The sequence below is a fragment of the Phyllobates terribilis genome, unplaced genomic scaffold (assembly GCF_046119375.1).
Source record: "Phyllobates terribilis strain yellow unplaced genomic scaffold, ASM4611937v1 Scaffold_14__1_contigs__length_39327217, whole genome shotgun sequence".
In the NCBI taxonomy this organism is placed as follows: domain Eukaryota; kingdom Metazoa; phylum Chordata; class Amphibia; order Anura; family Dendrobatidae; genus Phyllobates; species Phyllobates terribilis.
Genome location: NW_027362774.1, coordinates 29,311,286 through 29,380,711, shown reverse-complemented (window position 1 = coordinate 29,380,711; position 69,426 = coordinate 29,311,286). Strand labels below are relative to the sequence as shown.

General features: G+C 57.2%; 1 protein-coding gene across 2 annotated transcripts; it reads left to right on the top strand.

Annotated features, from left to right (window-relative positions):
- Window positions 1-16,879: 16,879 nt before the first annotated feature.
- Window positions 16,880-54,464, top strand: CNOT1 (CCR4-NOT transcription complex subunit 1). 2 transcript variants are annotated; one of them, XM_073659818.1, is made up of 49 exons: window positions 16,883-17,089; window positions 24,227-24,481; window positions 25,047-25,154; window positions 25,226-25,324; window positions 25,421-25,489; window positions 25,610-25,664; window positions 25,833-26,036; window positions 26,230-26,398; window positions 27,199-27,325; window positions 27,395-27,505; window positions 27,592-27,762; window positions 27,839-27,966; window positions 28,044-28,284; window positions 28,581-28,700; window positions 28,852-28,974; window positions 29,056-29,207; window positions 29,284-29,434; window positions 33,200-33,401; window positions 33,470-33,598; window positions 33,678-33,802; window positions 34,031-34,317; window positions 34,751-34,829; window positions 34,918-35,151; window positions 35,227-35,367; window positions 35,590-35,769; window positions 35,897-36,013; window positions 36,079-36,189; window positions 36,272-36,349; window positions 36,452-36,704; window positions 36,771-36,901; window positions 36,980-37,276; window positions 37,348-37,488; window positions 39,370-39,474; window positions 46,768-46,887; window positions 46,965-47,159; window positions 47,299-47,441; window positions 47,512-47,620; window positions 47,690-47,859; window positions 48,034-48,265; window positions 48,338-48,586; window positions 48,656-48,819; window positions 49,261-49,378; window positions 49,453-49,554; window positions 49,639-49,812; window positions 49,898-50,047; window positions 50,122-50,302; window positions 51,093-51,225; window positions 51,304-51,438; window positions 53,884-54,464. In XM_073659818.1, exons 2-49 carry the CDS (start codon window positions 24,380-24,382, stop codon window positions 53,960-53,962), a joined length of 7,194 nt encoding a protein of 2,397 aa, XP_073515919.1. In that variant the 5' UTR covers window positions 16,883-17,089; window positions 24,227-24,379; the 3' UTR covers window positions 53,963-54,464. The 2 variants fall into 2 exon arrangements, with proteins under 2 accessions (XP_073515918.1, XP_073515919.1); XM_073659817.1 differs by having other exon boundaries at window positions 16,880-17,089; window positions 36,452-36,901.
- The last annotated feature ends 14,962 nt before the right edge of the window (window positions 54,465-69,426 follow it).

Below are 69,426 nucleotides of genomic sequence, written 5' to 3'. Positions count from 1 at the left end.
CCTGAGAATAGAGGAGGAATATCAGCCCAGAGGCGCCAGGGGCCTGAGAATAGGAGGAGGAATATCAGCCCAGAGGCGCCAGGCCTGAGAATAGAGGAGGAATATCAGCCCAGAGGCGCCAGGCCTGAGAATAGAGGAGGAATATCAGCCCAGAGGCGCCAGGCCTGAGAATAGAGGATGAATATCAGCCCAGAGGCGCCAGGCCTGAGAATAGAGGATGAATATCAGCCCAGAGGCGCCAGGCCTGAGAATAGAGGAGGAATATCAGCCCAGAGGCGCCAGGCCTGAGAATAGAGGAGGAATATCAGCCAGAGGCGCCAGGCCTGAGAATAGAGGGAGGAATATCAGCCCAGAGGCGCCAGGCCTGAGAATAGAGGAGGAATATCAGCCCAGAGGCGCCAGGCCTGAGAATAGAGGAGGAATATCAGCCCAGAGGCGCCAGGCCTGAGAATAGAGGAGGAATATCAGCCCAGAGGCGCCAGGCCTGAGAATAGAGGAGGAATATCAGCCCAGAGGCGCCAGGCCTGAGAATAGAGGAGGAATATCAGCCCAGAGGCGCCAGGCCTGAGAATAGAGGAGGAATATCAGCCCAGAGGCGCCAGGCCTGAGAATAGAGGATGAATATCAGCCCAGAGGTGCCAGGCCTGAGAATAGAGGATGAATATCAGCCCAGAGGCGCCAGGCCTGAGAATAGAGGAGGAATATCAGCCCAGAGGCGCCAGGCCTGAGAATAGAGGAGGAATATCAGCCCAGAGGCGCCAGGCCTGAGAATAGAGGAGGAATATCAGCCCAGAGGCGCCAGGCCTGAGAATAGAGGAGGAATATCAGCCCAGAGGCGCCAGGCCTGAGAATCGAGGAGGAATATCAGCCCAGAGGCGCCAGGCTTGAGAATAGAGGAGGAATATCAGCCCAGAGGCGCCAGGCCTGAGAATAGAGGAGGAATATCAGCCCAGAGGCGCCAGGCTGAGAATAGAGGAGGAATATCAGCCCAGAGGCGCCAGGCCTGAGAATAGAGGAGGAATATCAGCCCAGAGGCGCCAGGCCTGAGAATAGAGGATGAATATCAGCCCAGAGGCGCCAGGCCTGAGAATAGAGGAGGAATATCAGCCCAGAGGCGCCAGGCCTGAGAATAGAGGGATGAATATCAGCCCAGAGGCGCCAGGCTGAGAATAGAGGATGAATATCAGCCCAGAGGCGCCAGGCCTGAGAATAGAGGAGGAATATCAGCCCAGAGGCGCCAGGCCTGAGAATAGAGGAGGAATATCAGCCCAGAGGCGCCAGGCCTGAGAATAGAGGAGGAATATCAGCCCAGAGGCGCCAGGCCTGAGAATAGAGGAGGAATATCAGCCCAGAGGCGCCAGGCCTGAGAATAGAGGAGGAATATCAGCCCAGAGGCGCCAGGCCTGAGAATAGAGGAGGAATATCAGCCCAGAGGCGCCAGGCCTGAGAATAGGAGGAGGAATATCAGCCCAGAGGCGCCAGGCCTGAGAATAGAGGAGGAATATCAGCCCAGAGGCGCCAGGCCTGAGAATAGAGGATGAATATCAGCCCAGAGGCGCCAGGCCTGAGAATAGAGGATGAATATCAGCCCAGAGGCGCCAGGCCTGAGAATAGAGGATGAATATCAGCCCAGAGGCGCCAGGCCTGAGAATAGAGGAGGAATATCAGCCCAGAGGCGCCAGGCCTGAGAATAGAGGATGAATATCAGCCCAGAGGCGCCAGGCCTGAGAATAGAGGAGGAATATCAGCCCAGAGGCGCCAGGCCTGAGAATAGAGGATGAATATCAGCCCAGAGGCGCCAGGCCTGAGAATAGAGGAGGAATATCAGCCCAGAGGCGCCAGGCCTGAGAATAGAGGAGGAATATCAGCCCAGAGGCGCCAGGCCTGAGAATAGAGGAGGAATATCAGCCCAGAGGCGCCAGGCCTGAGAATAGAGGATGAATATCAGCCCAGAGGCGCCAGGCCTGAGAATAGATTAGGAATATCAGCCCAGAGGCGCCAGGCCTGAGAATAGAGGAGGAATATCAGCCCAGAGGCGCCAGGCTTGAGAATAGAGGCTCGAGATGTCTTGTTGAGGAGCCGGATCTCCTTGTGGTGGGAAATCAGCTAAACGTCCTAATCGCTTACTCAAATGTCGTAAATCAAGTGAATTAGCTGCTAAATAATGTGATAAAATAATATGTGAAAACGAAACATTCTGCATAAACATCTGAATGTGAAGAGAAGGTACAAGCTGCAACCTCCCGGCACCCGATCTGTCTGCCTTATGTAAGATGTGGCCTGCTTGTTACAACCCTCCTGTTTGTTTTTTTCATCTTGTGTTTTGCGGTCACGTGACCATCTGCCTTTATATTCCAGCTCCGCCCTTTTGGCTGTGTTGGACTTCAGTGTTTGACGGTCTCTCTAGCCAGGTGCTTCTGTGCCTTTTCTCTGTCAGTTTGCTTGGTCCTTCTGGGACCTCTAATACCTTTTTATCTGTTTGTCTTTTGTGTTCTGCAACAATTTCTGTTCAGGAGGTGTCCCATTTTTGTCCCAGTCCTTAGTTCTTTTAGGGACCCCTCCCCTTATGCTATAGGTCTTCGTTCAGACTAGCCAAGGACTAAGGCGGGTCTGTTCGCTAGGAACGGTCAGCCCGCTACATCGTAGGGATTCAGCTTAGTCTTACTGTAGGGACAGCTCTCCCCTATCTTTCCTTAGTACATGTTGCAGATTACAACACTGCTGTGTTTTGTAATAACCAGTAGATCTTCGCTGAGACACTTAGAGAAGTTGGTGGATCCATCGAGATGAGGATCTCAATAGAGGAACGATATTCCCTCCTCCATTATCAGGACAGGCCTGATCTAGGCCGATCACCCGCCATGATGCTCCAGGGAACGCTGTGCTGCCTCTGCTGACGGCCTCGTCGGTAACCTCATCTTTAGAGGCTGGTCTGATGTGCATGCGTCATCTGACATCTCAGGTGAGAACACATCACACCTTTACTTGGACAATTAATGTACAACGTCATTGGAAAACTGAAAATTATTAGGATGATGGAAGCAGGGAGCTGCCGCACAAACTGAGGTGACCGTCACCCCGAGGAGACAGCCTCCGTAATCTGATTCCTCTATTGGTCCCATAAAATGACCCGTACAAGTTTGTGGGGTTTGTTGAATGTCGTGTCGTTGCTTTTATGGTTGCCGAGATGTTTAATTTTGGAATCCCCGTTGATCACCCACAATCCGTTGAACATCTGAAGAAGGTCATGAGCCTCACCTTATGGTCTTGTCCACACTTCCATAATGAGTGAGGACATTTGGTCATTTTTGCACAAGTAAATGTTTGGGAACCCACTGATCGTGGAAAGGATCTTTGCCTCAGCTGTCTTGTCGGATGTTCGGCTTCTTCATGGACTGTCACTTTCAAAGGTACAAATCCGTCTTCGTGTCAAGAGTTGACAAGTGGGTGCGGCCGACCTCATGTGGGTAGTGAAGTAACTTATTGGTGTCTGTGTAGGGACACGACCATTGCCGGCTCCTCCACCGTGGTATCAGAAAGGTGGGCAGTCGGGAACACTGAGGCAGGCAACCAATTGCTCACAATCCTCCAACGATCCTGTCCGAAGAAAAGAGACGTCATCAATGTACCTGAACCACATGAATATATGAGTCTGCAAAACACTAAGATAGTACATGGCGGCCCCCTGCCACCAACTCTAAAAATGGTTGGCGTAAGAGGGGGCACAGCGTGCTCCCATGGCAGTACCAGACTCCTGACACTAAAAGGAACGGTCAAAAACAAAGTAATTACGATGAGGAAGAAATGAGAGTTGATGAGTGAGTGTAGCCGTCCGTCTGGTCCCTGGGAGAAGCTTCCACGACGGCAGTGTAATGAATGACGGCTGCTCCGGTGCAGTGAGGTCTCCAGTTGTCGGACGGGATGAGAGGACCTCAGTAACAGAGGCCTCCAATCATTAGAGCAGTGGGGAGACCGGGGGGCTTCCGTCTGATTGAAGATTGCAGTAATGTTGACACTGATGATCTTCCTCCATCCCTGGCAGGTACAGACGCCGGTGTCCGGGAGTACAATGTGTATGGAGCATTGTATATAGTAGATGACACTGTATATAGGGGGTCAGCTGAAAGCTGCATTGACGGGAATGCTGTATATAAGGGATGACAATATATAGGGTCAGTCGAACGCTAGCTAGGGTGTCATAGATGTAATTGTGAAATCTATAAAGCCTTCTCATAGAGGCATGGCTTGTACCCTGACCGCCACATGACCCTTATTCTCAGCTGGGGACCCCCTGCTGCAAACAGGTAATTAAAGTTGGTTATTTGATGGATGGCAGACGCTGTGTTAAGGGGGATCAGTCCAACGCTATGTACAGAGGATGACGCTGTATATAGGGGTTGATGCTGTATAAAGGAGATCAGTCCAACGCTGTGTACAGAGGATGATGCTGTATATAGGGGTTCCTCTTGGAGGCTGTATATAGGGGGGGTTGGCCAGACACTGTATAGGGCATGACGTTGTTTGTAAGGGGGTCCTTTTGGAGACACTATATGTAGGGTTGGTCGGATGCTGTGTATAGGGGGGTCCTGTTGGACACTATATATGGAGGATTGTATGTGTATAAAGGATGAAAGCTGTATATAGGTGGGGGAATGGTTGGACGCTATGTATAGGGATCGTTCACTGTGTATAGAGGATGACATTGCATATGAGGGGGTAGGTAGCTGTGTATATGGGATGACACTGTATGTGGGGGGCCAGTCGCTGTATATAGGGGGTGGTTGCTGTGTATAGGGGAATAGTTGGACGCTATGTATAGGGGTCGTTCACTGTGTATATGGGATGACATTGTATATGAGGGGGTAGGTAGCTGTGTATATGGGATGACACTATATGGGGGGCCAGTTGCTGTGTATATAGAATGATGCTGTATATAGGGGGTGGTTGCTGTGTATAGGGGATGACACTGTATATAGGAGCTGGTCACTGTGTATGGGGTGATGATGCTGTATACATGGAAAGTCATATGCTGTGTACAGGAGATGATGCTGTATATAGGGGGTCAGTTGCTGTGTATAGTGAATGACGTATATAGGGGGTTGGACACTGTATAGGGGATGACGCTGTATAAAGGGAGTCGGTTGTATATAAAGGAAGATGCTGTATATAGGGGGTTGGTCACTGTGTATAGGGTTATGAAGCTGTACACAGAGAGATCAGAGGTCAGTTGCTGTGTATGGGAATAACGCTGTACAGTATATAGGGGATTGTTCGCTGTATACAGGAGGTGATGACGCTGTATACAGGGGATGGCGCTGTATATAGGAGTCGGTTGCTGTGTATGGAGGATGACGCTGTATAAAGGGGGTCAGCTGCTGTATACAGGGGGCGATGATGCTTTATACGGGGTTCAGATGCTGTGTACAGGGGATGACGCTGTATATAGAGTATGAGGATAAGGCGTCGGTTGCTGTGTATGGGGGATGACACTGTATAAAAGGGGTCAGTTGCTGTATACAGGGGGGTCAGACGCTGTGTACAGGAGATGATGATGTATATAGGGGTCAGTTGCTCTATGGGGGATGATGCTGTGTCCAGGGGATGACGCTGTATATAGGGGGTCAGATGCTGTGTACAGGGGATGACGCTGTATATAGGAGGTCGGTTGCTGTGTATGGGGGTCAACGCTGTAGACAGGGGGGTCAGATGCTGTGTACAGGGGATGATGCTGTATATAGTGTATGGGGATAAGGCGTCGGTTGCTGTGTACAGGGGATGACGCTGTATATAGTGTATGGGGATAGATGTCACGCACTATGGGAAAGACTAAGTGCAACACGAAGGAATGAGGGGAAGGGAGCCCAGACACTAGGGAAAGGGGACGTGGAGACCCCTAGGCAGATATAATGACACCCTGCCTACCCTACCTTCCCTATATTGGTTCCACACCAATCGCCAAGCAGGAAGCCTAAGCCCTGTATATCCCTAGAGCTAGGCCCTAGATAGGGAGGGGGCGAGCACTGGTCAGTCCCCACTATAAACTAAAGACAACAAGGGAAACAAACAAGGGGGAAAAAGTAACTTAAGCAGACACCAGAGAGATAACACCAAACGTCCTCCAAGGGCACCAGAGAGGAAGCTAGCTGACAGCTATAGCTCCAGGTCTTCACAAGGGAAAATGTGAATATCACCGGCAACTCCCTGCAGCAGACTGAGAGTATATAAACACCCAGACCAGGGTGTGTTAATCAGAGCAGGAGGGAGGTCGCTGCTGGGTCCAAAAGTGAGAAGGATTTAGGAAGACATCTGCAATCAGATGCAGAGCGACTGTCTGTTGCATCTGACACACACGTGACAGTACCCCCCTCTACGAGTGGCGTCAGGACCGGGTTTCTCAGGATAAAAGGTGTGGAATGAACAAATCAACCTGGGAGCGTTCACCTCTGATGCTGAAACCCCCGTCCTCTCCTCCGGACCATAACCCTTCCAGTGCACCAAGTATTGTAGGGAACGACGCTGGAGACGAGAATCTACAATCCTCGAAATCTGGAACTCGAAATTACCATCAATCATTACTGGGGGCGGAAACCTACAACTAAATGGAAGTCAAAACGCTATCAACGTCTTAAAAAAATAATTCATTCTTTATTAGCATCAATCATTTAAAATCACTTAAAAAATGGGAAATTAACTAGCAGACAAAACAAACCAAATGCCGGTTATATCACATTACTCCATCAGGGGGAGCCATAATGACATCCCATAGAAAAAGAGATACAGAATCCGCAATTAGTTATTAGTAATTTCCGGTAAAAATTAGTAAAGCCCAGAAAACGTTGTAGAGCCTTCAGGTTCTCGGGACGTTCCCAATCAAGGACTGCACGGGTCTTCTCCGGATCCAACCGAAAACCCGAAGATGACAACAAGTACCCCAAAAACTGCACCTCCTGAACGGCAAAAACACATTTCTCTAGTTTGGCATATAGTTTGTTATCCCTTAATATCTGGAGCACCTGCTTAACATGCCCCCGATGGGTCTCAAAATCAGGTGAATAAACCAAAATATCATCCAGATAGACCACCACAAACCTCCCCACCAAATGATGGAAAATATCATTAATGAAATGCTGGAATACCGCAGGAGCATTGGTCAAGCCAAAAGTCATAACCAGACTCTCAATGTGTCCTTCCGGGGTATTGAACGCCGTCTTCCATTCATCCCTTTCTCTGATACTAACCAGGTTGTAGGCTCCCCTTAAATCCAACTTGCAGAACACCTTAGCTCCCACAACCTGGCTGAGCAAATCAGGAATCAGAGGAAGAGGGTATGGATCACGGATGGTAATTTGATTTAATTTCCGGAAATCTAAACAGGGACGTAGACCGCCATCTTTTTTCTACACAAAGAAGAACCCTGCCACCACGGGTGAAGATGAGGGTCTGATATGTCCCTTCTCCAGACTTTCCGCAATGAAATCCTTCATGGCTTGTCTCTCATGGCCAGAAAGATTATACAGTCTGGACTTCAGTAGTTTAGCTCCGGGGGTCAGGTTAATAGGACAGTCATAAGCACGATGAGGAGGCAAATCCTGACACCCCCTCTAAGAAAAAACATCCTCAAAACCAGACAGAAAAGCAGGTAAGGTCTCTGTAGAGACAGTGGCAAGGGAAATATCTAAACAGTACTCATGGCAGTAATCTCCCCATTCAATGATCTCCCCGGTTTGCCAATCCACCAACGGATTATGTTTCACCAACCAAGGGAGACCCAAAACAATTGGGAAGGGAAGACCATCCAGGACATAGCAAGGAATTATCTCACAATGAACTGACCCCACTCTCAGTTTTACATTATGTACCGTCTGAGTAAATGTTTTCTGTTCAAGTGGTGCCGAGTCGATGGCGAAGATGAGAATGGGCTTAGCTAAAGTACAGCAAGCGAGACCATGAGTTCTCACAAACTCAGCATCAACCATGCTGACTCCGGCTACACTGTCAACAAACACAGAAATTTTCTCAGTTTTGCTCTCTAGCACCACCTCTGTTGTCAGGACAAACTGGGAACTGCAGGTTGACGATAAATGCACCCCTTGCTTATTCAGCTCCAGCCTATCAAAGGTTAATAGAGTTTCCTTTTGCTAAGGAATTAAAGGACAGGCCCCAACAAAATGTCTCTTTTATCAACAAAAATAACACGCCCTTCTTTTTGCGGATCTCCGGGGAAATGTATGATGCAGAGGCACCCCCTAACTGCATGGACTCCTCCAGTACTGGTTCACCCTCAGACCACTCCCCTGGCAGAGGTACACAATCCCGAAAAGAAGGCCAGGGAGAAGGTGGTCGTACCCTCCTATCCCGAAGGCATCTATCAACATGTATGGCCAACGACATGTCAGCCTCCAAGGACCGAGGGGTATCATATACTGCCCAGGCATCTTTCAACCTTTCACTAAGGCCCTGACAAAATTGACTTCTAAGGGCTGAGTCCTTCTATTTGGAATCTGTTGTTCATCTACAGAATTCAGAACTGTCCGTCTCCACTGACCGAATCCCCTACTGAAGGCAACGTAGCCTAGACTCGGCCAAGGCGACTCGGTCAGGGTCATCATAGATGAGGGCAAGAGCTGCAAAAACCCCTCCACAGACTGGAGACAAACCGAGTCCTGCGGTAACGAAAAGGCCCATGACTGAGGATCGCCCAGCAGTAGAGAGATCACAATACCAACCCGCTGCTCCTCATTACCGGAGGAGTAAGGACAACGTTTAAAATACAGTTTGAGGGCCTCCTTGAACACAAAAACTTGTCCCTACCTCCTGAAAACCTGTCCGGGAGGGCAACCTTGGGTTCAGGCTGGACAGGCCTACCTGCAGAGACCCCCACATTAGGAACCTGCAGCCGCTGTTGCTGAACCTCACCGTGGAGGTCAGTCACCTCCAATGGGATCAATGAACCAAGAAAAAACAACCACACCCAAAAAAAAAAAAATCACAAAAAAAGTCTGTTTTTTTTTCTTTATATATGCACAGCCGATGATAATGTCATGCAAGGTGTGGGAAAGACTAAGTGCAAAACCACGGGATGAGGGGAAGGAAGCCCAGACACTAGGGAAAGGGGGAGTGGAGACCCCTAGGCAGATCTAATGACACCCTGCCTAACCTACCGTCCCTATATAGGTTCTGCACCAATGGCCGAGCAGGAAACCTAATCCCTGTATATCCCTAGAGCTAGACCCTAGCTAGGGAGGGGGTGAGCACTGGTCAGTCCCCACTATAAACTAAAGACAAGGGAAACAAATAAGGGGGAAAACTTAACTTGAGCAGACACCAGAGAGATAACACCAAACATCCTCCAAGGGCACCAGAGAGGAAACTAGCCAACTGCTGTAGCTCCAAGCCTTCACAAGGGAAAATGTGAATATCACCAGCAACTCCCTGCAGCAGACTGACAGTTTATAAACACCCAGACCAGGGTGTGTCAATCAGAGCAGGAGGGAGATTTCCGCTGGGTCCAAAAGTGAGAAGGATTTAGGAAGATGTCTGCAATGCCAAATGCAGTGACCTTCTGCAGCCAGATGCAGAGCGACTGTCTGTCACATCTGACACACCCGTGACAATAGGGCGTCGGTTGCTGTGTACAGGGGATGACGCTCTATATAGTGTATGGGGATAGGGCGTCGGTTGCCGTGTACGGGGGATCACCCTGTATATAGTGTATGGTGATAGGGTGTTGGTTGCTGTGTAACGGGGATGACGCTGTATATAGTGTATGGGGATAGGACGTCGGTTGCTGTGTACGGGGGATGACGCTGTATATAGTGTATAGGGATAGGGTGTCGGTTGCTGTGTACGGGGGATCACCCTGTATATAGTGTATGGTGATAGGGCGTCGGTTGCTGTGTATGGGGGATGACGCTGTATATAGTGTATGGTGATAGGGCGTCGGTTGCTGTGTATGGGGGATGACGCTGTATATAGTGTATGGTGATAGGGCGTCGGTTGCTGTGTATGGGGGATGACGCTGTATATAGTGTATGGTGATAGGGCGTCGGTTGCTGTGTATGGGGAATGATGCTGTATATAGTGTATGGTGATAGGGCATCAGTTGCTGTGTATGGGGATGAAGCTGTATATAGTGTATGGGGATAGGGCGTCGCTTGCTGTGTACGGGGGATGACACTGTATATAGTGTATGAGGATAGTGCTTCGGTTGCTGTGTACGGTGGATGACACTGTATATAGACCTGTCATCTGCCTTCGACACAGTGGACCATTCCCTCTTACTCCAGACTCTCTCATCTCTTGGCATCACAGACTTGGCCCTATCCTGGATCTCCTCATACCTAACAGACCGGACATTCAGTGTCTCCCACTCACAGACCACCTCCTCATCTCGCCCCCTATCTGTCGGTGTCCCCCAAGGTTCAGTCCTATGACCCCTGCTCTTCTCCATGTACACCTTCGGCCTGGGACAGCTCATAGAGTCTCATGGCTTTCAGTATCACCTCTATGCTGATGACACACAGATCTACCTCTCTGGACCTGATATCACCTCCTTACTAACCAGAATCCCACAATGTCTGTCCGCCATCTCATCCTTCTTCTCTGATAGATTTCTAAAACTTAACATGGACAAAACAGAATTCATCATCTTTCCGCCATCTCATTCAACCCTCCCAACTGACCTATCCATCAACGTCAATGGCTGCCCACTCTCCCCAGTCCATCAAGCTCGCTGCCTTGGGGTACCCCTGGACTCTCATCTCTCCTTCAAACCACATATCCAAGCCCTTTCCACTTCCCGCCGACTCCAACTCAAGAATATCTGCTGGATCCGCACATTCCTCAACCATGAATCTGCAAAAACACTAGTGCACGCCCTCATCATCTCCCGCCTTGACTACTGCAACCTCCTGCTCTGTGGCCTCCCTTCTAACACTCTCGCACCCCTCCAATCTATCCTAAACTCTCCTGCTCGACTAATCAACCTGTCCCCCTGCTATTCCTCGGCCTCTCCTCTCTGTCAATCTCTTCACTGGCTCCCCATTGCCCAGAGAATTCAGTTCACCCCTAACCATGGCATACAAAGCCATCCACAACCTGTCTCCTCCATACATCTGTGACCTAGTCTCCCGTCACATACCTGCACGCAACCTCCGATCCTCGTAAGATCTCCTGCTCTACTCCCCTCTTATCTCCTCCTCCCACAATCGCATACAAGATTTCTCCCGTGCATCCCCCCCTACTCTCGAACTCTCTACCCCAACACATCAGACTCTCGTCGACCGTGGAAACCTTCAAAAGGAACCGGAAGACCCACCTCTTCCGACAAGCCTACAACCTGCAGTAACCACCGCTCCACCATACCGCTGCACGACCAGCTCTACCCTCACCTACTGTATCCTCACCCATCCCCTGTAGACTGTGAGCCCTCGCGGGCAGGGTCATCGCTCCACCATACCGCTGCACGACCAGCTCTACCCTCACCTACTGTATCCTCACCCATCCCCTGTAGACTGTGAGCCCTCGCGGGCAGGGTCCTCGCTCCACCATACAGCTGCACGACCAGCTCTACCCTCACCTACTGTATCCTCACCCATCCCTTGTAGACTGTGAGCCCTCGCGGGCAGGGTCCTCGCTCCACCATACCGCTGCATGACCAGCTCTGCCCTCACGTACTGTATCCTCACCCATCCCCTGTAGACTGTGAGCCCTCGCGGGCAGGGTCCTCGCTCCACCATACCGCTGCACGACCAGCTCTACCCTCACCTACTGTACCCTCACCCATCCCCTGTAGATTGTGAGCCCTCGCGGGCAGGGTCCTCGCTCCACCATACCGCTGCACGACCAGCTCTACCCTCACCTACTGTACCCTCACCCATCCCCTGTAGATTGTGAGCCCTCGCGGGCAGGGTCCTCGCTCCACCATACCGCTGCACGACCAGCTCTACCCTCACCTACTGCATCCTCACCCATCCCTTGTAGACTGTGAGCCCTCGCGGGCCGGGTCCTCGCTCCTCCTGTACCAGTCGCTGTCACATTGTGTTCAAGATTATTGTAATTGTTCTTGTATTATACCCCTTTTTCACATGTAAAGCGCCATGGAATAAATGGCGCTATAATAATAAATAATAATAATAGTGTATGGGGATAGGGCGTCGGTTGCTGTGTAAGGGGGATGACGCTGTATATAGTGTATGGGGATAGGGCGTCGGTTGCTGTGTACGGGTGATGACCCTGTATATAGTGTATGGTGATAGCGCGTTGGTTGCTGTGTATGGGGGAAGACACTGTATAAAGGGGGGTCAGATGCTGAGTAAAGGGGATGACACTGTATATAGGGGGTCGGTCGCTCTGTATGGGGGATGATGCTGTATAAAGAAGGGTCAGACGCTGTGTCCAGGGGATGTTGCTGTATATGGGGGGTCAGTTGCTGTCTATGGGGGATGATGCTGTGTAAAGGGGGTTGCTTGTTGCATACAGAGGGGTCAGATGCTGTGTACAGGGGATGATACTGTATATGTGGGGTCGGTTGCTGTGTATGGGGATGACGCTGTATAAAGGAGGTTGGTTGCTATATACAGCGAGGTCAGACACTGTGTACAGGGGATGATGCTGTATATGGGGGGTCAGTGGCTGTATACAGGGGGGTCAGATGCTGTGCACAGGGGATGACGCTGTATATGGGAGATCAGTTGCTGTATGTGACGACACAGCTTCTAATCTTAATCAGACAGACGTTTAGATTTCTTAGGTCAAGAGAAATACACTATTATCTTTGTTGACCTTTGAATGTATGTGTTTCTTTGGCTGGTCTAGAAGGACAGTAACTCAGTGTTTGGGAACAATGATGTTTGTTACTATGCTAATTGCATATTGTTTTAGCCAGCTTTATTTACAAGAGCAGGAGGATTAGCTCAAACAATGAGACCTGAGCGCTGCACCTTCCCCCTGACCTGTGACTGATGACCTTAGCCACCTATGTAAATATAAAAAGGGTTTTCTATCTTGCTGCAAGGAGAATCAGAGCGACTCTTCAGGACAGTAGCTTGGTAGCATGGCTCCATCCAGAGAGACACAGATCTGGATTCTACAGGATTCCAGCCCTGACTGTAAGGATACGGATCTGCTCCACTGACCATCAGAGAACCCATGGATACATTTGGGGTTGCCAGGTTGGGACGATGAAGTCACCTGGCTCCATGGATAAGTTGTTTGGGGTTGCCAGGAGGGACCCACCGGTCATCTGGCCCCATGGAAACTCTGGGAGAGGCCAGGGTGGGACCCTCGGGTCTCCTGGTCTTGCACCTCGATGGACTGCTAGCTTCCTAAGCTTGCCGCTACCTTCTCTCTGTAGGGGTCCGCCAGAAGCGGGGGGCCACTGGTTGAAGTCTCCAAAGTCGCAGCTGTTCTATCCCAGGCGGGCAGAGGAGGAAGGGTGAGACTGTGTAATGTTGCACCATCTTGGGTATTTGCTGGGACTGTTCTATGTGTTTATTGTCCGCTTTGTGAGTCAATAAAATATTGCCACGCTGTTTTTACCCGCACCCAGAGTTGTCTGAGTAGTATTCTGCCCACGGAAGACCCCGGGTCCTCACACTGTATACAGAGGGTGATGACGCTGTATACAGGGGGTCCGACGCTGTGTGCAGGGGATGACGCTGTATATGGGAGGTCGGTTGCTGTATACAGGGGTGATGACGCTGTGTATGGGGGGGGTCGGTTGCTGTATACAGGGGTGATGACGCTGTGTCAAGGGGCTGACGCTGTATATGGGGGGGTTGGTTGGGTACAGGGGGTGATGACGCTGTATATGGGGGGGTTGGTTGCTGTATACAGGGGGTGAAGACGCTGTGTGCAGGGGATGACGCTGTATATGGGAGGTCAGTTGCTGTATACAGGGGTGATGACGCTGTGTCCAGGGGCTGATGCTGTATATGGGGGGATGGTTGCTGTGTACAGGGGGTGATAACGCTGTATATGGGTGGTTGGTTGCTGTATACAGGGGGTGATGGCGCTGTGTATAGGGGATAACACTGCATATAGGGGGTCGGTTTCTGTGTACAGGGGTGATGACGCTGTATATGGGGGGTCGGTTGCTGAATACAGGGGTGATGACACTGTGTATAGGGGATAACGCTGTATACGGGGGGTCGTTGCTGTGTACAGAGGATGACGCTGTATATGGAGGTCGGTTGCTGTATACAGGGGGTGATGACGCTGTGCAGAGGAGATGATGCTGTATATGGGGGCCGGTTGCTGTATACAGGGGATGATGCTGTGTATAGGGGATGACGCTGTATATGGCGGGGTCGGTTGCTGTATTCAGGGGTGATGACGCTGTATATGGGGGTTGAGTTGCCGTATACAGGCGTGATGACGCTGTGTATAGGGGATAACGCTGTGTACAGGGAATGACGCTGTATATGAGGGTTGGTTGGTGCATACAGGGGTGATGACGCTGTGTATAGGGGATAACGCTGTATATGGGGGTCAGTTGCTGTATACAGGGGGTGATGACGCTGTATATGGACGGTTGGTTGGATACAGGGGGTGATGACGCTGTATATGGGGGGTCGGTTGCTGTATACAGGGGGTGATGACGCTGTATATGGGGGGATGGTTGCTGTGTACAGGGGATAACGCTGTATATGGAGGGTTGGTTGGATACAGGGGGTGATAACGCTGTATATGGGGGGTCGGTTGCCGTATACAGGGGGTGATGACGCTGTGTCCAGGGGCTCGGTTGCTGCCTATGGGTGTCAGACGCTGTATATGGGGGGTTGGTTGCTGCATACAGGGGGTTATGACACTGTATATGGGGGGTTGGTTGCTGTATACAGGGGGTGATGATGCTGTATATGGGGGGTTGGTTGCTTTATACAGGGGGTGATGATGCTGTATATGGGGGGTCGGTTGCTGTATACAGGGGGATGGTTGCTGTGTACAGGGGATTACGCTGTATATGGAGGGTATGTTGGATACAGGGGGTGATGACGCTATATATGGGGGGTCGGTTGCTGTATACAGGGGGTGATGACGCTGTGTCCAGGGGCTCGGTTGCTGTATATGGGTGGATGACGCTGTATATGGGGGGGGACGGTTGCTGTATACAGGGGGTGATGACGCTGTATATGGAGGGTTGGTTGGATACAGGGGGTGATGACGCTGTATATGGGGGGTCGGTTGCTGTATACAGGGGGTGATGATGCTGTATACTGGGGGTGATGACGCTGTATATGGGGGGTCGGTTGCTGTATACAGGGGGTGATGACGCTGTGTCCAGGGGCTCGGTTGCTGTATATGGGTGGATGGTTGCTGTATACAGGGGGTGATGACGCTGTATATGGAGGGTTGGTTGGATACAGGGGGTGATGACGCTGTATATGGGGGGTTGGTTGGTTGCTGTATACAGGGGGTGATGACGCTGTATATGGAGGGTTGGTTGGATACAGGGGGTGATGACGCTGTATATGGGGGGTTGGTTGCTGCATACAGGGGGTGATGACGCTGTATATGGGGGGTTGGTTGGATACAGGGGGTGATGACGCTGTATACAGGGGGTGATGACTGTATATGGAGGGTTGGTTGTATACAGGGGGTGATGACACTGTATATGGGGGGTCGGTTGCTGTATACAGGGGGTGATGACGCTGTATATGGGGGGGTCGGTTGCTGTATACAGGGGGTGATGACTGTATATGGAGGGTTGGTTGTATACAGGGGGTGATGACACTGTATATGGGGGGTCGGTTGCTGTATACAGGGGGTGATGACGCTGTATATGGGTGGTTGGTTGCTGCATACAGGGGGTGATGACGCTGTATATGGGGGGTTGGTTGGATACAGGGGGTGATGACGCTGTATATAGGGGGTCGGTTGCTGTATACAGGGGGTGATGACGCTGTATATGGGGGGTTGGTTGCTGCATACAGGGGGTGATGACGCTGTATATGGGGGGTTGGTTGGATACAGGGGGTGATGACGCTGTATATGGGGGGTCGGTTGCTGTATACAGGGGGTGATGACGCTGTATATGGGGGGTTGGTTGCTGCATACAGGGGGTGATGACGCTGTATATGGGGGGTTGGTTGGATACAGGGGGTGATGACGCCGTATATAGGGGGTCGGTTGCTGTATACAGGGGGTGATGACTGTATATGGAGGGTTGGTTGTATACAGGGGGTGATGACACTGTATATGGGGGGTCGGTTGCTGTATACAGGGGGTGATGACGCTGTATATGGGGGGTTGGTTGGATACAGGGGGTGATGACGCCGTATATAGGGGGTCGGTTGCTGTATACAGGGGGTGATGACTGTATATGGAGGGTTGGTTGTATACAGGGGGTGATGACACTGTATATGGGGGGTCGGTTGCTGTATACAGGGGGTGATGACGCTGTATATGGAGGGTTGGTTGGATACAGTGGGTGATGACGCTGTATATGGGGGGTTGGTTGCTGTATATGGGGGTCGGTTGGATGCAAGGATTATTGGCCAATTCTTCAGATCACGTGTCTTCATTGAAACCAATGGAAGTGTCATTTCCTTTCGGCAGACGGTCCCATGTGCGGAGGCCACAGCCAGCAATGACGCATCACAGCGAGCAGGTGCAAGGCTCCACAGTGCGGCAGCGGCTCGGTCTCCGGGTGACACACACTGGGAGACTCCTACACGCAGCGCCAACAGCTGTGACCGTCCGCCAGTTCCCCCCTCCGGCTAATGGTACCGTCCAGTTGGAAGTTTCGGAAGCACTGGATGACATCTCGTCTCTGATTGGACAGCGCAGCCATCGCGCTCTGGGGGCGGAGCCGTGTTTCGCGTTTCTCATTGGCCCTTGCTCTCAGCCTGGACTGGGTGCGCGCCCGCTGCCGGACGTCTGACGTCATACGCAGCTGTGGCTCTAGGCGTCCTCTGATTGGCGGGAGGGTCACCGTTTCCAGGTCGGGGGGGCGGAGTCCTGGTGAGATAGGAGCGAGGAGGCGGCGGCTGCGAGCACAGAGCGGCGCCATTTTGTGGAAAACAAACGGATAGAACCGGAAAGAGGGAAGGGGAAGACGAGGCCCGGATGTGTGCTGAGGTCGCTCCCTGTGAGTAGTCGCTCGGTAACGTGGGCGCGGCTCAGTGCTGAGAAGGCGGCCTGCGCGGCCAGGGAGGAGAGTGAGCCTGAGACCCCCGAGTCACCGGGGAACGGAGAGAGACGTGCGGCGAGAGCGGCCCCGGGAATATAGGGGGGGGGGGGAGAGAGAGGGGCCCCGGGAATACAGGAGAGAGAGAGAAAGAGAGAGACCCCGGGAATACAGGGGAGAGAGAGAGAGAGAGACCCCGGGAATACAGGGGAGAGAGAGAGAGAGAGACCCCGGGAATACAGGGGAGAGAGAGAGAGAGACCCCGGGAATACAGGGGAGAGAGAGAGAGAGACCCCGGGAATACAGGGGAGAGAGAGAGAGAGACCCCGGGAATACAGGAGAGAGAGAGAGACCCCGGGAATACAGGGGAGAGAGAGAGAGAGAGACCCCGGGAATACAGGGGAGAGAGAGAGAGAGACCCCGGGAATACAGGGGAGAGAGAGAGAGAGACCCCGGGAATACAGGGGAGAGAGAGAGAGAGACCCCGGGAATACAGGAGAGAGAGAGAGACCCCGGGAATACAGGGGAGAGAGAGAGAGAGACCCCGGGAATACAGGGGAGAGAGAGAGACCCCGGGAATACAGGGGAGAGAGAGAGACCCCGGGAATACAGGGGAGAGAGAGAGAGAGAGACCCCGGGAATACAGGGGAGAGAGAGAGAGACCCCGGGAATACAGGGGAGAGAGAGAGAGAGACCCCGGGAATACAGGGGAGAGAGAGAGAGAGACCCCGGGAATACAGGAGAGAGAGAGAGAGAGAGAGACCCCGGGAATACAGGAGAGAGAGAGAGAGAGAGACCCTGGGAATACAGGAGAGAGAGAGAGACCCCGGGAATACAGGAGAGAGAGAGAGACCCCGGGAATACAGGGGAGAGAGAGAGAGAGAGACCCCGGGAATACAGGGGAGAGAGAGAGAGAGACCCCGGGAATACAGGGGAGAGAGAGAGAGAGACCCCGGGAATACAGGGGAGAGAGAGAGAGGCCCCGGGAATACAGGGGAGAGAGAGAGAGGGGCCCCGGGAATACAGGGGAGAGAGAGAGAGAGACCCCGGGAATACAGGGGAGAGAGAGACCCCGGGAATACAGGGGAGAGAGAGGCCCCGGGAATACAGGGGAGAGAGAGAGAGAGGCCCCGGGAATACAGGGGAGAGAGAGAGAGAGGCCCCGGGAATACAGGGGAGAGAGAGAGAGAGGCCCCGGGAATACAGGGGAGAGAGAGGGGCCCCGGGAATACAGGGGGGAGAGAGGGGGGCCCCGGGAATACAGGGGGGAGAGAGAGAGGGGCCCCGGGAATACAGGGGGGAGAGAGAGGGGCCCCGGGAATACAGGGAATACAGGAGAGAGAGAGAGGCCCCGGGAATACAGGGGAGAGAGAGGGGCCCCGGGAATACAGGGGGGAGAGAGGGGGGCCCCGGGAATACAGGGGGGAGAGAGAGAGGGGCCCCGGGAATACAGGGGGGAGAGAGAGAGGGGCCCCGGGAATACAGGGGGGAGAGAGAGAGAGAGAGAGAGGGGCCCCGGGAATACAGGGAATACAGGAGAGAGAGAGGGGCCCCGGGAATACAGGAGAGAGAGAGGGGCCCCGGGAATACAGGAGAGAGAGAGAGAGGGGCCCCAGGGATACAGGGGGTAGAGAGAGAGGGGCCCCGGGGATACAGGGGGGAGAGAGAGAGGGGCCCCGGGGATACAGGGGGGAGAGAGAGAGGGGCCCCGGGAATACAGGGGGGAGAGAGAGAGGGGCCCCGGGAATACAGGGGGGAGAGAGAGAGGGGCCCCGGGAATACAGGAGAGAGAGAGAGGGGCCCCGGGAATACAGGAGAGAGAGAGGGGCCCCGGGAATACAGGGGGGAGAGAGGGGGGCCCTGGGAATACAGGGGAGAGAGAGAGGGGGGCCCTGGGAATACAGGGGAGAGAGAGAGGGGGGCCCTGGGAATACAGGGGGGAGAGAGAGGGGGGCCCCGGGAATACAGGGGGGAGAGAGAGGGGGGCCCCGGGAATACAGGGGGGAGAGAGAGGGGGGCCCCGGGAATACAGGGGGGAGAGAGAGGGGGGCCCCGGGAATACAGGAGGGAGAGAGAGGGGGGCCCCGGGAATACAGGAGGGAGAGAGAGGGGGGCCCCGGGAATACAGGGGGGGGAGAGAGGGGGGCCCCGGGAATACAGGGGGGAGAGAGAGGGGGGCCCCGGGAATACAGGCGAGGGAGAGAGAGGGGGGCCCCGGGAATACAGGAGAGAGAGGGGCCCCGGGAATACAGGCAAGCGAGAGAGAGGGGCCCCGGGAATACAGGAGAGAGAGAGAGGGGGGGGCCCCGGGAATACAGGAGAGAGAGAGAGAGAGAGAGAGGGGGGGGGGTGGCGGGAATACAGGGGGGATAGAGGGGGGGCCCCGGGAATACAGGGGGGAGAGAGGGGGGCCCCGGGAATACAGGGGGGAGAGAGAGAGGGGGGCCCCGGGAATACAGGGGGGAGAGAGAGAGGGGGGCCCCGGGAATACAGGGGGGGGGGGGAGAGAGGGGCCCCGGGAATACAGGGGGGGGGGAGAGGGGCCCCGGGAATATAGGGGGGGGGGAGAGGGGCCCCGGGAATACAGGGGAGAGAGAGAGGGGTCCCGGGAATACAGGGGGGGGGGGGTAGAGAGGGGCCCCGGGAATACAGGGGGGGGGGGGGAGAGAGAGGGAGGCCCCGAGAATACAGGGGGGGGGGGAGGAGAGTCCCCGGGAATACAGGGGGGGGGGGGGGAGAGGCCCCGGGAATACGGGGGGGGGGAGAGAGAGAGAGGGAGGCCCTGAGAATACAGGGGGGGGGGGGGAGGGAGGCCCCGAGAATACAGGGGGGGGGAGAGAGGCCCCGGGAATACAGGGGGGGGGGGGGGGGGGGAGAGGCCCCGGGAATACAGGGGGGGGGAGAGAGAGGGAGGCCCCGGGAATACAAGGGGGGGGGGAGAGAGAGGGAGGCCCCGGGAATACAGGGGGGGGGGGGGGAGAGAGGGAGGCCCTGGGAATACAGGGGGGGGGGCGGGGAGAGAGGGAGGCCCTGGGAATACAGGGGGGGGGCGGGGAGAGAGAGGGAGTTCCCGGGAATACAGGGGGGGGGGGGAGAGAGGGAGGCCCCGGGAATAAAGGGGGGGGGGGAGAGAGAGAGAGAGGGAGGCCCCGGGAATACAGGGGGGGGGGGAGAGAGAGAGGGAGGCCCCGGGAATACAGGGGGGGGGGGGGAGAGAGAGGGAGGCCCCGGGAATACGGGGGGGGGGGGGGGGGAGAGAGAGGGAGGCCCCGGGAATACAGGGGGGGGGGGGGGGAGAGAGAGGGAGGCCCCGGGAATACAGGGGGGGGGGGGGGGAGAGAGAGGGAGGCCCCGGGAATACAGGGGGGGGGGGGGGGAGAGAGGGAGGCCCCGGGAATACAGGGGGGGGGGGGGGGGAGAGAGGGAGGCCCCGGGAATACAGGGGGGGGGGGGGAGAGAGAGGCCCCGGGAATACAGGGGGGAGAGAGAGAGAGGGGCCCCGGGAATACAGGGGGGAGAGAGAGAGAGGGGGGCCCCGGGAATACAGGGGGGAGAGAGAGAGAGGGGGGGGCCCCGGGAATACAGGGGGGAGAGAGAGAGAGGGGGGGGCCCCGGGAATACAGGGGGGAGAGAGAGGGGGGGCCCCGGGAATACAGGGGGGAGAGAGAGAGACGGGGGCCCCGGGAATACAGGGGGGAGAGAGAGAGACGGGGGCCCCGGGAATACAGGGGGGGGGGGAGAGAGACGGGGGCCCCGGGAATACAGGGGGGGGGGAGAGAGACGGGGGCCCCGGGATTACAGGGGGGAGAGAGAGAGAGAGGGGGGCCCCGGGATTACAGGGGGGAGAGAGGGGGGCCCCGGGAATACAGGGGGGGGGGGGGGAGAGAGGCCCCGGGAATACAGGAGAGAGAGAGAGAGGGGCCCCGGGAATACAGGGGGGGGGAGAGAGAGGGGCCCCGGGAATACAGGGGGGGGAGAGAGAGGGGGGCCCCGGGAATACAGGGGGGAGAGAGAGAGAGGGGGACCCCGGGAATACAGGGGGGAGAGAGAGAGGGGGGGGGCCCCGGGAATACAGGAGAGAGGGGCCCCCGGGAATACAGGAGAGAGAGAGAGAGAGGGCCTCCGGGAATACAGGAGAGAGAGAGAGGGGGGCCCCGGGAATACAGGGGGGGGAGAGAGAGGGGGGCCCCGGGAATACAGGGGGGGGAGAGAGAGGGGGGCCCCGGGAATACAGGGGGGGGAGAGAGAGGGGGGCCCCGGGAATACAGGGGGGGGGAGAGAGAGGGGGGCCCCGGGAATACAGGGGGGGGGGAGAGAGGGGGGCCCCGGGAATACAGGGGGGGGGGGGGGAGAGAGGGGCCCCGGGAATACAGGGGGGGGAGAGAGAGGGGCCCCGGGAATACAGGGGGGGGAGAGAGAGGGGCCCCGGGAATACAGGGGGGGAGAGAGAGAGGGGGGCCCCGGGAATACAGGGGGGGGAGAGAGAGGGGGACCCCGGGAATACAGGGGGGAGAGAGAGAGAGGGGGGGGGCCCCGGGAATACAGGAGAGAGGGGCCCCCGGGAATACAGGAGAGAGAGAGAGGGCCCCCGGGAATACAGGAGAGAGAGAGAGGGGGGCCCCGGGAATACAGGGGGGGGAGAGAGAGGGGGGCCCCGGGAATACAGGGGGGGGAGAGAGAGGGGGGCCCCGGGAATACAGGGGGGAGAGAGAGAGAGGGGCCCCGGGAATACAGGGGGGAGAGAGAGAGAGGGGCCCCGGGAATACAGGGGGGAGAGAGAGAGGGGGGCCCCGGGAATACTGGGGGGAGAGAGAGAGAGGGGCCCCGGGAATACAGGGGGGAGAGAGAGAGAGAGGGGCCCCGGGAATACAGGGGGGAGAGAGAGAGGGGGGCCCCGGGAATACAGGGGGGAGAGAGAGAGGGGGGCCCCGGGAATACAGGGGGGAGAGAGAGAGAGGGGCCCCGGGAATACAGGGGGGAGAGAGAGAGGGGGGCCCCGGGAATACAGGGGGGAGAGAGAGAGGGGGGCCCCGGGAATACAGGGGGGAGAGAGAGAGGGGGGGGCCCCGGGAATACAGGGGGATGAGAGAGAGGGGGGGGCCCCGGGAATACAGGGGGATGAGAGAGAGAGGGGGGCCCCGGGAATACAGGAGAGAGGGGCCCCCGGGAATACAGGAGAGAGAGAGAGAGGGCCCCCGGGAATACAGGAGAGAGGGGCCCCCGGGAATACAGGAGAGAGAGAGAGAGAGGGCCCCCGGGAATACAGGAGAGAGAGAGAGGGGGGCCCCGGGAATACAGGGGGGGGGAGAGAGAGGGGGGCCCCGGGAATACAGGGGGGGGAGAGAGAGGGGGGCCCCGGGAATACAGGGGGGGGAGAGAGAGGGGGGCCCCGGGAATACAGGGGGGGGAGAGAGAGGGGCCCCGGGAATACAGGGGGGAGAGAGGGGCCCCGGGAATACAGGGGGGAGAGAGAGAGGGGCCCTGGGAATACAGGAGAGAGAGGGGCCCCGGGGATACAGGGTGGAGAGAGAGGGGCCCCGGGGATACAGGGTGGAGAGAGAGGGGCCCCGGGAATGCAGGGGGGAGAGAGAGGGGGGTCCCGGGAATACAGGGGGGAGAGAGAGAGGGGGGCCCCGGGAATACAGGGGGGAGAGAGAGAGGGGGGCCCCGGGAATACAGGGGGGAGAGAGAGAGGGGGGCCCCGGGAATACAGGGGGGAGAGAGAGAGGGGGGCCCTGGGAATACAGGGGGGAGAGAGAGAGAGGGGGGCCCTGGGAATACAGGGGGGAGAGAGAGAGAGGGGGGCCCCGGGAATACAGGGGGGAGAGAGAGAGGGGGGCCCTGGGAATACAGGGGGGAGAGAGAGAGAGGGGGGCCCCGGGAATACAGGGGGGAGAGAGAAAGAGGGGGGCCCCGGGAATACAGGGGGGAGAGAGAGGGGGGCCCCGGGAATACAGGGGGGAGAGAGAGAGAGGGGGGCCCCGGGAATACAGGGGGGAGAGAGAGAGGGGGGCCCCGGGAATACAGGGGGGAGAGAGAGAGAGGGGCCCCGGGAATACAGGGGGGAGAGAGAGAGGGGCCCCGGGAATACAGGGGGGAGAGAGAGAGGGGCCCCGGGAATACAGGGGGGAGAGAGAGAGAGAGAGAGAGGGGCCCTGGGAATACAGGAGAGAGAGGGGCCCCGGGCCGGGAATGCAGGGGGGAGAGAGAGGGGGGCCCCGGGAATACAGGGGGGAGAGAGAGAGAGAGGGGCCCCGGGGATACAGGGTGGACAGAGAGGGGCCCCGGGAATGCAGGGGGAAGAGAGAGGGGCCCCGGGAATGCAGGGGGGAGAGAGAGGGGCCCCGGGTCTCCTAGCGGTCGGTGTGCGGCCCCCACAGAACGACTTTTCTGTTTTTTCTTTTACACCGTCGGTCGGTGAGAACGCAGCTGTGGGTCTACGTGCAGATGATCCCAGGAGGTGTAGAGCCGCTCGGGGCATGCTGTGCGTTGTAGTTCTTGGGCTGTGGTGAGGCCGGGGAATGCTCTTCTTTGGGATAATGTTGACGGTGGGATGTGACATTGGGGGGGATTTGTGTGGCGGGGGGAGGGTGTGTGATGTCATCGTCCCTTGCTGTGGTTTGGCTCTGCACGTGACATCACAGCGCTCTGCTGTGATTACCCCTGTGGTGTCTGTGTCCTGTGGTCTCGTGGCTTTCTTAGGTGGTACACAGCACAGGTGGTTACCGGAGATGCCTTACAGGAGTAGTAGTCTATGTGTTATGTCACGCTCACATCCGGCGGCTGCGCGGAGGGGATCTCTGCTTCGTCCTGTGGATCGGGCGTGGTGGAGCCCTGTGCGGGTCCATGAACAGTCGGGGGAGACGTCATGGGTGGGCCTGTCTGTGGATCGGCAGCAGATGGCGCTGTAATGTGATCCCTCCAGCTGCTGTGAGTGGCCCGGTCAGTGCGGCACCAGTAGCAGGTGTGATCGCGGCACGTGCAGAGCAGCTGTCCGGGAGGACGCCCCCTGGTGGCTGCACCACTCCACCGTGTCTGCAGCTCGGCCTCTGTACCACGGTGGTCACTGCTTTCCGTCATGTGCGTTTTGTTTTGCAGGTGCCATGTTTCTGACCGGTTGGACGGGCTGAGGATCCTGTTCACAGCTCAGGAATCGGCCCATTTAAAGACATTTACCTGTCTGCGGAGACCAGAGGGGAATAATGGTGATTTTGCGCCGGGCTCGGCCGCCTGCTTCCGCCCCAACCAGCAATGAATCTTGACTCGCTCTCGCTGGCCTTGTCTCAAATCAGCTACCTGGTGGACAACCTAACGAAGAAGAATTACCGTGCCAGCCAGCTGGAAATACAACACGTGAGTGGGGGGCTCTGCTCGTGTATGTGTGGAGGGGGGGACCGGGCAGCGGCTCGTAGATGTGTGGAGGGGGGGAGCGGGCAGCGGCGTGTGGAGGGGGGGAGCGGGCAGCGGCGTGTGGAGGGGGGGAGCGGGCAGCGGCGTGTGGAGGGGGGGAGCGGGCAGCGGTGTGTGGAGGGGGGGAGCGGGCAGCGGCGTGTGGAGGGGGGAGCGGGCAGCGGCTCGTGGGCGTGTGGAGGGGGGGGCGGGCAGCGGCTCGTGGATGTGTGGAGGGGGGGAGCGGGCAGCGGCGTGTGGAGGGGGGGGCCGGGCAGCGGCTCGTGGGCGTGTGGAGGGGGGGAGCGGGCAGCGGCTCCTGGATGTGTGGAGGGGGGGAGCGGGCACCGTCTCTTGTATGTATGGGGGAGCGGCTTGTTCCGGTCAGGCGTGGGTTTGGGGGGTGTGATGGATTTGCAGTCTTCTTGCGGAGCGGCCGCGGATCAGTAATGGAGCAGCCGCCCTGGTTTCCAGCGGCTCGGACTGTAGGAGGCGGTGCTGCACTCAGCCGTGTCTTCTTCTCCACCAGATCGTGAATCGGCACGGCCCGGAGGCAGACAGGCACCTGTTACGCTGTCTATTCTCTCATGTGGATTTCAGTGGCGATGGTAAAAGCAGCGGGAAAGATTTCCATCAGGTGGGTGACCAGTGTGATGGGGCGCGGGGGGCGTCTCGTGGAGCCGTCTCTCACATGTCTCTTTCCTGTAGACACAGTTTTTGATCCAGGAGTGCGCGTCCCTGATCACCAAACCCAATTTCATCTCCACCCTCGCGTACGCCATCGACAATCCCTTGCACTATCAGAAGGTAAGTGTATGGGGGAGCTGGACCCTGGTGGAGGGGGCTGGCCACGTGTGTATTTGTGGGGGTGCTGGGCCTCATGGGGTCTCCCTTGTGTTGTAGAGCCTGAAGCCGTCTCCTCATCTCTTCACCCAGCTGAGTAAAGTTCTGAAGCTTAGCAGAGTCCAAGAAGTAAGTTTTGTCCTCACTGGTGCAGCGGTCCGTGGTCCCAGGGGTCTGTGCGCCGTGGCCCTGGGGGTCTGTGCGCTGTGTCCAGCCTGTACTTGAGGCTTTCCGGCCTTTCTCTTCCAGGTCATCTTCGGCTTGGCTCTTTTGAACTCCTCCAGCTCGGAGCTGCGGGGTTTTGGTGAGTATTGCACTGGCCACGGGTTACTCACCCCTGTGATCTGCGTCTCACATGAAGATCGGCTGAGTCTCTGGCGGATCGTCGGACCCTCGCCGGCTCTCTGGAGTTCGTGGTTTCTTCAGTCCTCTGTTTAGCAGCTGTTCATGGTCACGGCTTCTTTTTTCCTAGCTGTGCAGTTTGTGAAGCAGAAGCTCCCCGATCTCCTGCGCTCTTACGTGGACGTGGACGTAGGGGGAAGCCAAGAAGGTGGATTCCAAGACATCGCCATAGAGGTCCTGCACCTCCTCCTCTCCAATCTCCTTTTCGGCCAGAAGGGAGCCTTCGGGGTCGGACAGGAGCAGATTGTAGCTTTCCTCAAGACTCTCCGCAGAGGTTTGTTGTGAGCGGGTATCGGCTGCCGGCGTAGCCTCCTCGGCAGGGGGTGGGCTGCCGGCGTAGCCTCCAGTACGCCCGCTGTCTGTAGGGGGCCGCACATGCACATTGGTGATTCATCACTCGCTTGTCTCTGTTGGTGGCGCTCGTCCCCGCAGCTTCGTCCTCCTCATTTGTTCCCTCTCTGTCGCAGATTTCCCCCAGGAGCGCTGTCCGGTGGTGCTTGCACCACTCCTCTACCCTGAAAAACGGGACATCCTGGTGGACCGGATTCTTTCTGACTCTGGGGGAATCACGAAAACCATGATGGACAGTTCCCTGGCCGACTTCATGCAGGAAGTGGGCTACAGCTTCTGTGCCAGGTCAGTGTGCGGAGGAGGGGAGCTGCCAGCTGTAGATGCACCGGTGGTTGGGGGAGTGCCCGTGTCGGGTGGGCGTGCGCTGTGTGGCCGGGTCGGCTGCTGATGGGGTCCCTGTGTCGGGTGGGCGTGCGGTGTGTGGCCGGGTCGGCTGCTGATGGGGTCCCTGTGTCGGGTGGGCGTGCGGTATGTGGCCGGGTCGGCTGCTGATGGGGTCCCTGTGTCGGCTGGGCGTGCGGTGTGTGGCCGGGTCGGCTGCTGATGGGGTCCCTGTGTCGGGTGGGCGTGCGGTGTGTGGCCGGGTCGGCTGCTGATGGGGTCCCTGTGTCGGCTGGGCGTGCGGTGTGTGGCCGGGTCGGCTGCTGATGGGGTCCCTGTGTCGGCTGGGCGTGCGGTGTGTGGCCGGGTCGGCTGCTGATGGGGTCCCTGTGTCGGCTGGGCGTGCGGTGTGTGGCCGGGTCGGCTGCTGATGGGGTCCCTGTGTCGGGTGGGCGTGCGGTGTGTGGCCGGGTCGGCTGCTGATGGGGTCCCTGTGTCGGGTGGGCGTGCGGTGTGTGGCCGGGTCGGCTGCTGATGGGGTCCCTGTGTCGGGTGGGCGTGCGGTGTGTGGCCGGGTCGGCTGCTGATGGGGTCCCTGTGTCGGGTGGGCGTGCGGTGTGTGGCCGGGTCGGCTGCTGATGGGGTCCCTGTGTCGGGTGGGCGTGCGGTGTGTGGCCGGGTCGGCTGCTGATGGGGTCTCTGTGTCGGGTGGGCGTGCGGTGTGTGGCCGGGTCGGCTGGTGATGCCGCCTCGCTGTCTTTCAGTGTGGAGGAATGCCGCAATATCATCGTTCAGTTTGGTGTCCGGGAGGTGACTGCTGCGCAGGTGGCCCGGGTGTTGGGGATGATGGCCCGGACACACTCGGGGCTGACGGACGGGATCTCCCTCCAGGTGAGTGCACGCTCGCGGTACGAGCGGCTGTGGCGTTTGAGCCGTGGCTGACGTGTCCTTGTTTTGTAGTCCATCTCCCCTCCTGGCAGTGGGATCTGGAGCGATGGTAAAGATAAAAGCGACAGTGTGCAGGCCCACACCTGGAACGTGGAGGTCTTCATCGATGTGGTGAAGGAGCTGGTAGGTGCCTGGCCGCAGAGAGGACGGACGACAGAGGACTTGCTGCCGTCTCTTCCTTTCTTCCACACAACTTTTTCTTCCCGCAGAATCCGAGCTTGAACTTCAAGGACGTGATCTACGAGCTGGATAATCCCGTGTTCCTGATCCGTGACAGCAAAGCCCTCCAGACGGTGGTGTACGGCATCCAGCGGGGCCTGGGCCTGGACGTGTTCCCTGCCGATCTGATCTACAGGGCCTGGAAGCACGCGGAGGGCCAGGTACGTACGGGGGTCTGCGGTGGTGGCGGTCTGGGGTCTCCTCCATTAGCGGACTCCTGACCCCGCTCTCTCTCAGCTCTCCTTCATCCAGTACTCCCTGATGAACCCAGACATCTTCTGCTTTGCGGATTACCCGTGTCATGCGGTGGCCACAGACATCCTGAAGGCCCCCCCTGAGGATGACAATCGTGAGATTGCCACTTGGTGAGACGGCGGAGCGTGGGGATCTGCTGGGGGTAGCAGTTGTGCCGCAGACAGCTGACTTTATGTTCCCGGTTTAGGAAAAGTCTGGAGCTGATCGAGTCGCTGCTTCGGCTGGCGGAGGTGGGACTGTACGAGCAAGTGAAGCAGCTCTTCAGCTATCCCATCAAGCACTGCCCGGACATGCTGGTGCTGGCGCTGCTCCAGATCAACCCGTCCTGGAACACCCTGCGCCACGAGCTCATCTCCACCCTCATGCCCATATTCCTGGGCAACCATCCCAACTCTGCCATCATCCTGCACTATGCATGGCACGGGCAGGTGAGCGCAGCTCCGACGCCGGGACGCTGACGATCAGGAAATGTGATTGTATGGGGCTGTACTCTGCTCGCCCCTCGCTGACATGCCGTGCCCTATAGGGGGCAGGCTATGGGCAGCGGGGCCCTTCCTCAGATCTACCATGGACGTGCATAGAGGCCTTCATGCTCTGCCTCCTCTCCTTTCACAGTAGCGGGAGACGGATCGGGGGGACGCTCAGTATATTGCCGTCTGGGTCGGGAGACCCCTTCTACGCGGCTGCTGCAGACCACAGCTTTAACCCTCTGTGCTCCTTACAGGGCCAGTCTCCCTCCATCCGGCAGCTGATCATGCACGCCATGGCGGAGTGGTACATGCGTGGGGAGCAGTACGATCAGGCTCGGCTTTCTCGTATACTTGATGTTGCCCAAGACTTAAAGGTTAGTGGTGCTGGTCTGGAGCCAGTTACTGGTTCTTGGTGTGCGGTGGTCAGTAGGGATGAAATGATGCGGGTCCGGAGCCCCTTACTGGCTTTTGGATGCGGTGACCTCCCGCGGTGGCCAGTAACTGGTGGCTTGTGCTCTTGTCCAGGCCTTGTCGATGCTGCTGAACGCTACCCCGTTTGCCTTTGTCATTGACCTCGCTGCACTCGCCTCCCGACGGGAATACCTCAAACTGGACAAATGGCTGACTGACAAGATCCGGGAGCACGGGGTAACGCTCGCTCTGGGGAACGCTCGCTCTGGGGGCGCTTCTTTCGTTGAGCCCAGGCTTCACGCTTCTCCTCATTTCCAGGAGCCCTTCGTCCAGGCCTGCATGACCTTCCTCAAACGACGTTGTCCTTCCATTCTCGGTGGCATTGCTCCAGAGAAGGACCAGCCGAAAAGCTCCCAGCTTCCTCCGGAGACACTGGCCACCATGCTGGCGTGCCTGCAGGCCTGTGCAGGGTAGGTCCATGCCTGCTTGCCGGGGTGGTGAGCCAGGGTCGTCTGAGCGCTGTGGCTGTAACCTGTCCTCTTATAGGAGCGTGACCCAGGAGCTGTCGGAGACCATTCTCACTATGGTCGCCAACTGCAGTAATGTGGTGAACAAGGCTCGTCAGCCGCCCCCCGGGGTCATGCCCAAAGGTCGTCCCCCCAGCACCAGCAGCCTGGACGCCATCTCTCCGGTCCAGGTAACCTGTGTGTGTGTGTGTGTGACACCCTCTGCGCCGTGTGTGTGTGTGACACCCTCTGCGCCGTGTGTGTGTGTGACACCCTCTGCGCCGTGTGTGTGTGTGACACCCTCTGCGCTGTGTGTGTGTGTGACACCCTCTGCGCCGTGTGTGTGCGTGTGTGTGACGCCCTCTGCGCCCTGTGTGTGTGACGCTCTCTGCGCCCTGTGTGTGTGACGCCCTCTGCGCCCTGTGTGTGTGACGCCCTCTGCGCCCTGTGTGTGTGACGCCCTCTGCGCCCTGTGTGTGTGACGCCCTCTGCGCCCTGTGTGTGTGACGCCCTCTGCGCCCTGTGTGTGTGACGCCCTCTGCGCCGTGTGTGTGACGCCCTCTGCGCCGTGTGTGTGACGCCCTCTGCGCCCTGTGTGTGTGACGCCCTCTGCGCCCTGTGTGTGTGACGCCCTCTGCGCCCTGTGTGTGTGACGCCCTCTGCGCCCTGTGTGTGTGACGCCCTCTGCGCCCTGTGTGTGTGACGCCCTCTGCGCCCTGTGTGTGTGACGCCCTCTGCGCCCTGTGTGTGTGACGCCCTCTGCGCCCTGTGTGTGTGACGCCCTCTGCGCCCTGTGTGTGTGACGCCCTCTGCGCCCTGTGTGTGTGACGCCCTCTGCGCCCTGTGTGTGTGACGCCCTCTGCGCCCTGTGTGTGTGACGCCCTCTGCGCCCTGTGTGTGTGACGCCCTCTGCGCCCTGTGTGTGTGACGCCCTCTGCGCCCTGTGTGTGTGACGCCCTCTGCGCCCTGTGTGTGTGACGCCCTCTGCGCCCTGTGTGTGTGACGCCCTCTGCGCCCTGTGTGTGTGACGCCCTCTGCGCCCTGTGTGTGTGACGCCCTCTGCGCCCTGTGTGTGTGACGCCCTCTGCGCCCTGTGTGTGTGACGCCCTCTGCGCCCTGTGTGTGTGACGCCCTCTGCGCCCTGTGTGTGTGACGCCCTCTGCGCCCTGTGTGTGTGACGCCCTCTGCGCCCTGTGTGTGTGACGCCCTCTGCGCCCTGTGTGTGTGACGCCCTCTGCGCCCTGTGTGTGTGACGCCCTCTGCGCCCTGTGTGTGTGACGCCCTCTGCGCCCTGTGTGTGTGACGCCCTCTGCGCCCTGTGTGTGTGACGCCCTCTGCGCCCTGTGTGTGTGACGCCCTCTGCGCCCTGTGTGTGTGACGCCCTCTGCGCCCTGTGTGTGTGACGCCCTCTGCGCCCTGTGTGTGTGACGCCCTCTGCGCCCTGTGTGTGTGACGCCCTCTGCGCCCTGTGTGTGTGACGCCCTCTGCGCCCTGTGTGTGTGACGCCCTCTGCGCCCTGTGTGTGTGACGCCCTCTGCGCCCTGTGTGTGTGACGCCCTCTGCGCCCTGTGTGTGTGACGCCCTCTGCGCCCTGTGTGTGTGACGCCCTCTGCGCCCTGTGTGTGTGACGCCCTCTGCGCCCTGTGTGTGTGACGCCCTCTGCGCCCTGTGTGTGTGACGCCCTCTGCGCCCTGTGTGTGTGACGCCCTCTGCGCCCTGTGTGTGTGACGCCCTCTGCGCCCTGTGTGTGTGACGCCCTCTGCGCCCTGTGTGTGTGACGCCCTCTGCGCCCTGTGTGTGTGACGCCCTCTGCGCCCTGTGTGTGCGTGTGACGCCCTCTGCGCCCTGTGTGTGCGTGTGACGCCCTCTGCGCCCTGTGTGTGCGTGTGACGCCCTCTGCGCCCTGTGTGTGCGTGTGACGCCCTCTGCGCCCTGTGTGTGCGTGTGACGCCCTCTGCGCCCTGTGTGTGCGTGTGACGCCCTCTGCGCGTGTGACGCCCTCTGCGTGTGTGACGCCCTCTGCGCCCTGTGTGTGCGTGTGACGCCCTCTGCGCCCTGTGTGTGCGTGTGACGCCCTCTGCGCCCTGTGTGTGCGTGTGACGCCCTCTGCGCGTGTGACGCCCTCTGCGCCCTCTGCGCCCTGTGTGTGCGTGTGACGCCCTGTGTGTGTGTGTGACGCCCTCTGCGCCCTGTGTGTGTGTGTGTCGCCCTCTGCGCCCTGTGTGTGTGTGTGATGCCCTCTGCGCCCTGTGTGCGTGTGACGCCCTCTGCGCCCTGTGTGTGCGTGTGACGCCCTCTGCGCGTGTGACGCCCTCTGCGCCCTCTGCGCCCTGTGTGTGCGTGTGACGCCCTGTGTGTGTGTGACGCCCTCTGCGCCCTGTGTGTGTGTGTGTCGCCCTCTGCGCCCTGTGTGTGTGTGTGATGCCCTCTGCGCCCTGTGTGCGTGTGACGCCCTCTGCGCCCTGTGTGTGCGTGTGACGCCCTCTGCGCCCTGTGTGTGTGTGCGTGTGACGCCCTCTGCGCCCTGTGTGTGTGTGCGTGTGACGCCCTCTGCGCCGTGTGCGTGTGACGCCCTCTGCGCCGTGTGTGTGTGACGCCCTGTGTGTGTGTGTGGCGCCCTGTGTGTGTGTGTGACGCCCTCTGCGCCCTGTGTGTGTGTGTGACGCCCTGTGTGTGTGTGTGACGCCCTGTGTGTGTGTGTGACGCCCTCTGCGCCCTGTGTGTGTGTGTGACGCCCTCTGCGCCCTGTGTGTGTGTGTGACGCCCTCTGCGCCCTGTGTGTGTGACGCCCTCTGCGCCCTGTGTGTGTGTGTGACGCCCTCTGCGCCCTGTGTGTGTGACGCCCTCTGCGCCCTGTGTGTGTGTGTGACGCCCTCTGCGCCCTGTGTGTGTGTGACGCCCTCTGCGCCCTGTGTGTGTGTGACGCCCTCTGCGCCCTGTGTGTGTGTGTGACGCCCTCTGCGCCCTGTGTGTGTGTGTGACGCCCTCTGCGCCCTGTGTGTGTGTGTGACGCCCTCTGCGCCCTGTGTGTGTGTGTGTGACGCCCTCTGCGCCCTGTGTGTGTGTGTGTGACGCCCTCTGCGCCCTGTGTGTGTGTGTGTGACGCCCTCTGCGCCCTGTGTGTGTGTGTGTGACGCCCTCTGCGCCCTGTGTGTGTGTGTGTGACGCCCTCTGCGCCCTGTGTGTGTGTGTGACGCCCTCTGCGCCCTGTGTGTGACGCCCTCTGCGCCCTGTGTGTGACGCCCTCTGCGCCCTGTGTGTGTGTGTGACGCCCTGTGTGTGTGTGTGACGCCCTGTGTGTGTGTGTGTGACGCCCTCTGCGTGTGTGTGTGACGCCCTCTGCGTGTGTGTGTGACGCCCTCTGCGCCCTGTGTGTGTGTGTGTGACGCCCTCTGCGCCCTGTGTGTGTGTGTGACGCCCTCTGCGCCCTGTGTGTGTGACGCCCTCTGCGCCCTGTGTGTGTGTGTGACGCCCTCTGCGCCCTGTGTGTGACGCCCTTTGCGCCCTGTGTGTGTGTGACACCCTCTGCACCCTGTGTGTGTGTGTGTGTGACGCCCTCTGCGCCGCGTGTGTGTGTGTGGCGCCCTGTGTGTGTGTGTGACGCCCTCTGCGCCCTGTGTGTGTGTGACGCCCTCTGCGCCCTGTGTGTGTGTGACGCCCTCTGCGCCCTGTGTGTGTGTGACGCCCTCTGCACCCTGTGTGTGTGTGTGTGACGCCCTCTGCACCCTGTGTGTGTGTGTGTGTGTGACGCCCTCTGCGCCGCGTGTGTGTGACGCCCTCTGCGCCGCGTGTGTGTGTGACCCTCTGCGCCGTGTGTGGCGCCCTGTGTGTGTGTGACGCCCTCTGCGCCGCGTGTGTGTGTGTGTGTGACCCTCTGCGCTGTGTGTGTGTGTGACACCCTCTGCGCTGTGACGGTCGCTCTCTTCCCGCTGTTATTCTTCCCTCTTCTCCGTTAGATTGACCCTCTGGCTGCCATGGCTTCGCTCAGCATAGGTGGTCCCGCGGCTCCTCACACACAGAGTTTGCCCGCTTTCCCCCCGAACTTGGGCTCGGCCTTCAGCACCCCACAATCACCAGCAAAGGCGTTTCCCTCCCTGTCCACCCCGAATCAAGCCACAGCGTTCAGCGGCCTCGGGGGTCTGTCCTCCCAGCTACCAGGTACGGTGCTGTCCACCCCTCAGCCAGCGGCTCTCGCGGGGGTCTTTGTAACGGTGCTGTCTCTTCAGGTGGGCTCGGCACCGCCAGCCTCTCTGCGATGGGCTCTGGAGGTTTGGGGCTTCCTCCTGTCAGCAGCGACCCGTTTGGACAGAGAAAGCTCAGCACTTCTGGACTCAGTCAGCCGACGTTCCAGCAGAGTAAGTTCTGGGTCCCTCCGTGATGGTCCCTCCGTGGCTCGGTTTTGTGCGCTCACCTCTCGCCATCTATCCACTCCAGCTGATCTGTCTCAGGTGTGGCCGGAGGCGAACCAGCACTTTACCAAGGAGATCGATGATGAGGCCAATAGCTACTTCCAGCGGATTTACAACCAGCCGCCGCACCCCACCATGTCTGTGGATGAGGTAAGTTTCCCCCCCCCCCAGCCCTTTGCCTCCGAACCCCCCCCCCCCCCCCCCCCCCCCCCCGGCCCTTTGCCTCCGCCTCCCTCCCCCCCCCCGGCCCTTTGCCTCCGAGACTCCTCCCCCCCCCCGGCCCTTTGCCTCCGCCTCCCCCCGGCCGCCTTTTGCCTGGACCCCGGCCTCCCCTGGCCTGTAGATGCTCCGGACTCATCTTGCCGTTTGTTTCTTCAGGTCCTGGAAATGCTGCAGAGGTTCAAGGATTCCAACATCAAGCGGGAGCGGGAGGTCTTCAATTGCATGCTCCGAAACCTCTTTGAGGAATATCGCTTCTTCCCCCAGTACCCGGACAAGGAGCTGCACATCACCGCCTGCCTGTTTGGTGGCATCATCGAGAAGGGACTCGTCACTTACATGGCGCTGGGGCTGGCCCTGCGCTACGTCCTGGAGGCGCTCCGCAAACCTTACGGATCCAAAATGTATTTCTTCGGCATCGCTGCACTAGATAGGTTCAAAAACAGGCAAGTTGGTGGTCCGGGGGGCACCAAGACTGCTTCAGCACCTCTTGTCTCAGAATGTAAGATACCTCCACCTTGTGGACTAGTGATGTGCAGGCTCACACTTGTAGTGCTGCAGATTTCTGATAGTCTGAGGATTGCACTGAGTGAACCAAGACTTCACACCACGTCTCCGTCCTGCTGTTACTGGCCAGTCACAGATTGTATGGCCTTTATATATTGCTCAATTCTGCAAAAGTAATCATACCCCAGGCTGGGGGGCCGCGATCCTGGGCTGGAGGGGTCTGTGACGTCCCAGCATAGATGAGGCCATGATGTAAAAGCCATTCAATATGTCTTGACACACGGCATCTGTGAATCCGGGGGCGCTGTGTCCTGGCCGGGGGCGCTGTGGCCGTGTCCTTATGTGCATCATGTTGTCCTCTTGCTCTTCCAGATTGAAAGATTACCCGCAGTATTGTCAGCACTTGGCTTCAATCAGTCACTTTATCCAGTTCCCTCATCACCTGCAGGAGGTGCGTGTCTCCGGCCCCCGCGCTCTGTCTGTCCGTCCTCTCCGGCGCTGTCCTTCCATCCTCCTAATGTCGCCCTCCTCTTCCTCAGTACATAGAGTACGGCCAGCAGTCCCGGGATCCTCCGGTGAAGATGCAGGGCTCGATCACCACTCCGGGAAGCATTGCACTTTCCCAGGCTCAGGCTCAGGCCCAGGTCCCAGCCAAAGCTCCACTTCCCGGTCCGGTGAGCACGAACGCTGTCACCACCTCTACCGCTACCACGTCAGCCAAAACCATCACAATCACCAGACCCACTGGGGTCAGCTTTAAGAAGGATGTGCCGGTAAGGATCCAGCGAGCCTCTCGTATGTGTCGTGACGCGCTTGCATCTGTCTCTAATCTGCTGCTCTCCATCCAGCCGTCCATCAACACCACCAACATAGACACGCTGCTGGTGGCCACCGACCAGACGGAGAGGATTGTGGAGCCGCCGGAGAATGTGCAGGAGAAGATCGCCTTCATCTTCAATAACCTGTCCCAGTCCAACATGACGCAGAAGGTGCGCACTCGGAGGGGCCGCGGGGGTCTTATCATGGGCATATAGAGATCTTCAGCTCCTTGCTGCCTTAAAGGGGCCTTCCATCCTGTGGCGAGTGAGCACTGTGCGAGGTTTGATCAGTCGACTCTGCTCGTCCTCCGATGGCGGCTGCTCTGTGTCCTGGGCTGGGCGGCCATTTGTGGAATTCCTCGGGTGTATTCCCACTCATCTGCTCTGTGACAGGTGGAAGAGCTGAAGGAGACGGTGAAGGACGAGTTCATGCCGTGGGTGTCCCAGTATTTGGTGATGAAGAGGGTCAGCATCGAGCTGAACTTCCACAGCTTGTACTCCAACTTCCTGGACGCCCTGAAAAACCTGGAGTTCAATAAGATGGTTCTGGTGGAGACTTACCGGAACATCAAGGTGAGGATGGTGCCATGCTGCTGCCGCCCCATCCCCCGCCGGGGCCGTGTGCCGCTGCCACCGCTACCCTCTCCCCCCGCACCGTGGCCGTATGCTGCCGGTGGCTGATTGCACGTGTCCCCGCCAGGTGCTGCTGACGTCTGACAAAGCTGCTGCTAACTTCTCTGACCGCTCGCTGCTGAAGAACCTGGGCCACTGGCTGGGAATGATCACCCTGGCGAAGAACAAGCCCATCCTGCACACCGTGAGTAGTTGGCTCCTGGGCCCCTCTGCTCGCCTCGGCCACGTCTTAGTCTCTTCTTCCCGCAGGACCTGGATGTGAAGTCCTTGTTGCTGGAGGCCTATGTGAAGGGGCAGCAGGAGCTTCTCTACGTGGTGCCTTTTGTTGCCAAAGTGTTGGAGTCGAGCGTCAGGAGTGTGGTGCGTGCCGCCCGGGTACTGCCTGCTGGTATTGCCTGTTTTATGCTTTTTTCGGGTTGCTCACGGTTTTGGTTGCTTACAGGTTTTCCGGCCCCCGAATCCATGGACTATGGCGATCATGAATGTCCTGGCTGAGCTTCATCAGGAGCATGACCTGAAGGTGAGTTGTGGCCTGTGACCACTGTGAGAAGACCTTCATGAGAAGGCCACCATGAGAAGGCAGCTCTCGGCTCGTCCTTGTCTAACGCTGCCATCTTCTCAGCTGAATCTGAAGTTCGAGATTGAAGTTTTGTGTAAGAACCTGGCCATAGACTTCAACGACCTGAAGCCCGGCAGCCTCCTGAAGGACAAAGATCGTCTGAAATCATTGGACGAGCAACTCTCTGCCCCCAAGAAAGACGTGAAACTGCCAGAGGAGCTGCCGCCCATCACCAACGCCAATGAGTATGCCATCCGTACAGCGGGCAAGCTGTGGGCCTCTGTGGAGAAGCAGGAGTCTGACGCCGTGTTCACTGGTAGGGATTGGCGGCGGCTGTCCTCTCCTCTGTGTGAACGCTCTCTAACCTCGTCCTGTCATTTAGCTACGGCCACAGCGCCCCCGCCTAGCGCCACCTGCACGGCCACGGCTCCCCCTCAGCCGCAGTACAGCTACCACGACATCCATGTCTACTCTCTGGCGGGCCTTGCTCCTCACATCACTCTTAACCCCACGGTAGGTGCCTGTGGCCGCAAGCCCAGCCTCCCCTCTGCGGTCTTTATAGCCCCCCGTTGATGGCTTTTTTGCCCCCAGATCCCGCTCTTCCAGGCGCATCCTCAGCTCAAGCAGTGTGTGCGGCAGGCGATCGAGCGCGCGGTGCAGGAGCTGGTGCACCCGGTGGTCGACCGGTCCATCAAGATCGCAATGACCACGTGCGAGCAGATAGTGCGGAAGGATTTTGCTCTGGATTCTGAGGAGTCGCGGATGAGAGTGGCCGCCCACCACATGATGCGTAACCTGACCGCCGGCATGGCCATGATCACCTGCCGGGAGCCGCTGCTGATGAGCATCGCCACCAACCTGAAGAACAGCTTTGCCACGGCCATGCGGGTATGAGCGCTCAGCGGGTGCTGTTATCTCGCGCTCTGTGGCTCATTAATCAGTGGCGCCCTCTTCTGCAGGCGGCATCCCCCCAGCAGCGGGAGATGATGGAGCAGGCGGCGGCTCAACTCGCCCAGGACAACTGTGAACTGGCCTGCTGCTTCATCCAGAAGACGGCGGTGGAGAAGGCAGGGCCGGAGATGGACAAGAGACTGGCCACAGTAAGTCGCCCCCTGTATGTGTGAACGGGGGCGAATGTGAGGGGCAAACTGAGGAGGGCGAACATCTGCCAAGGACCAGCAATGGAGGAGGGTCTGTGGCGGCCGCGTGTCCGCTCTGTCATGGGGGCTATGCTGCAGTATAATCCTGCAATGCAGCAGAGCAGACTCCTCGCTGTGATTGGGGAGGGACGGACGTGATGTCTCGCTGTGATCGGGGACCGACGTGACGCCTCGCTGTGATCGGGGACGGACGGACGTGACGCCTCGCTGTGATCGGGGACGGACGGACGTGACGCCTCGCTGTGATCGGGGACGGACGGACGTGACGCCTCGCTGTGATCGGGGACGGACGGACGGACGTGACGCCTCGCTGTGATCGGGGACGGACGGACGTGACGCCTCGCTGTGATCGGGGACGGACGGACGTGACGCCTCGCTGTGATCGGGGACGGACGGACGTGACGCCTCGCTGTGATCGGGGACGGACGGACGTGACGCCTCGCTGTGATCGGGGACGGACGGACGTGACGCCTCGCTGTGATCGGGGACGGACGGACGTGACGCCTCGCTGTGATCGGGGACGGACGGACGTGACGCCTCGCTGTGATCGGGGACGGACGGACGTGACGCCTCGCTGTGATCGGGGACGGACGGACGTGACGCCTCGCTGTGATCGGGGACGGACGGACGTGACGCCTCGCTGTGATCGGGGACGGACGGACGTGACGCCTCGCTGTGATCGGGGACGGACGGACGTGACGCCTCGCTGTGATCGGGGACGGACGGACGTGACGCCTCGCTGTGATCGGGGACGGACGGACGTGACGCCTCGCTGTGATCGGGGACGGACGGACGTGACGCCTCGCTGTGATCGGGGACGGACGGACGTGACGCCTCGCTGTGATCGGGGACGGACGGACGTGACGCCTCGCTGTGATCGGGGACGGACGGACGTGACGCCTCGCTGTGATCGGGGACGGACGGACGTGACGCCTCGCTGTGATCGGGGACGGACGGACGTGACGCCTCGCTGTGATCGGGGACGGACGGACGTGACGCCTCGCTGTGATCGGGGACGGACGGACGGACGGACGTCTCGCTGTGATCGGGGACGGACGGACGGACGTGACGCCTCGCTGTGATCGGGGAGGGACGGACGGACGGACGTGACGCCTCGCTGTGATCGGGGAGGGACGGACGGACGGACGTGACGCCTCGCTGTGATCGGGGAGGGACGGACGGACGTGACGCCTCGCTGTGATCGGGGGGGGGACGGACGGACGTGACGCCTCGCTGTGATCGGGGGGGGGACGGACGGACGGACGTGACGCCTCGCTGTGATCGGGGGGGGGACGGACGGACGTGACGCCTCGCTGTGATCGGGGGGGGGACGGACGGACGTGACGCCTCGCTGTGATCGGGGGGGGGGACGGACGGACGTGACGCCTCGCTGTGATCGGGGAGGGGACGGACGGACGTGACGCCTCGCTGTGATCGGGGAGGGACGGACGGACGTGACGCCTCGCTGTGATCGGGGAGGGACGGACGGACGTGACGCCTCGCTGTGATCGGGGGGGGGACGGACGTGACGCCTCGCTGTGATCGGGGGGGGGACGGACGTGACGCCTCGCTGTGATCGGGGGGGGGGACGGACGGACGTGACGCCTCGCTGTGATCGGGGGGGGGACGGACGGACGTGACGCCTCGCTGTGATCGGGGGGGGGGACGGACGGACGTGACGCCTCGCTGTGATCGGGGGACGGACGGACGGACGTGACGCCTCGCTATGATCGGGGAGGGACGGACGGACGTGACGCCTTGCTGTGACTGGGGAGGGACTTTCTTTCTGTGACTCACGGCCCTGCTGTTTCACTTGCACAGGAGTTTGAGCTGAGGAAGCACGCCCGGCAGGAGGGCCGCCGTTACTGTGACCCCGTTGTGCTGACGTACCAGGCGGAGCGCATGCCGGAGCAGATCCGATTGAAGGTGAGATCCAATGTGCACAATGTCCTTCTGTAATGCAGTGAAGGCCGAGGCGACGTCTCTGCGTATGGCAGCTTCAGGTGCAGCAGATACTTGCAGTGTGGCCTCTGATGGGGGCAGAGCTGTGCTTGGGGTCAGGTGCAGCAGATACTTGCAGTATGGCCTCTGTGATGGGGGCAGAGCTGTGCTCGGGGTCAGGTGCAGCAGATACTTGCAGTGTGGCCTCTGTGATGGGGGCAGAGCTGTGCTCGGGGTCAGGTACAGCAGATACTTGCAGTGTGGCCTCTGATGGGGGCAGAGCTGTGCTCGGGGTCAGGTACAGCAGATACTTGCTGTGTGGCCTCTGTGATGGGGGCAGAGCTGTGCTCAGGGTCAGATACTTGCAGTGTGGCCTCTGTGATGGGGGCAGAGCTGTGCTAGGGGTCAGGTGCAGCAGATACTTGCAGTGTGGCCTTTGTGATGGGGGGCAGAGCTGTGCTCAGGGTCAGATACTTGCAGTGTGGCCTCTGTGATGGGGGGGCAGAGCTGTGCTCGGGGTCAGGTGCAGCAGATACTTGCAGTGTGGCCTCTGTGATGGGGGCAGAGCTGTGCTCGGGGTCAGGTGCAGCAGATACTTGCAGTGTGGCCTCTGTGATGGGGGCAGAGCTGTGCTCGGGGTCAGGTGCAGCAGATACTTGCAGTGTGGCCTCTGTGATGGGGGCAGAGCTGTGCTCGGGGTCAGGTACAGCAGATACTTGCTGTGTGGCCTCTGTGATGGGGGCAGAGCTGTGCTCAGGGTCAGATACTTGCAGTGTGGCCTCTGTGATGGGGGGCAGAGCTGTGCTCGGGGTCAGGTACAGCAGATACTTGCTGTGTGGCCTCTGTGATGGGGGCAGAGCTGTGCTCAGGGTCAGATACTTGCAGTGTGGCCTCTGTGATGGGGGCAGAGCTGTGCTCAGGATCAGATACTTGCAGTGTGGCCTCTGTGATGGGGGGCAGAGCTGTGCTCAGGATCAGATACTTGCAGTGTGGCCTCTGTGATGGGGGCAGAGCTGTGCTCAGGGTCACGTGCAGCAGATACTTGCAGTGTGGCCTCTGATGGGGGGCAGAGCTGTGCTCGGGGTCAGGTGCAGCAGATACTTGCAGTATGGCCTCTGTGATGGGGGCAGAGCTGAGCTCGGGGTCAGGTGCAGCAGATACTTGCAGTGTGGCCTCTGTGATGGGGGGCAGAGCTGAGCTCGGGGTCAGGTGCAGCAGATACTTGCAGTGTGGCCTCTGTGATAGGGGGCAGAGCTGAGCTCGGGGTCAGGTGCAGCAGATACTTGCAGTGTGGCCTCTGTGATGGGGGGCAGAGCTGAGCTCGGGGTCAGGTGCAGCAGATACTTGCAGTGTGGCCTCTGTGATGTGGGCAGAGCTGTGCCCGGGGTCAGGTGCAGCAGATACTTGCAGTGTGGCCTCTGTGATGGGGGCAGAGCTGTGCTCGGGGTCAGGTGCAGCAGATACTTGCAGTGTGGCCTCTGTGATGGGGGCAGAGCTGTGCTCGGGGTCAGGTACAGCTGATACTTGCAGTGTGGCCTCTGTGATGTGGGCAGAGCTGTGCTCGGGGTCAGGTGGAACAGATACCTGCAGTGTGGCCTCTGTGATGTGGGCAGAGCTGTGCCCGGGGTCAGGTGCAGCAGATACCTCAGTGTGGCCTCTGTGATGGGGGCAGAGCTGTTCTCAGGGTCAGGTGCAGCAGATACTTGCAGTGTGGCCTCTGTGATGGGGGGCAGAGCTGAGCTCGGGGTCAGGTGCAGCAGATACTTGCAGTATGGTCTCTGTGATGGGGGCAGAGCTGTGCTCGGGGTCAGGTGCAGCAGATACTTGCAGTATGGCCTCTGTGATGGGGGCAGAGCTGTGCTCGGGGTCAGGTGCAGCAGATACTTGCAGTGTGGCCTCTGTGATGGGGGCAGAGCTGTGCCCTGGGTCAGGTATAGCAGATACTTGCAGTATGGCCTCTGTGATGGGGGCAGAGCTGTGCCCTGGGTCAGGTGCAGCAGATACTTGCAGTGTGGCCTCTGTGATGGAGGCAGAGCTGTGCCCGGGGTCAGGTGCAGCAGATACTTGCAGTATGGCCTCTGTGATGGGGGCAGAGCTGTGCCCGGGGTCAGGTGCAGCAGATACTTGCAGTATGGCCTCTGTGATGGGGGCAGAGCTGTGCTCGGGGTCAGGTGCAGTGGATACTTGCAGTATGGCCTCTGTGATGGGGGCAGAGCTGTGCCCTGGGTCAGGTATAGCAGATACTTGCAGTATGGCTTCTGTGATGGGGGCAGAGCTGTGCCCTGGGTCAGGTATAGCAGATACTTGCAGTGTGGCCTCTGTGATGGGGGCAGAGCTGTGCTCCGTTTCAGGTGCAGCAGATACTTGCAGTATGGCCTCTGTGATGGGGGCAGAGCTGTGCTCCGGGGTCAGGTGCAGCAGATACTTGCAGTATGGCCTCTGTGATGGGGGCAGAGCTGTGCTCGGGGTCAGGTGCAGTGGATACTTGCAGTATGGCCTCTGTGATGGGGGCAGAGCTGTGCCCTGGGTCAGGTATAGCAGATACTTGCAGTATGGCCTCTGTGATGGGGGCAGAGCTGTGCCCTGGGTCAGGTATAGCAGATACTTGCAGTGTGGCCTCTGTGATGGGGGCAGAGCTGTGCTCTGTTTCAGGTGCAGCAGATACTTGCAGTATGGCCTCTGTGATGGGGGCAGAGCTGTGCCCGGGGTCAGGTGCAGCAGATACTTGCAGTATGGCCTCTGTGATGGGGGCAGAGCTGTGCTCCGGGTCAGGTGCAGCAGATACTTGCAGTGTGGCCTCTGTGATGGGGGGCAGAGCTGTGCTCCGGGTCAGGTGCAGCAGATACTTGCAGTATGGCCTCTGTGATGGGGGTAGAGCTGTGCTCCGGGTCAGGTGCAGCAGATACTTGCAGTATGGCCTCTGTGATGGGGGCAGAGCTGTGCCCGGGGTCAGGTGCAGCAGATACTTGCAGTGTGGCCTCTGTGATGGGGGCAGAGCTGTGCTCCGGGTCAGGTGCAGCAGATACTTGCAGTATGGCCTCTGTGATGGGGGCAGAGCTGTGCTCGGGGTCATGTGCAGCAGATACTTGCAGTATGGCCTCTGTGATGGGGGCAGAGCTGTGCTCCGGGTCAGGTGCAGCAGATACTTGCAGTATGGCCTCTGTGATGGGGGCAGAGCTGTGCCCGGGGTCAGGTGCAGCAGATACTTGCAGTGTGGCCTCTGTGATGGGGGCAGAGCTGTGCTCCGGGTCAGGTGCAGCAGATACTTGCAGTGTGGCCTCTGTGATGGGGGCAGAGCTGTGCTCCGGGTCAGGTGCAGCAGATACTTGCAGTATGGCCTCTGTGATGGGGGCAGAGCTGTGCTCGGGGTCAGGTGCAGCAGATACTTGCAGTATGGCCTCTGTGATGGGGGCAGAGCTGTGCCCGGGGTCAGGTGCAGCAGATACTTGCAGTGTGGCCTCTGTGATGGGGGCAGAGCTGTGCTCCGGGTCAGGTGCAGCAGATACTTGCAGTATGGCCTCTGTGATGGGGGCAGAGCTGTGCTCGGGGTCAGGTGCAGCAGATACTTGCAGTATGGCCTCTGTGATGGGGGCAGAGCTGTGCCCGGGGTCAGGTGCAGCAGATACTTGCAGTATGGCCTCTGTGATGGGGGCAGAGCTGTGCTCGGGGTCAGGTGCAGCAGATACTTGCAGTGTGGCCTCTGTGATGGGGGCAGAGCTGTGCTCCGGGTCAGGTGCAGCAGATACTTGCAGTATGGCCTCTGTGATGGGGGCAGAGCTGTGCCCGGGGTCAGGTGCAGTGGATACTTGCAGTTTTGTGTCTGGTGGTCTCTCTGGGCTGCTGGATAGCGAGATGCTCCTGTCCCTCTGTTCCTTCTTATCCGATGAGGTCTGACCCGATGGTGGAGGACCTCATGGAGCGCTCTGTAGCGCTGCCTGCCGCATGGTGAGTGCTGCGGCGGCCGTCTTGGTTTTTCCTGCTCCTCGTAGTGCGCCCCATCGAGGGGGGATTCCTTCTGTTAAATCGTGCTGTGCCGATCCAAACAAGATGAAAGCCGACATGAGACAACGCGACGTGTCCGGGAGAATCGCCCCCATCAGAACCTTCACAATCCCCCAAACGCTGCGTTTATTTCACAACCTGCCGGTCACATTCCCCATGAAAATACTCAGATACAATCCATCATATTAAAGTATATATGGCCGGAAAAACAGAGCAGACCCCTTATACATCCATATGGAGAAAGAGGACTAGGGCGCCCCTCAGTGGTGACATATTATACAGCAGCCACATTCAAACCATTGAGGTTTATGTGGATTAATAATGACGATACACTGGATACAAATGGAAAAACATTTCATAGGAATCCACAATCTGCCATCTTTCTCTTATTCATAGATCGCAGCCGGGCCTAATAGTAATAATTGTGGGGGCTGCTTTGGGCGTGCGGGTGCTGATTAACAATCTGAACCCTATAAATAGCTGTGAAGCCCCCAGAGACTGGAGCAGTGTAATGCGGACCTCCAGCTCCTGTGAATCGCAGTGATTGGTGCGGAGTAGAGGAGGGCATCTCCTGCTTCTCTACCATCGGGAATACGACTTTCCATATAAAGATCAGTATAAATATCCACCAATAAGACGCTCTGTACAGGAGAGATCTGACTCCCGCCCCCCCGAGCTCTACACCATGCGGCTCAGCCCCCCACAGCAGAGCCAGCCCAGGCTGTAGGGACCACCACATGCGGAGGAGACGTTCCCCTCTCTGGACGTACAATGCTCGATCGCCCGGGTCAGTGATGGGGACACCGTGCAGAAAGCTGCTATAGAGGGGTATTTCACGCCATATAGACCCTCGCAGATCTACCGCCGATCCCTGGGACGCAATCTCCCGTCTGATATCTCAGGTCAGCAGCATCCTGCTGACAATCACCGAGGAGCCCGCGCTGCTGACAATCACCTGCACTTGGCTCCGCACGAGCTTCAGACAGGGACTGTGCAGATCCTCACCGCTACTAAAAGCCCAAGCGACTGGAGAAATCCTAAATGTCCGTCATTAGCGGAGATTATAGCATTGGTGGATGAGAATAATTGCTTCATCTGCTGATAACGCACCACGATTCAGACTGAACACTGCGGATACGGCTGTCGTGTGTGCGCGCGCGGGCTGTCGTGTGTGTGCGCGCGCGGGCTGTCGTGTGTGTGCGCGCGCGGGCTGTCGTGTGTGTGTGCGCGCGGGCTGTCGTGTGTGCGCGCGCGGGCTGTCGTGTGTGCGCGCGCGGGCTGTCGTGTGTGCTGGGTGTCGTGCGCGGGCTGTCGTGTGTGCGCGCGCGGGCTGTCGTGTGTGTGTGCGCGCGCGGGCTGTCGTGTGTGCGCGCGCGGGCTGTCGTGCGTGCTGGGTGTCGTGCGCGGGTGTCATCTGTCATCAGCTTCTCCCCCTTTTACCCACAGTAATTTATGATGAGACGTTATTACTGTTTAGTCGTTAAACTACTGCGGAAAAATAAGAGACTCTGATGTGATGACGACTTACACTGATCGTCAATGTGATGTAAAATAGGACAACATACACTACTGATCAAAAGTTTGGGGTCATTTAGAAATTTCATTATTTTTGAAAGAAAAGCTGATTTTTTTCAATGAAGCCGACATTAAATGAATCAGAAATCCACTGTATACATTGTTAATGTGGTAAATGACTATTCTAGCTGCAAAAGTCTTGTTTTTATTGCAGTATCTACATAGGTGTATAGAGGCCCATTTCCAACAACCACCACTCCAGTGTTTTAATGGTGCATTGTGTTTGCTAACTGTGTAAGAAGCTAATGGATGTTTAGAAAACCCTTGCACAAGTATGTTAGCCCAGCTGAAAACGGTTTGGCTGATTTGAGAAGCTATAACATTGATCTTCCTTTGAGCTAGTTGAGAATCTGGAGCATTACATTTGTTTGTTCTATGAAACTCTCAAAATGGCCAAAAAAAGAGAACTTTCCTGTGAAACTCGACAGTCTATTCTTGTTCTTAGAAATGAAGGCTATTCCATGCGAGACAGTGCCAAGAAACTGAAGATTTCCTCCAACGGTGTGTACTACTCCCTTCAGAGGAGAGCACAAACAGGCTCTAACCAGAGAAGAAAGAGAAGTGGGCGCCCCGCTGCACAACTGAGCAACAAGACAAGGACATTAGAGTCTCTAGTGTGAGAAATCGATGCCTCACAGCTCCTCATTAAATAGTACACACAAAACGCCAGTGTCCACGTCTACAGCGAAGAGGCGACTCCGGGATGCTGGCCTCCAGGGCAAAGTGGCAAAGAAAAAGCCATATGAGACTGGCTAATAAAAGGAAAAGATTAATATGGGCAAAAGAACACAGACATTGGACAGAGGAAGATTGGAAAACCGTTTTATGGACAGACGAATCAAAGTTTGAGGTGTTTGGATCACACAGAAGAACATTTGTGAGACGCAGAACAACTGAAAAGATGCTGGAAGAGTGCCAGACGCCATCTGTCAAGCATGGTGGAGGTTATGTGATGGTCTGGGGTTGCTTTGGTGCTGGTAAAGTGGGAGATTTGTACAAGGTAAATGGGATTTTGAATAAGGAAGGCCATCACTCCATTTTGCAACGCCATGCCATACCCTGTGGACAGCGCTTGATTGGAGCCAATTTCATCCTACAACAGGACAATGACCCAAAGCACACCTCCAAATTATACATGAACTATAGGGAAGAAGCAGGCGGCTGGTATTCTATCTGTAATGGAGTGGCCAGCGCAATCACCAGATCTCAACCCCATTGAGCTGTTGTGAGAGCATCTTCACCGTATGGTGCAAAAAGTGCCCATCAAGCCAATCCAACTTGTGGAGGGGCTTCAGGAAGCATGGGGGGAAATGTCTCAAGATGACCTCAGCAAATTAACAGCTAGAAGCCAAAGGTCTGCAATGCTGGAAGTGCTGCAAAGGAGCAAAGTGTGAAGGAGAAAATTACTCTTTCTAATAAAAATCATTATTTCTAACCTTCTCAATGTCTGGACGATATTTTCTAATCATTTTGCAACTCATTTGATAAATAAAAGTATCATGGAAAACACAAAATTTTCTGGGTGACCCCAAACTTTTGAACAGTAGTGTAAATCCATGAAGGTTTTGGTTCAGAATGCAGGTGAGGTCGGCAGCGCAGGCGGCAGTGAGTCGGGGGGCTGTCATGGGCTCGCTGACACGGACCGGCCCAATAACTGTGCTGTCTCACTGCTGTCTACCCCCGTTTCCCCCCCCCCCACAGGTCGGAGGTGTGGACCCCAAGCAGCTGGCTGTGTACGAGGAGTTTGCACGCAACGTTCCCGGCTTCCTGCCCACTAACGATCTCACCCAGCCCACAGGCTTCTTGGCCCAGCCCATGAAGGTAATGGCCGTGCCGCAGCCCCCCCTTCCCCATCTGCAGGCAGTATTAGGGTCACTATTAAATATTCGTCTTTACAGCAACAAGCGTGGGCCACCGACGACGTCGCTCAGATTTATGACAAGTGCATCACTGAGCTGGAGCAGCATCTGCACGCCGTGCCCCCCGCTCTGGCCATGAACCCCCAAGCCCAGGCTCTGCGCAGCTTACTGGAGGCCGTGGCACTGGCGCGAAACTCTAGAGATGCCATTGCTGCATTAGGTCTGCTGCAGAAGGTAAGACGGGCGTCGTCCCCCCGCCTCCCATCTCGGTCGTCTCGTGCCCTTGCCCCCTCCCTCATCTCGGTCGCACCCCCACCCCACCTCGGTCATCTCCCCCGTCTGTGTTCATGTCCTCTGATCGCTCTCTGCTCAGGCCGTGGAGGGGCTCCTGGACGCCACCAGTGGAGCCGATGCCGACCTCCTCCTCCGATACCGGGAGTGCCACCTCCTTGTCCTGAAGGCTCTGCAGGATGGCCGGGCCTATGGCTCCCCCTGGTGTAATAAGCAGATCACGAGGTAAGCGGGGGATGGTGTGCAGGGAGGTCCGGTACTCGAGAGTCTGGGGTCACGTCTGTCTGTGTGGCAGGTGTCTGATCGAGTGCCGGGATGAGTACAAGTACAACGTGGAGGCCGTGGAGCTGCTGATCCGCAATCACCTGGTGAACATGCAGCAGTACGACGTGCACCTGGCTCAGGTACGTGCGGCGCCTCTCGGGTCTGTGCGGCTCCATGTTCTCCTGGTGACACTTTTGATCTTTGTGCAGTCCATGGAGAACGGGCTGAACTACATGGCCGTGGCCTTTGCCATGCAGCTGGTGAAGATCCTGCTGGTGGATGAGCGCAGTGTGAGCCACGTGACCGAAGCAGAGTTTTTCCACACCATAGAGACTCTGATGCGCATCAATGCCCACTCCAGAGGCAACGCTCCTGAGGGGTGAGTGCAGGCGGCGGGGCGGCCTCTCCTGAGGGGGTGAGTGCAGGCGGCGGGGCGGCCTCTCCTGAGGGGGTGAGTGCAGGCGGCGGGGCGGCCTCTCCTGAGGGGGTGAGTGCAGGCGGCGGGGCGGCCTCTCCTGGGGTGGTATTTACGGCTCGGCCTCCCTTCTTTCAGGCTTCCGCAGCTCATGGACGTTTTGCGCTCTAACTTTGAGGCGATGATTGAGCGGGCGCAGGGAGGACCCAACTTCATGATGCACTCTGGCATCTCACAAGCTTCGGAGTACGATGATCCTCCTGGACTGAGGGAGAAGGCAGAGTACCTGCTGAGAGAGTGGGTGAACCTGTACCACTCCGCAGCCGCCGGGCGAGACAGCACCAAGGCCTTCTCTGCCTTTGTGGGTCAGGTGAGTGTGGTGACCGGGTGGGGTGGGGGGAGTGGTCTGTGGTGATGTCTCCAAGTCCCCCCCCCCCCTCAGATGCATCAGCAAGGGATCCTGAAGACGGACGACCTGATCACTCGCTTCTTCCGGCTGTGCACTGAGATGTGTGTGGAGATCAGTTACCGAGCGCAGGCTGAGCAGCAGCACAACCCGGCCGCCAACCCCACCATGATCCGCGCTAAGTGCTACCACAACCTGGACGCCTTCGTGAGGCTGATCGCGCTTCTGGTGAAGCATTCAGGAGAGGCCACCAACACTGTGACCAAGATCAACCTCCTGAATAAGGTGAGTGTGTGCCGCCGTGTGCTGGACCCCCCCTGATGTGGACCCTCGCCGACTCCTTGTGTCCTGCAGGTCCTGGGCATAGTTGTGGGGGTCCTGCTCCAGGACCACGAGGTGCGGCAGAGCGAGTTCCAGCAGTTGCCGTATCATCGGATCTTCATTATGCTGTTGCTGGAGCTGAACGCCCCAGAGCACGTGCTGGAGACCATCAACTTCCAGACCCTGACGGCTTTCTGGTAAGTGTCTGGATCGGCTGCAGGGTCAGCCCGGCCTGACCCGTTCCTGCGCCTCACCTCCCCTGCCCTGGCTTGACCCGTTCCTGCGCCTCTCCTCCCCTGACCCGTTCCTGCGCCTCACCTCCCCTGCCCTGGCTTGACCCGTTCCTGCGCCTCTCCTCCCCTGACCCGTTCCTGCGCCTCTCCTCCCCTGACCCGTTCCTGCGCCTCTCCTCCCCTGACCCGTTCCTGCGCCTCTCCTCCCCTGACCCGTTCCTGCGCCTCTCCTCCCCTGACCCGTTCCTGCGCCTCTCCTCCCCTGACCCGTTCCTGCGCCTCTCCTCCCCTGACCCGTTCCTGCGCCTCTCCTCCCCTGACCCGTTCCTGCGCCTCTCCTCCCCTGACCCGTTCCTGCGCCTCTCCTCCCCTGCCCCGGCCTGACCCGTTCCTGCTCGTCTCCAGCAATACCTTCCACATCCTCCGGCCCACCAAGGCTGCGGGCTTCGTCTACGCCTGGCTGGAGCTGATTTCCCATCGGATCTTCATTGCACGGATGCTGGCGCACACGCCGCAGCAGAAGGTGGGTGCAGTCTCTAGCCGGGACCTGGGCGGGGGTCTCCCTGTGCTGTCGTCACAGTCTTCCTTTCTCTGCAGGGGTGGCCCATGTACGCCCAGCTGCTGATCGACCTCTTCAAGTATCTGGCTCCATTTCTCCGAAATGTAGAACTCCCAAAACCTATGCAAATCCTCTACAAGGTGAGTAGCGGTCCGCGGGTGGCCCCAGGGGCGGGCGGCTCCAGGGGCCGGTGCCCGGCTGACGTGGACTCTTGCTGTCTTTAGGGTACTCTGCGGGTGCTGCTGGTGCTGCTGCATGACTTCCCCGAGTTCCTCTGCGACTATCACTACGGCTTCTGCGACGTCATCCCCCCCAACTGCATCCAGCTGAGGAACCTTATCCTGAGTGCCTTCCCCCGGAACATGAGGCTCCCGGACCCCTTCACCCCCAACCTGAAGGTACCGGCGCTGCAGCATCCCCTGTCGGCGGCCAGTGAGCAGCGCCCCCTGCTGGCACTGGGTGACCCCAGCTCTCTTCCTGCAGGTGGACATGCTGAGTGAGATCAACATCGCCCCCCGGATCCTCACCAACTTCACCGGGGTGATGCCCCCACAATTCAAGAAGGACCTGGACTCTTATCTGAAGACCCGGTCGCCCGTCACCTTCCTGTCCGAGCTCCGCAGCAATCTGCAGGTCCGCGCCCCCCACCCCAGGCTCCATGGGAAATGAAAGGGCGGCCGGCATTAACCCCTTCTCATCCACTGCAGGTCTCAAACGAGCCTGGGAACCGATACAGCATCCAGCTGATCAACGCGCTGGTCCTGTATGTGGGGACTCAGGCCATCGCCCACATCCACAACAAGGGCAGCACGCCCTCCATGAGCACCATCACACACTCCGCCCACATGGACATCTTCCAGAACCTGGCTGTGGACTTGGACACTGAAGGTCGGTTCTCCGCAGCTGCACTCAATCTGGGCCCGCTGCTCACACTGTGACCGTTGGTTCTCCGGAGCTGCGCTCGCTCTGGTCAGGCTGCTCACACTGTGACCGTTGGTTCTCCGGAGCTGCGCTCTCTCTGGTCAGGCTGCTCACACTGTAACTGTTGGTTCTCCGGAGCTGCGCTCGCTCTGGGCCCGCTGCTCACACTGTGACCGTTGGTTCTCCGGAGCTGCGCTCGCTCTGGGCCCGCTGCTCACACTGTGACCGTTGGTTCTCCGGAGCTGTGCTCGCTCTGGTCAGGCTGCTCACACTGTGACCCTTGGTTCTCCGGAGCTGTGCTCGCTCTGGTCAGGCTGCTCACACTGTGACCGTTGGTTCTCCGGAGCTGTGCTTTCTCTGGGCCCGCTGCTCACACTGTGACGGTTGGTTCTCCGGAGCTGCGCTCGCTCTGGGCCCGTTGCTCACACTGTGACCGTTGGTTCACCGGAGCTGCGCTCGCTCTGGTCAGGCTGCTCACACTGTGACCTTTGGTTCTCCGGAGCTGCGCTCGCTCTGGTCAGGCTGCTCACACTGTGACCTTTGGTTCTCCGGAGCTGCGCTCGCTCTGCTGCCACTGCTCACACTGTGACCGTTGGTTCTCCGGAGCTGCGCTCGCTCTGGGCCCGCTGCTCACACTGTGACCGTTGGTTCACCGGAGCTGCGCTCGCTCTGGTCAGGCTGCTCACACTGTGACCGTTGGTTCTCCGGAGCTGCGCTCGCTCTGGTGCCGCTGCTCACACTGCTTTCTCCTCCGCAGGGCGCTACCTCTTCCTTAACGCTATTGCCAACCAGCTGCGCTATCCCAACAGCCACACGCACTACTTCAGCTGCACCATGCTCTACTTGTTTGCTGAGGCCAATACGGAGGCCATACAGGAGCAGATCACCCGGTGAGCACCTGCCTGTGGGAGGAGCCAGACCCACACACCCAGGAATGGGAGGGGCCACTCATCTCCGGTTTCTTGCAGGGTCCTGCTTGAGCGACTGATCGTGAACAGACCTCACCCCTGGGGGCTCCTCATCACCTTCATCGAGCTGATCAAGAATCCGGCCTTCAAGTTCTGGAACCACGACTTTGTGCACTGTGCTCCGGAGATAGAGAAGTAAGTACCTGCCCCGGTCCCTGGGCCCCCTCCCCCTATCCTGTCCTGTCCCGGCCGTTGGGGCCCCCCCCTATCCTGTCCTGTCCCGGCCGTTGGGGGCCCCCCCTATCCTGTCCCTGTCCCGGCCGTTGGGGGCCCCCCCTATCCTGTCCCGGCCGTTGGGCCCCCCCCTATCCTGTCCCTGCCGTTGGGCTCCCCCTATCCTGTCCTGTCCCTGCCCCGGCCGTTGGGGCCCCCCCCCCCTATCCTGTCCCTGCCCCTGTCCCGGCCGTTGGGGGCCCCCCCCCCCTATCCTGTCCCAGCCGTTGGGGGCCCCCCCTATCCTGTCCCGGCCGTTGGGCGGCCCCCCCCCCATCCTGTCCCAGCCGTTGGGGGCCCCCCCTATCCTGTCCCGGCCGTTGGGCCCCCCCCTATCCTGTCCCGGCCGTTGGGCTCCCCCTATCCTGTCCTGTCCCGGCCGTTGGGGGCCCCCCCTATCCTGTCCCTGTCCCGGCCGTTGGGGGCCCCCCCTATCCTGTCCCTGTCCCGGCCGTTGGGGGCCCCCCCTATCCTGTCCCGGCCGTTGGGCCCCCCCCTATCCTGTCCCTGCCGTTGGGCTCCCCCTATCCTGTCCTGTCCCGGCCGTTGGGGGCCCCCCCCCCCTATCCTGCCCCTGTCCCGGCCGTTGGGGCCCCCCCCCTATCCTGCCCCTGTCCCGGCCGTTGGGGGCCCCCCCCCCCCTATCCTGTCCCGGCCGTTGGGGGCCCCCCCTATCCTGTCCCGGCCGTTGGGCCCCCCCCTATCCTGTCCCTGCCGTTGGGCTCCCCCCATCCTGTCCTGTCCCTGCCCCGGGCCGTTGGGGCCCCCCCCCCCCTATCCTGTCCCTGCCCCTGTCCCGGCCGTTGGGGGGGGGGGCCCCCCCCCCTATCCTGGTCCTGTCCCCCCCCTATCCTGGTCCTGTCCCGGCCGTTGGGGGCCCCCCCTATCCTGTCCCTGTCCCGGCCGTTGGGCCCCCCCCTATCCTGTCCCTGCCGTTGGGCTCCCCCTATCCTGTCCTGTCCCTGCCCCGGCCGTTGGGGCCCCCCCCCCCCCCTATCCTGTCCCGGCCGTTGGGGCCCCCCCCCTATCCTGTCCCGGCCGTTGGGGGGCCCCCCCCCCTATCCTGTCCTGTCCCGGCCGTTGGGGGGCCCCCCCCCCCCTATCCTGTCCTGTCCCGGCCGTTGGGGGGGCCACCCCCCTATCCTGTCCTGTCCTGTCCCGGCCGTTGGGGGGGCCACCCCCCTATCCTGTCCTGTCCCTGCCGTTGGGCCCCACCTATCCTGTCCTGTCCCTGCCCCGGCCGTTGGGGCCCCCCCCCCCATCCTGTCCCGGCCCCGGCCGTTGGGGCCCCCCCCCCATCCTGTCCCTGCCGTTGGGGCCCCCCCCCCCCCATCCTGTCCCTGCCGTTGGGGCCCCCGCCCCCCCATCCTGTCCTGTCCCTGCCGTTGGGCCCCCCCCCCCCCTATCCTGTCCTGTCCCTGCCCCGGCCGTTGGGCCCCCCCCTATCCTGTCCTGCCCCGGCCGTTGGGCCCCCCCCTATCCTGTCCTGCCCCGGCCGTTGGGCCCCCCCCTATCCTGTCCTGTCCCTGCCCCGGCCGTTGGGCCCCCCCCTATCCTGTCCTGTCCCGGCCGTTGGGGCACCCCCCCCCATCCTGTCCTGTCCCGGCCGTTGGGGGGGCCACCCCCCTATCCTGTCCCGGCCGTTGGGGGGCCCCCCCTATCCTGTCCTGTCCCTGCCGTTGGGCCCCACCTATCCTGTCCTGTCCCTGCCCCGGCCGTTGGGGCCCCCCCCCCCATCCTGTCCCTGCCCCGGCCGTTGGGGCCCCCCCCCCATCCTGTCCCTGCCCCGGCCGTTGGGGGCCCCCCCCCCCCCATCCTGTCCCTGCCGTTGGGGCCCCCGCCCCCCCATCCTGTCCTGTCCCTGCCGTTGGGCCCCCCCCCCCTATCCTGTCCCTGCCCCGGCCGTTGGGCCCCCCCCTATCCTGTCCTGTCCCTGCCCCGGCCGTTGGGCCCCCCCCTATCCTGTCCTGTCCCTGCCCCGGCCGTTGGGCCCCCCCCCCCCTATCCTGTCCTGTCCCTGTCCCGGCCGTTGGGCCCCACCTATCCTGTCCTGTCCCTGCCCCGGCCGTTGGGGCCCCCCCCCATCCTGTCCCTGCCGTTGGGGCCCCCCCCCCCATCCTGTCCCTGCCGTTGGGCCCCCCCCCACCTATCCTGTCCTGTCCCTGCCCCAGCCGTTGGGCCCCACCTATCCTGTCCTGTCCCTGCCCTGGCCGCTGGGCCCCACCTATCCTGTCCTATCCCGGCCGTTGGGCCCCACCTATCCTATCCTATCCTGTCCTGTCCCTGCCCCGGCCGTTGGGCCCCACCTAGCCTGTCGTGTCCTGCCCCGGCGTGGTCTGGGCTGATGGTGGCGTCTCTCGTCCGCAGGTTGTTCCAGTCGGTGGCGCAGTGCTGCATGGGGCAGAAGCAGGCGCAGCAGGTGATGGAGGGCACCGGTGCGAGCTAGACCCTTCTCCTCCGTGGACGGAGCGCAGACGACCCCACAAGTCATGAAATGTGAAGAATCGGCGACTTCTCCAGCGTCGACGTCTCACATAAACTTTTATGTTCTTTCAAGTTTATTTTTTTTTTTTGGCCAAACAAAGGATATTGTGAATACGGAAACGATTCTTATTTTTCTTGATTCCTGTAAATACAGAAAACCCGGAGTCCTGGGGTCAGGGGCCCCCTCCCCTCCCGGCCGCCGCGGCGGGGCCCCTGTGTGTGGCGGGGGCCAGGCACTTGTAAAGAGAGAAGCGGCACTATTTTCTGTGACTCGGGGTCTGGTTTGTATTTGGGGGGGCGCCGCCGGGCCGCGCTTTGTACAGAGCCCCCGCCCCGGACCAATACGGGCCGTTTTGTAGAATTTTGACTGTTTTGTAACGTATTGGTCGGTGTTGTGTTTTGTAGCTTTCAGTTCTCACTTGTCTGTACGGACCTGTAGTTCCACATTAAAGTCATGACCTGCAGCCGTGAGTCGTCTCCTGCGCCGTCCCCCTCCCCCCCCCCCCCCCGGTCATCTTCACCGCTGTCCCGTCATCCTCACTATTTCAGGAACGAAACCGGGGAGATCACGCAATATCTCGCTGTTGCCGTCACACTGTCAGGAATTCGTCAGGTATCCACCAGCACATGATCCCCACTACTCACTACGTAGGTATCGGCAAGCGACCAGTGAGCGTATGGCGTCACACCTCCGGATTCCAATGCATGGAATGTGTATACACCTCCGTACGGTCACTGTCAGCTTCACGATAGCCCAGTTATTATTCTCTGCCACCACCGGCCAGATTTGAAATATAATACAGGCCTAGTCGGACCCCTGTGTTCTGGTAGCGTATATGGCTTCAGGGGAGGGAACAATTACTTGACAAAAGAAACAGAACTATTAAATATTATACTTAATCCAAAAGGGAGGCAGTGTTTAGGAAAAATATATACAAGGATGTTACAAAGGAGTCCTTAAAATACATAGGAAGTTACAGAAAATAAGGATTAAAGAAGAAACTTACTATAGAGTTCGCAGAGACGAATTATTCTAGCTGGAGGAGGGGCTCCCGATTTGATTTGAGCGTTATCGAACTCTATCCGTTGCTTATAGTATCTATACCCCCTTGGCAAAGAATGCTCATCTATCCTCCGTGAACTATTTCATGCCTAAGGGAAGATCTGCCCACACACCCCCTGTTCTGACATCACGGGGCTGGACTCCAACCTACACATTTTATTTAGGATATCTGGTTTTTGGGATAACTTATCGCTGGTTGATCCCAGCAGCCCAAAAGTGATAGCATATTTTCTATTATGATTTTACCTTCATTTAGCGACCACACATGGCGTAGCTGCTATACGTTATTCTGGTGCTCTTGCGCTACAGCTCCCCGGAGGGGCTTACGGCTATGAAAAAATAAGAATCTTGTTCCTTGGTTAACCCTGCCACTAAAAATATCGGTCGTCTTATCAGAATTATGGAACTTGAGCTATTCCATATTTTGTATCGGTGCTGGGTGTCCCGGGACCCTCTAGTAAATTCCATTTTCATCCTGGGAAGCAAGCTTCAACAGCTACATGTAAATTGATCGAAAGCCAGTGTCTAATCATTCCCTGACGTTGCCAGGGAGAAAGACCCTCGCCTTTTAATTAGGTTGTAGCACTTCTTGGCTGGCACTTCTCAGGCGTGTGTTAATTGCATACAGACAGCTCTCCTCTTGTGACAAAACATGGATAAGGGGGGGGGTGAGAGGGGCTTCAGAGGGAGAAAGCGAATATTTTCAATATTTCCCTGACATCTCAGAGGGGGGAGGGTGGCGTAGGAGCTGATTTATAGATCGTCCCCCCTTTAAGCCCGCCTCCTGGCCCACCCTTTCTGCTGATCAGACAAGCCGTGGACCCAACTTGCCCACCACCCTGACCGGCTGGGGATCCAGCTTTCTGATCACCCTGACCGGTTCGGGATATGTTTTCCCCACACCTCTGCCAGGCTATGGGTACCTTCCTCCCAAACTCCTGACAGACGGGTGCACACATTTCTTTTACTTTGCCTGGTTGTGGGGCCTATCCTTCCTGCCATCATTTTTACCTTGGTAGCTGGGCTAACTATGGGGCAGCTACCACCGACCATGTCACCATCTGGCGTGACACTGGTCACCTGCACGGGACCACCTGCTTCCTGGTGTCCGTGCCTGCTCCCCTTACCCATACCACTTATGATGGATCGCTTTAGGGGATCCTCAGCAGCATCACCCTGTGGGGTGAGGTGGCTGAGTTCCCCTTAACCACAACACACATTTTTGACAGTGGCATTATGACATATCAGATCTGGGAGGGTTGTCAGGAATGTATCGGGCAACCAACCGTCCCAGATCAGTTCCCAATAGCACATTAGTGGGGAGATTCTCCGACACCCCCACTTCTCTTAACCACCTCCCCGCACCTCAGTCCAGGAAACCTCGGGCCATCGGTATGGGACGGCGAACACCCCCAAACCCGGTGACAGTCAGGGTCTTTCCAGGAATGAGTTCCTCTGGTAACACAAACTCAGGCAGGCTGAGGGTACGTTCTGTGCCAGTGTCCTTAAAGGGAATCTGTCACCCCCCTGGGAGATATCAGAAATCTACTATGGGCCATACAGATACAGCGCCTTGTGAAAGTATTTGGCCTCCTTGAACTCTTCTACCTTTTGCCTAATTTCTGGCTTCAAACATAAAGATATAAAATTCTAATTTTTTTTGGGAAGAATCAACAACAAGTGGGACACAATCGTGAAGTGGAGCGAAATTTATTGGATATTTTAAACTTTTTTAACAAATTAAAAACATAAGTGGGGCGTGCAATATTATTCAGCCCCTTTACTTTCAGTGCAGAAGATCCGTGAGGATCTCTGAAGGATCCAATGTTGTCCTAAATGACTGGTAATGATACATAGGATCCACCTGTGTGTAATCCAGTCTCGTATAAATGCACCTGCTCTGTGATAGTCTCATGAAGCATCATGAAGACCAAGGAACACACCAGCAGCTCCGAGATACTGTTGTGGAGAAGTTTAAAGCCGGATTTGGATACAAAAAGATTTCCCAAGTTTTAAACATCTGAAGGAGCACTGTGCAAGCGATCATATTGAAATGGAAGGAGTATCAGACCACTGCAGATCTACCAAGACCCGGCCGTCCCTCTAAACTTTCATCTCGAACAAGGAGAAGACTGATCAGAGATGCAGCCAAAAGGCCCATGATCACTCTGGATGAACGGCAGAGATCTACAGCTGAGGTGGGAGAGTCTGTCCATAGGACAACAATCAGTCGTACACTGCACAAATCTGGCCTTTATGGAAGAGTGGCAAGAAGAAAGCCATTTCTCAAAGATATCCATAAGTCTCGTTTGAAGTTTGCCACAAGCCACCTGGGAGACACACCAAACATGTGGAATAAGGGGCTCTGGTCAGATGAAACCAAAATCAAACTTTTTGGCCACAATGCAAAACGATATGTTTGGCGTAAAAGCAACACAGCTCATCACCCTCAAAACACCATCCCCACTGTCAAACATGGTGGTGGCAGCATCATGGTTTGGGCCTGCTTTTCTTCAGCAGGGACAGGGAAGATGGTTAAAGTTGATGGGAAGATGGACGGAGCCAAATACAGGACCATTCTGGAAGAAAACCTGTTGGAGTCTGCAAAAGACCTGAGACTGGGACGGAGATTTATCTTCTAACAAGACAATGATCCCAAACATAAAGCAAAATCTACAATGGAATGGTTCAAAAATAAACGTATCCAGGTGTTAGAATGGCCAAGTCAAAGTCCAGACCTGAATCCAATCGAGAATCTGTGGAAAGAGCTGAAAACTGCTGTTCACAAACGCCCTCCATCCAACCTCACTGAGCTCGATGGAAGGAAGAATAGGCAAGAATTTCAGCCTCTCGATGTGCAAAACTGATAGAGACGTACCCCAAGAGACGTGCAGCTGTAATCACAGCCAGAGGTGGCGCTACAAAGTATTAACTCAAGGGGGCCGAATAATATTGCACGCCCCACTATTCAGTTTTGAATTTGTTAAAAGTTTAAAATATCCAATAAATTTCGCTCCACTTCACGATTGTGTCCCACTTGTTGTTGATTCTTCCCCAAAAAATTAGTACTTTATATCTTTATGTTTGAAGCCAGAAATGTGGCAAAAGATAGAAAAGTTCAAGGGGGCCAAATACTTTCACAATGCACGGTATGTATAGATTTACTTTTCTATGACCTGTATGCCCATAATAGCGGTCTGATAACTCCAAGGGGGTGACAGATTCCCTTTAAGGCCCACAGTAACGGTGTTGCCCACACTAACCGGTTGTAAGTTTTCCTGGGCCCAGCCAACTGCCCTATCCACAAAAAGAATGGCTGCAGTAGGCCCTGGGGCCTCAGGTGTGGGGTTCATCTTCCGCCTCTCCGGGCAGACAAGGCTGATGTAACCCGTTTGGTCACAAGTATAGCACTTACGGGAGTCAAATGCAGTCCAGGTGCTGGAAAATGAGGCAGAACCCGCTGGGGGACGGCTGGCTGGAACACTGGGGGTGGTTGTAGACTTACCCCCTTTCCAGCTGGCGGCGGCTGACTTCCGCACCTCGGGTGTGCGCTGGGCCTCATAGGCATCTGCGATCTGGGCTGCTTTGGTGGCTTCCTTCGGCTCCCGGTCCAGCACAAACTGTCGCACAAAGACGAAGAAACTGGTTCTTCACCATCAGATCCTTCAGGTCCTCGAAGGTGGTGACTGACAGTCCTCGGACCCACTGCTCAAAGTTGGTTCTGAGCCCATCCACCAAATCACTGTATGATTCATGGGGTCCACATTGGAGGGCTCTGAACTTTTTGCGGTAAACCTCCGGAGTCAGCTGGTACTTTCTTTATCAGGGCCTGTTTGACGGCCTCGTAATCTCCATCTTGGTCCGGAGGGAAGCGAACACCTCCAGAGCTTTTCCTCGGAGCCCTGGTGTTAAGTACCTTGTCCACTGGTCCGTGGGCAGCTGGTACTGCCTGCAGGCCTTTTCAAACCCTCGTAGAAATGTGTCCAAATCTCCATCCTTTTCCATTACAGGAAAATGCTCAGGACGGGATTTAAAACAGTTGGCACTGTTGGACTCACGGGTCTGTGTGGAGGACGGCTCTTTCTGAATCCGGGCTAGCTCCAGCTGGTACTTGGTCAGCTTGTGCCTGTAGCTCTGCTCGCTCCTGGCACTTCAGTATCAGCGGCAGTCGTCCATCACCATCATCTGCGGTGAGCTGCTCCAAGGTCATCTGCAGGTGGGGGTCCACACTACCCTGGCTGCGGGTATGGCTGGCAATCACAGGTGGGACCCCTGCATCAGCGCCATCCGGGCCTTGGCTGGTCGCCCCATCATCAGGGCTCTGCTGTCGGAAAGGCTCTGCGGCACCTTGCAACAGTTCAGCAATCATCTGGGCCTTATTTTTGCCCGTGGGGTCAATCTGTCTCAGCTCACAGAGGGCAGTGAGAGTGGCCTCTGACTGCTGGGTATACCAGGTGTGAAGACCCGGGGTCTTCATAGAATCCTAGAACGTTCTCGTTGGAGGGGACCTCCTGGGTCATCTGGTCCAACCCCCGGCTCAAAGCAGGATTCACTAAATCATCTCAGACAGATGTCTGTCCAGCCTCTGAAGACGTCCAGTGAAGAACTCACCACCTCTCGTGGCCGTCTGTTCCACTCATTGATCTCCTCACTGTCATACAGTGTCTTCTAATATCTAATCTGTGTCTCCTCCCATTCAGTTTCATCTCATTGCTTCTAGTCTTTCCTTGTGTAAATGAGAATAAAGATGATCCTTCTACAATGTGACAGCCCTTCAGATATCTGTAGACAGCTATTAAGTCTCCTCTCAGTCTTCTCTCTTGCAGCTAAACATTCCCAAATCCTGTAACCGTTCCTCATAGGACATGGTTTGCAGACCGGTCACCATTCTTGTCACTCTTCTCTGAACTTGCTCCACTTTCTTCATGTCTTTTTTAAAGTGTAGCGCCCAAAACTGGACGCAGTATCCAGATGAGGTCTGACCAAAGAGGAGTAAAGACCGATAATGACTTCACGTGATCTAGACTCTATGCTTCTCCTAATACCTCCCAGAACTGGACACAGTATCCAGATGAGGTCTGACCAAGGAGGAGTAGAGGGGATAATGACTTCACGTGATCTAGACTCTATGCTTCTCCTAATACCTCCCAGAACTGGGCACAGTATCCAGATGAGGTCTGACCAAGGAGGAGTAGAGGGGATAATGACTTCACGTGATCTAGACTCTATGCTTCTCCTAATACCTCCCAGAACTGGACGCAGTATCCAGATGAGGTCTGACCAAAGAGGAGTAAAGACCGATAATGACTTCACGTGATCTAGACTCTATGCTTCTCCTAATACCTCCCAGAACTGGACACAGTATCCAGATGAGGTCTGACCAAGGAGGAGTAGAGGGGATAATGACTTCACGTGATCTAGACTCTATGCTTCTCCTAATACCTCCCAGAACTGGGCACAGTATCCAGATGAGGTCTGACCAAGGAGGAGTAGAGGGGATAATGACTTCACGTGATCTAGACTCTATGCTTCTCCTAATACCTCCCAGAACTGGACGCAGTATCCAGATGAGGTCTGACCAAGGAGGAGTAGAGGGGATAATGACTTCACGTGATCTAGACTCTATGCTTCTCCTAATACCTCCCAGAACTGGGCACAGTATCCAGATGAGGTCTGACCAAGGAGGAGTAGAGGGGATAATGACTTCACGTGATCTAGACTCTATGCTTCTCCTAATACCTCCCAGAACTGGACACAGTATCCAGATGAGGTCTGACCAAGGAGGAGTAGAGGGGATAATGACTTCACGTGATCTAGACTCTATGCTTCTCCTAATACCTCCCAGAACTGGACACAGTATCCAGATGAGGTCTGACCAAGGAGGAGTAGAGGAGAATAATTACTTCACGTGATCTAGACTCTATGCTTCTCCTAATACCTCCCAGAACTGGACATAGTATCCAGATGAGGTCTGACCAAGGAGGAGTAGAGGGGGATAATGACTTCATGTGATCTAGACTCTATGCTTCTCCTAATACCTCCCAGAACTGGACACAGTATCCAGATGAGGTCTGACCAAGGAGGAGTAGAGGGGATAATTACTTCATGTGATCTAGACTCTATGCTTCTCCTAATACCTCCCAGAACTGGACACAGTATCCAGATGAGGTCTGACCAAGGAGGAGTAGAGGGGATAATTACTTCACGTGATCTAGACTCTATGCTTCTCCTAATACCTCCCAGAACTGGACACAGTATCCAGATGAGGTCTGACCAAGGAGGAGTAGAGGGGATAATGACTTCACGTGATCTAGACTCTATGCTTCTCCTAATACCTCCCAGAACTGGACACAGTATCCAGATGAGGTCTGACCAAGGAGGAGTAGAGGGGATAATGACTTCACGTGATCTAGACTCTATGCTTCTCCTAATACCTCCCAGAACTGGACACAGTATCCAGATGAGGTCTGACCAAGGAGGAGTAGAGGAGGATAATTACTTCACGTGAGCTAGACTCTGTGCTTCTCCTAATACCTCCCAGAACTGGACACAGTATCCAGATGAGGTCTGACCAAAGAGGAGTAGAGGGGATAATTACTTCACGTGATCTAGACTCTATGCTTCTCCTAATACCTCCCAGAACTGGGCACAGTATCCAGATGAGGTCTGACCAAGGAGGAGTAGAGGGGGATAATGACTTCACATGATCTAGACTCTATGCTTCTCCTAATACCTCCCAGAACTGGACACAGTATCCAGATGAGGTCTGACCAAGGAGGAGTAGAGGGGATAATTACTTCATGTGATCTAGACTCTATGCTTCTCCTAATACATCCCAGAACTGGACACAGTATCCAGATGAGGTCTGACCAAGGAGGAGTAGAGGGGGATAATTACTTCACGTGATCTAGACTCTATGCTTCTCCTAATACCTCCCAGAACTGGACGCAGTATCCAGATGAGGTGTGACCAAAGAGGAGTAGAGGGGGATAATTACTTCACATGATCTAGACTCTATGCTTCTCCTAATACCTCCCAGAACTGGACACAGTATCCAGATGAGGTCTGACCAAGGAGGAGTAGAGGGGATAATGACTTCACGTGATCTAGACTCGATGCTTCTCCTAATACCTCCCAGAACTGGACGCAGTATCCAGATGAGGTCTGACCAAGGAGGAGTAGAGGGGATAATTACTTCACGTGATCTAGACTCTATGCTTCTCCTAATACCTCCCAGAACTGGACGCAGTATCCAGATGAGGTCTGACCAAGGAGGAGTAGAGGGGATAATTACTTCACGTGATCTAGACTCTATGCTTCTCCTAATACCTCCCAGAACTGGACACAGTATCCAGATGAGGTCTGACCAAGGAGGAGTAGAGGGGGATAATTACTTCACGTAATCTAGACTCTATGCTTCTCCTAATACCTCCCAGAACTGGACGCAGTATCCAGATGAGGACTGACCAAGGAGGAGTAGAGGAGGATAATTACTTCACGTGATCTAGACTCTATGCTTCTCCTAATACCTCCCAGAACTGGACGCAGTATCCAGATGAGGTCTGACCAAGGAGGAGTAGAGGGGATAATTACTTCACGTGATCTAGACTCTATGCTTCTCCTAATACCTCCCAGAACTGGACGCAGTATCCAGATGAGGTCTGACCAAGGAGGAGTAGAGGGGATAATTACTTCACGTGATCTAGACTCTATGCTTCTCCTAATACCTCCCAGAACTGGACACAGTATCCAGATGAGGTCTGACCAAGGAGGAGTAGAGGGGATAATTACTTCACGTGATCTAGACTCTATGCTTCTCCTAATACCTCCCAGAACTGGACGCAGTATCCAGATGAGGACTGACCAAGGAGGAGTAGAGGGGGATAATGACTTCACGTGATCTAGACTCTATGCTTCTCCTAATACCTCCCAGAACTGGACGCAGTATCCAGATGAGATCTGACCAAGGAGGAGTAGAGGGGATAATTACTTCACGTGATCTAGACTCTATGCTTCTCCTAATACCTCCCAGAACTGGGCACAGTATCCAGATGAGGTCTGACCAAGGAGGAGTAGAGGGGGATAATGACTTCACGTGATCTAGACTCTATGCTTCTCCTAATACCTCCCAGAACTGGACACGGTATCCAGATGAGGTCTGACCAAGGAGGAGTAGAGGGGATAATGACTTCACGTGATCTAGACTCTATGCTTCTCCTAATACCTCCCAGAACTGGACACAGTATCCAGATGAGGTCTGACCAAGGAGGAGTAGAGGAGGATAATTACTTCACGTGATCTAGACTCTATGCTTCTCCTAATACCTCCCAGAACTGGACACAGTATCCAGATGAGGTCTGACCAAGGAGGAGTAGAGGAGGATAATTACTTCACGTGATCTAGACTCTATGCTTCTCCTAATACCTCCCAGAACTGGACACAGTATCCAGATGAGGTCTGACCAAGGAGGAGTAGAGGGGGATAATGACTTCACGTGATCTAGACTCTATGCTTCTCTTAATACCTCCCAGAACTGGACACAGTATTCCAGATGAGGTCTGACCAAAGAGGAGTAAAGACCGATAATGACTTCACGTGATCTAGACTGTATGCTTCTGTTAATACATCCCAGAATTGTATTTGCCTTTTTTGCTGCTGCATCACACTGTTGACTCATGTTCAGTCTATGATCTATTAGTATACCTAAGTCTATTTCACATGTGCTGTTGCTTAGCTCTATTCCTCCCATTCTGTATATGCTTTTTTCATTTTTATTGCCCAGATGTAGGACTTTGCATTTTTCCCTGTTAAAAACCATTCTGTTGGTTGCTGCCCACTGCTCCAGTTTATTTAGGTCTTTTTGAATCCTCTCTCTCTCTTCTCTAGTATTAGCTATCCCTCCTAGCTTTGTGTCATCAGCAAATTTAATCAGTTTACCCTCAATTCCTTCATCTAAATCATTGATAAAGATGTTGAACAATACAGGGCCCAGGACAGAGCCCTGTGGTACCCCACTTGAGACATTCATCTAAATGGATGTGAAGCCATTTATGACCACTCTTTGAGTCCGATCACTGAGCCAGTTATGAATCCACCTAACAGTTGCCTTGTCAATTCCATACTTGGTCATTTTTTCAATAAGGATGGTATGAGATACTTTGTCAAATGCTTTTCTGAAGTCAAGATATACTATATCTACATCATTTCCCTGATCCACCCAGTCAGTGATTCAGTCATAGAAGGAAATTAAGTTAATCTGACATGACTTGTTAGTTACAAACCCTGACTCTGGTTAATCACTTCATTCTTATCAAGGTACTTACATACATGTTGTTTAATAATTTGTTCTAAGATCTTTCCTGGTATAGAAGTAAGGCTCACAGGCCTATAGTTCCCTGGGCGTAATGCTCAGACAACACAGGGTGAGGGTAAAACAGCGTGGCAATGCTTTACTGAACCACAAAGCGGACAATAAACACACAGAACAGTCCCAGCAAATACCCAAGATGGTACATTACACAGTCTCACCCTTCCTTCTCCGCCTGCCTGGGATAGAACAGCTGCGACTGGAGACTTCCAGGGCCGACTACCTCAACCAGTGGCCCCCCGCTTCTAGCGGACATGTTATGATCTGCAGCAAGTACTAAGGAAAGATAGGGGAAAACTATCCCTACAGTAAGACTAAGCTGAATCCCTACGATGTAGCGGGCTGCCTGTTCCTTGCAAACAGACCCGCCTTAGTCCTCGGCTAGTCTGAACAAAGACCTATAGCATAAAGGGAAGGGTCCCTAAAAGAACTAAGGACTGGGACAAAAATGTGACACCTCCTGAACCGAGAAGGTAGTTGCAGAACACAAAAAGATAAACTGACAAAAGGGTACTAGAGGTCCCAGAAGGACCAAGCGAACTGACAGAGAAAGGCACAGAAGCACCTGGCTAGCAAAACAGTCAAACAACTCTGAAGTCCAGCACAGCCAAAAGGGCGGAGCTGGAATATAAAGGCAGATGGTAACGTGACCGCAAAACACAAGATGGAAAAAACAAACAGGAGGGTTCTAACAGGACCCCCACAGAGAAGAGGAATCGGCAAGCTTAGGAAGCTAGCAGTCCATTGAGGTACAAGACCAGGAGACCCGAGGGTCCCACCCTGGCTTCTCCGAGAGTTTCTATGGGGCTAGATGACACGGCTGGTTCCAATCTGGCTTCTCCAAATGTCTCCATGGGTTCTAGGCGACTGGAGGGTGCCTCCTAGCAACCCCAAAACAACATATCCATGGGGCCAGGTGACTTCTTTGTTCCCTCCTGGGCTCCCCAAAAGTATCCATGGTCTCTCTAATGGTTAAATGAAGCAGATGAGAATCTTTCTGTTATGTTCTGCTACCAGAGCTAAGGAAAGAGAGGAGATCTGTCCCTACGATAGAACTCAGCTGAATCCCTACGATGTAACAGGGGACCTGATCCTGCGATCAGACCTGCTAAAGTCCTAAGCTAGTCTGTACGGAGACCTATAGATGTGGGGAAGGAATCCCTACAAGTACTAAGGACTGGGAGGAATATGGGACACCTCCTAACAGAAATAGTAGCAGACAGACGAACAAACAAAATATATAGAACATAGAGGTCAGTAGACCAAGCAAACTAACAGAGCAAGACACAGAGCACAGGCTAGCTAGAAAGTAGATATACAATGAAGTCCAGCAAAGCCAGAAGGGCGGAGCAGGATTAAATAGGCCAACAAGGTCATGTGACCAGCAAAGGAAAAAAAACCTAAGAGCAAGGTTCTAACACTTTCCCTATACAGAAACACATGTCCCTCCTTAAATACACATCCACAGTTTAAGAATTAGGGATGATATTATTCCACAGGTCTTGAGTATCCACAGCTCATCCCCCAAGATTGACTGGCAAACACCCTACAATGGTATTTAACATATCTAGCAAACATTCATTGTTCTAGCTAATCTATTTACGTAGTTGGTATCACAGGGGCTCTTGTAAATACACATCATTGTTTCAGAATCAAAGTGCAGGTAAGACTCAGGGTTATACAAATAATAGTCTGTGTTAATCAACTAAAGAAGATGAAAGAGTCAACATAAAAATAAAGGTATGCTGCTCTTGCCACCAAGGTATGTCTGGCATAACTAAGATTTTACGCTGTATTGTCACACCAGGGCTCTCCAAGTGTAGTCATTGTTGCCAAATAAAAGATAGGACCGAAAAAACAAGAGAAGTGAGGGGATGCAACTGCTACACGTATAGTAATGTCCCAGATAAAAATATTAAAATACAGAGTCTGATTTCTTAAAACTCTGCACAGAAGTCTTGCAAGAACCGTGCAAGTTTTCAGTGACAGGAATGATTGCTCAATCCAGCCACTGATGTTCTGTAATATCCCACCAATTTGTCAGGGATTCCAACACATACAGAGGGACGACACCGTGAAGATCACGCGATATCTCACCATTGCCGAAACTCTGTCAGGATTTCGTCAGGGATCCGCGAGCACACGGTCCAGACTACTCACTACATAGGTATTGGCAAGCGACCAGTGAGCGTATGGCGTAACACCTCCGAATTCCAGCTCCAGGAATATGTGTATACGCCCCCTTACAGTCACTGTCAGCTTCACGATAGCCCGATTATTAATATTATTCGCTGTCACCACCGTCCAGATTTGAAACATAATACAGGCCTGGTTGGACGCCTGCGTTTTGGTAGCGTATATGGCTTCGGGGAGGGGAACGATTACAGAGCAAAAGAAGCAGAATTATTAAATTTTATATTTAATCCAAAAGGGAGGCTGTGTTTAGGAAAAATATACAATATTTTAATCAGGTTGTAGCACTTCTTGGCTGGCATTTGTTTACAGGGCACTTCTCAGGCGTGTGTTAACTGCATACAGACAGAGCTCTCAGCTCTCCTCTTGTGACAAAAGATGGATAAGGTGGAGGGTGAGAGGGGCTTCAGAGGGAGAAAGATATCAATATTTCTCAATATTTCCCCGTCATTCTCTGCGCCTCCCCCCAGTCATCCTCTGCGCTGCCCCCGTCATCCTCTGCGTCGCCCCCCGTCATCCTCTGCACCGCCCCCGTCTTCTTCTGCGCCCCATCATCCTCTGTGCCCCTCCCTCCTCCCGTCATCCTCTGCCCCCCGTCATCCTCACTGCCGCCCCCTCCATCTTCCGCCCCCCATCATCCTCTGTGCCCCCTCCCGTGATCCTCTGCGCCCCTCCCTGCACCCCTCCCCCATCATCCTCACCGCCGCCCCCTCCATCCTCTGCCCCTGTCATCCTCTGTGCCCCCTCTCGCCGTAATCCTCTGCGCCCCCTCCCCCATAACCCTCTGCGCCCCCTCCAAAGTCCCCTCCCCCATCATCCTCTGCCCCCCTCCCTCCCGTCATCCCCTGCCCTCCTCCCTTCCCCATTCATCCTCTACCCTCCTCCCCCCGTCATCCTCTGCCCTCCTCCCTCCCCCCGTCATCCTCTGCCCTCCTCCCAGTCATCCTCTGCCCTCCCCCCGGTCATCCTCAGCCCTCCTGCCATCTTCTGCCCTCCTCCCTTCCCCATTTATCCTCTACCCTCCTCCCTCCCCCCGTCATCTTCTGCCCTCCTCCCTCCCGTCATCCTCTGCCCTCCTCCCTCTCCCCGTCATCCTCTGCCCTCCTCCCAGTCATCCTCTGCCCTCCCCCCGGTCATCCTCAGCCCTCCTGCCATCTTCTGCCCTCCTCCCTTCCCCATTTATCCTCTACCCTCCTCCCTCCCCCCGTCATCTTCTGCCCTCCTCCCTCCCGTCATCCTCTGCCCTCCTCCCTCTCCCCGTCATCCTCTGCCCTCCTCCCCCCGTCATCCTCAGCCCCCCCCCCATCATCTTCTGCCCTCCTCCCCCCATCATCTTCTGCCCTCCTCCCTCCCCCCGTCATCTTCTGCCCTCCTCCCTCTCCCCGTCATCCTCTGCCCTCCTCCCCCCCATCATCTTCTGCCCTCCTCCCCCCCATCATCTTCTGCCCTCCTCCCTCCCCCGTCATCTTCTGCCCTCCTCCCTCTCCCTGTCATCCTCTGCCCTCCTCCCCCCGTCATCCTCAGCCCTCCTCCCCCCCATCATCTTCTGCCCTCCTCCCTCCCCCCGTCATCTTCTGCCCTCCTCCCTCTCCCCGTCATCCTCTGCCCTCCTCCCCCGTCATCCTCAGCCCTCCCCCCCCATCATCTTCTGCCCTCCTCCCCCCCATCATCTTCTGCCCCCCCCCCACCATCTTCTGCCCTCCTCCCCCCCGTCATCTTCTGCCCTCCTCCCCCCCCCGTCATCTTCTGCCCTCCTCCCTCTCCCCGTCATCCTCAGCCCTCCTCCCCCCCATCATCTTCTGCCCTCCTCCCCCCCCATCATCTTCTGCCCTCCTCCCTACCCCGTCATCCTCAGCCCTCCTCCCCCCGTCATCCTCAGCCCTTCCCCCCCATCATCTTCTGCCCTCCTCCCCCCATCATCTTCTGCCCTCCTCCCTCCCCCCGTCATCTTCTGCCCTCCTCCCTCCCCCGTCATCCTCAGCCCTCCTTCCCCCCCATCATCTTCTGCCCTCCTCCCCCCCATCATCTTCTGCCCTCCCCCCTACCCCATCATCCTCAGCCCTCCTCCCCCCGTCATCCTCAGCCCTCCTCCCGCCGTCATCCTCAGCCCTCCTCCCCCCCATCATCTTCTGCCCTCCTCCCCCCATCATCTTCTGCCCTCCTCCCTCCCCCCGTCATCTTCTGCCCTCCTCCCTCCCCCCGTCATCCTCAGCCCTCCTACCCCCGTCATCCTCAGCCCTCCCCCCCATCATCTTCTGCCCTCCTCCCTCATCATTCTCTGCCCCCCCATCATCTTCTGCCCTCCCCCCCGTCATCCTCTCCCTCCCCCCCATCATCTTCAGCCCTCCTCCCCTTGTCATCCTCAGCCCTCCTCCCCCCGTCATCCTCAGCCCTCCCCCCCATCATCTTCTGCCCTCCTCCCCCCCATCATCTTCTGCCCTCCTCCCCCCCTTCATCTTCTGCCCTCCTCCCTCCCCCGTCATCTTCTGCCCTCCTCCCTCCCCCCGTCATCCTCAGCCCTCCTCCCCCCGTCATCCTCAGCCCTCCCCCCATCATCTTCAGCCCTCCTCCCCTTGTCATCCTCAGCCCTCCCCCCCATCATCTTCTGCCCTCCTCCCTCATCATTCTCTGCCCCCCCATCATCTTCTGCCCCCCCCGTCATCCTCTCCCTCCCCCCCCATCATCTTCAGCCCTCCTCCCCTTGTCATCCTCAGCCCTCCTCCCCCCGTCATCCTCAGCCCCCCCCCATCATCTTCTGCCCTCCTCCCCCCCATCATCTTCTGCCCTCCTCCCTCCCCCCATC

Excerpts from the sequence above, each read along its gene's own strand:
- CNOT1 (XM_073659817.1), top strand. The coding sequence starts at position 24,380 with ATGAATCTTGACTCGCTCTCGCTGGCCTTGTCTCAAATCAGCTACCTG. Across the intron at positions 29,208-29,283 it reads TGCCTGCAGGCCTGTGCAGG|GAGCGTGACCCAGGAGCTGT; the intron begins GTAGGTCCATGC and ends GTCCTCTTATAG. Across the intron at positions 35,770-35,896 it reads AGACTTACCGGAACATCAAG|GTGCTGCTGACGTCTGACAA; the intron begins GTGAGGATGGTG and ends TGTCCCCGCCAG.